The following is a 72089-nucleotide window of genomic DNA, read 5'->3' as shown; positions in this document are numbered from 1 at the left end:
TTTTTCTTAGTGTCCTAACTTGATTTTGTGGTTTGTACCTTTTTGTTATTTTCATTTATGTATTGAGTAGTGTATGTAATATTTCAATATGTTTAAGATTTATTGAATTTAATTATGTAAATTCGTTTGATTCACTGTATTTTAGTACGTAACAATGCTTTTGGTTTATTGGACAACATTTCCTTCATATATTTAATATTGAATTTTAACCTATGATCATAACCAAAAAGTAGTTATTAGTTTTGATTGATACCGATTAGTGCTTATAAAAGACTGTTCTTTTCCTATTCGGTGTCTGAAGTCCGCGTTAGAACCTCAACTAAATCTGAATTGCACATTGTAGCGTCAATTCTGAGGATAATTAATGCTTTCAACATACTTTTCTAATTAATGATGGAGCAGTCACATCACTGCACAACAATCTATATTAGTAAAGATTGTTAATTATTCATCTGATAATTGATGTACGCAGATATATTTTATATCAATTATCATGTGTATATGGCTTAAACTAAAAAAAAAAAAGTATCGTATCTTTTATAAAATACTAAAGAGACTTTCAAAAGGAATCATGACAATTAATGTGAGACGGTGAAAGTAATGTGGTTAACTTCCAAAAATATAAAGGTTATATTGCTATATATCTACTATCAAGTCACTTAAATGTAATTATATGTTTTCAATTAACTCTTCATAATAAATGAAATTAATAAGCTTAAAAAAAAGTCAAATCACAAGCTGTATACACATAGTAAAAGTCTCTAATAACAGGTAAATAAATTCTTTGTACTATGCATTATCAGTATATGTATATATAGTTAAATCCTCCAAAATTATAAGTTACATGTAGTTCAAAATATGTTTAATTACGTACACCCAAAAGTGATTATGACAAAAATTATTGTAGTTTGTTTTTTCTCTTGGAATTGCCTTAATGGCCTATCACTATTCATTTTTCATTAATTTGGAAACCCAAAAAGACACCATTTATTTGTCTATTAATAATTTGTTACTAACTTATTGTTTATTTATTTATGTTATCTTTGGAATTTAAAAAGGTTTCGTCGAAGCTTCTGCTTGCAAGGATAAATTTCCTTATCACCTCTTTCCAAATTACCAAATTCTTTTGGTGTTTATGACGTTCATTTGCCAAAATGTTGCATATTTATTTGTCTCTTTTACATGTGTTTAATATTTATTTTGTTGGCTTTCAATAATCTATAATTGTCAATAATTGCCCTAAGATAGTGGATTAGAGGCGGAGCTAGGTGGGGGTTCGTGGGTTTGAACGAACCCACTAGTTTTTTCGTAGACCCTATATTTGTATTAGAAAATTAAATAAATATATATGTATATCAACTTGTGAACTACTAAAAAAAATGATTGACAACTCAGTGACAAGGAAGGGACAGTGGAAATGCCTTTTACACCCGTATTGCGGGTTCAGACCCCACTATCAATCTTCTTCCTAAAATGTTGAACCCCCAAATTTCTAATCTTGGCTCCACCTATGGGATTACATGTCCTCTTCTGATATATCACTACAACAAAGATAGGGTTTAACAACAATTATTTAGTGGTAATAAAATAGTTATTGTTATATTATATTTAGCAGTAATAAATGTCACCAATGACTTTAGTGACTCTGAATATTATGACATTACCTCAATTACTGTTAAATCATTTTACGACAATAAATATTGCCACTTCTAGTTCATATCCCCGTTTTCTTTTCCTAAATTTAGTATTTTATAGTTTGTTGTGTTTCCACATTACCTTCATTATTCAATTTAAATTTTCCTTNAAGAAATTGTAATGGCTTTTACTTTAAAGAATATAATTAAATTTCTATTATTTTACCTTTAATTAAACAATTTTGATTAATAATTTTAAAAATAATTATGACATGGCATTAATATATCTGATGTGGATATGACATGTCATTTATGTAAAGGAGAGTGAGCTACACACATGGTTGGAGGGGTTTAAAATGCTCATTTTGATTGAGTTTAAGAGTTCAATTGACAAATGATTAAGTAGAAGGGTTCACAATACAAACGCATACAAGTATAAGGGTCCACCAGATCATTTGGCCCCTAAAAAAATGATTGACAACTCAGTGACAAGGAAGGGACAGTAGAAATGCCTTTTACACCCGTATTGCGGGTTCAGACCCCACTATATATCAATCTTCTTCCTAAAATGTTGAACCCCCAAATTTCTAATCTTGGCTCCGCCTATGTGAATTACATGTCCTCTTCTGATATATCACTACAACAAAGATAGGGTTTAACAACAATTATTTAGTGGTAATAAAATAGTTATTGTTATATTATATTTAGCGGTAATAAATGTCACTAATGACTTTAGTGACTCTGAATGTTATGACATTAACTCAATTACTGTTAAATCTTTTTACGACAATAAATATTGCCACTTCTAGTTCGTATCCCCGTTTTCTTTTCCTAAATTTAGTATTTTATAGTTTGTTGTGTTTCCACATTACCATCATTATTCAATTTAAATTTTCCTTGCAAATATCAAGATATTATTCAGCAGACTCATTAATTATATATATGATATGATTATTTAGGAACTGCTTCAATAATTTTCCACACACACATATATATATAAAATGTATACATCAATCTTTATCTAAAGGTGATGTCAATTCTATCCACTAGATATATAGATCTATTGCAAGATATACTTTTAAATGTACTTCTATATAAAAGCTAATAAATGGATCTTTGTGTTGATAGATCTCTTTGGTTTATTAAAATGTTACTCCCTCCATCCCATTTATAAAAAGAGATGATATATAAAATGGTCCAAATGTCACATGTATTAAGTTTTTCAAGTAAAACTCAACTAACCTATCATATTGGCCATTTGTCTTTCAATCCTATATATTTACCTAAAACCACTAGAAATGAATCATTTGTCAGTTGTTTAGCAAAGAAAAATTAAATAAGAATTAAAACTTGATCATTTATTCAATTTCTAATTAATTGAATGGATCATATGAAAGAGTTGTAAAGTATATAATATACCAATGGATACTGTTACTTGAATAGCTCTTTTAAATTAAGTTATCCTTCAAGTTCTTCTGCAAACATTTATCTTAATATATGGAAATATTTGGATATATCACATTAGTTAAGTGATTAAAATTCTTTTATTTAATCATAATAAATTAATAATATTCGCAACTAAGGAAGAAGGAAAGAGGTTTGAAAATTAATCCTAGCAACTAAGAATATGAAGAGATCGACAACTTCATATATAGTACAAACATCATATATAAATCTTGTTCGCTTATATATATATATAAGCGAACAAGATTTATATAAGCATTGGTTGCATTTGAGATGTGATGCATAATGACATTAGTAGAATATGATTTATAAACACATTAGTTGAACGACTTTTACAAATTACATTAGGGGAATACAATTTATAGAACACATTGACGGAATTTATAAAAAAAATTAAAATCATATTCAACTTTACGATTTATAAAATGTATTTCAAGCTATGGGTCGAGTCAACAGAGAACTTGTGACGACTCAATATGATCGTGACTAATTTAAAAAGAGTTATATTGAATATAGTATTAAGTCACTTCTATTTGCCAGGATTTGCCTCCCACAAAAAATTTTACTGCGATTTTGAAATCATGATATTGATCAAACTTTGCTTAATTGTATCAAATACTTCTTGACTTTGTATCATTTAGGAATTCATATTCCTGAAAAATAACATGGTAATATTTATAAACATACTCCACTTATGAAAAAAAAAAAACAATATATCAAGTTGATCAACATTTAGCGTTGTTTGAACAATTCATACACATCGAGGCATCGAGCTAGTCATGGAAGAGAACTTATCATCAGCGTACTACGTTAAGAACAAACATATTAAATATATATTATAGAGAAAGATCCAAAATTCAGATCTACAAAATAAAATAATTTTGATGAGCCCTTTAAGTAACAAATGATTTCCACATTTATAAACTTTTTTGCTATCCACCATAAAAAAAGAACAATGATCAATAACTAGCATAACATACTAACGCAATTGACAAGACATAGTAAACATAATAAGCACATAATATTTCAAGCCTTCAACTATTAGATAAAAACTTTCATCTGAATTAGAAATCAATTTCATGTATCAATCACAAAACATCTATAGTCAAACTCAATTTCAAGCTTTTATGTAGTCATAGATAACCGTGTAGTTCCTCCATAGATTTCAAATCTAGTTTCTCGTCAGAGTCAATCACATTTTTATAATCATAGTAAAGATTTGTCTATTACAACATATAATTTATTTGTTCGATGTTATTATCAGTTTCAACAATTATAAACATTTTATTGTCACTAAAAAATAATGAAATGACATAATATATGACAATGCTTCAATGTGCTATCACCTTTTGCCTTGGAGTAACCGCTTCAAAACTATGAAAACTAGGGATGTAAAAATTAGGAGTCTGACTCAGTAATTTAGCATATAAAGCCGACTCAAAAATCATTTAAGCAAATGTTAATATCCAAGGAAACATTTTGCTTATGACGTGCAGGAGAGGCATACTCACCATTAGAAAACTATTATGATGGTTGAGGATTGTAAATCACAATTGGACTGTCGAAATAATGTGATTTAGAACCATCATCAAAATGCGATAAACCTACACCAAACTTTGCTTCATTAAAATTTTTAGTCATAACTCCACTGCTTGTACCACAATCATTAATATTAAGAAGGGGTCGGATAAATCAAAAACTCTTTATTATCGGACTGTCAATGAAGGTAATCAACTTTCCTGCATATAAGTGTAACATATAACAATAAGAAATTAAGCGTAAAGGTAAAAAAGACAAGCAAATTTAATTTATATTTCTTTGGATCACCAATGTGATGCCTAATGTAGTTTCCAGGGTTTTATTAATTTTTTTTTTTGTAATTTGCATCAATTAGAAAGGTTGGAATTAAACTACAAATGTGTAAAACTGAACCATAAAAGTATGGAATCGAACTACAAAAAAGTAGAAAATCAAACTACAAAAAATAGAAAATCAAACTATAAAAGTAAAAAAAATCAGAATACAAAAGTAAGAAAACAAAATACAAAAAAAAAAGAGAAAGGGATTGGATTGCTCACTTTACAAAGATTTATATTCTCCAACACATTTTTGAATGATTATATTCGATTTTGGGATTTTTTTTCTACATTTACTACACCCAAATCGGGCCACATCCACTATGGCGGCCCGAATTTATCCCTCTTTTGTCTTGTTAAGACACTGGATCTAACGGATCATAGGTCAAAAGATATATGGGCCGGTGAGGTGGAAACTGTTTTACAATGTCGACAATGCAATGGTAGTTTTTGGCCCAAGGTTCAAAGACGCCTATTCATCTACACGTCCTACAAATATTGATTAATGCTGGATTTTATGGGGTCTATCGAGTAGGATCGATAAAACTATTATTGTTCTTGTTGAGAGATGGCGACCAGAGACCCATACTTTTCATTTTAAAGTTGGGGAATCATTTTAAAGTTGGGGAAGCCACTGTTACACTACAAGATGTTACTATTCTTTATGGGTTACCGGTAGTATGCATTAATAGCTCAAAGACGCTAGAAGATTGGCAGGATTTATGTGAGTAGTTCCTTGATTTTAGACCACATGATGAAAAGTTGGATGGAACTAAGCTTGACATTAGTGCACTGGAAAATCATGTGGAGACATTTGGTGAGATCTATGATGATACAGATGAGGAGTTATTCATCAACTCGCTAGGTGTTACATGATGTTGATGATTGGAGGTATTTTGTTTCCTGATGTGTCAGGAAACAAAATTAAGTTGATATATTTGGCGCATCTCGAGAATATTGACCAAATTGGCACGTATAGTTGGGGCAGCGTTGTCTTGGTGTACTTGTATTGTGCATTATGCCGTGCTTTGAATTCTAAGAAAAAAGAAATATGTGTTTTTCTACCACTTCTACATGTATGCATTTTGTAATATAGTTATTATCATTAATATGTTTACTTTTTTAAGCATAGGAAAAACCTACATCATTCCCATGCATATCTCCAGCCAGAACAACCGTCAAATTTGGACACCTACTATCGATCTGTAAGCAGATGGGCTCTTTAAGCAAGATCCCTAATGCTACACTACAAGATGATCAAAATCCTCTATTGGTAATAATGTCGGGGGCTCTAATGGAGGAAGATTCCTAGACACCCACTCAAATGCTAACATTAAATTTGTAACCCAAGGTAGGGTTAGTGCTCCATCTTCCGGCCATGAAATTAGAATTTGTGTTGATGAGGGAATTGGGGATGAAGGCAATGAGATGGAAAATGTCGAACCTTGAAAAAAGAAAGCTTGTTCCTCGAGGTCATCATTCATAGATTCAACTTGCTCAGGACGGGCAGGAGAGGCATACCCAACATCATCATTAGCAAACTGATGCAATGGTTGAACATTGTAAATCACGATTTGACTGGATCTGCACTCTACATCTGGATCTGCATCCTTCATCAGAGGGACCAAATCTGGATTCGCATCATCCATTTGAGAACTTTCTGCATTGTAAATCACAATTTGATTGTCGAAATAGTGTGATCCAGAAACATCATCACGTGGTGATTAGAGCTTTCAAAATGGGTTGGCCCAACCCGACCCAACCCAACACTAATGGGCTAGACTGTTAAATGGGTTGGGACGGATTGGTCTTTTAACAAAAAAATGGGCAACATTGACATCTTAGAAAGAATATCGAATGTTGATGTCTGATAAACACGATATCAATACATACAAAAATTCATTCATAAATTACACATACTTGAGTGAATATTTAAAAAACAAAAATATAATAGCACATATACGATATCCATGAGATTCATCCGAGCAAAAGACATTACATGATCATTATTTTCATAAACAAGATAATAAAGGAGAAGTGGAAAATTAGGCATAAAAATAAAAGTAGAATAGGTCAAAAATTCATAGTTATAATGTAGTAATGGGTTTGGGCTAATAAAAAAATTTAGTGGGCTAATGGCCCTAAAATATAAAAGATATGCAAAGAAGTTAGACTTGATTTTCTATTGATATTATAAAAATATTTATTAACAAAATCTTAACAAATAAAACACTACTTAAAATATATATAATAAATATTTTTAAAATTCACTACCCACGGGCTAACCTTCAAACGAGGCTAGCGGGTCAAATGAGGCTGGGCTAATAAGCCTCATTCCTAAATGAACTGAAAAAATTAAGTCCAACCCCACTTAATTTAAGGATCGAATTGGGCCGGCCTAGCGAGTCAAGCCTATATTGACAACTCTAATGGTGATGAACCCCATACCAAGTTGTGCTTCATCATTCAAATTTCCACCCATAACTTTGATACTTGTACCGCAATCGATATCCACATTTGGATTCTCGTCCTCCATCGGAGAGACCACATCTGGATTCACATCCTCGGTCGGAGGACTCTTTGACACATTAGTTGTTGTTGTCATGCCTCTTTGTTTTTGTGCCCCTAGCCCTTTCATGTCAACCTGGATTGCTAGAATTACCAGGTTACTTTGGAACATAGGACGGTAAGACAGTGAGCCTTTGAGCCTCGTCTGCTGCTATTAAATCATCAATTGACATCTCCATGACATTCCTTCTAGCGACCTCCGTTGTTAGTTATTGTCTCAGTTTAATCCCATATTGATAAATCATATGGAGTTAACACACCTGTAAATCATAAAAATTAGATCAACACTTGATTAAAAATAAACATATGCAATTAAAAAACATCCAAATTATCATAAAACAACCCAACAACTGAATGAATAAAAAATGTAGTTTTCAATAGGAGAAACAACCACAGAAACTGGAAAAAACAACCCATAAATTGGGCAAAGACGCAACCAAAAAAATAGTAGTGAGTTTTGGGCAAAGCAGCAACCAAAAACAATAGTGAGTTTGGGGCAAAGCAGCAACCAGAATATCACAAAAACTGGGCCAAAATGCATAAAAGTGGGTCAAAATGCAGCACAAACAAGGGGGGAAAGCAGCTAAATATGGCCAAAAATACAGCAAAACAAGAAAAAATATTGGGCAAAACAACATTAACAAAATTAAAAAAAAACAACGCATATTGATATAAAGTACGTACCATTATCTCAGATGTTGGTGCAAACGATGCATACCCTATTGGAATACAAAATTTTGAGTTTCCAATGATCTGTCGAGTGATCAAATGAAACCACTTAAAGTAATCATCATCATATGGAATCAGACCTTCTGCTAATGGCGCTTCACAAATACGGTTTGTACGATCATTCCACACAAGTATGTGACTAGCATGATGTGTACTCCAATCGGTGTTTTGTCTGCCACGACGATCAGACTTTTCATATTTGTTGTTAAAATTGCAGGCATCGAGAATCTTTTGACGCATTTCAAATTGTCAAAGAACCGTGTTGGGTTGATGCATCTCCACTACATCCAAACATAATAGTGGCACCACAGCATGCCAAAAATATTCTCCTGAGCAACAATAATCGGCAAGATTCTCCATCACATCAGGAGTATAGGGCTGCCAAACAAAATGTAAAATAACAAATTGTTACAAAAGTAGGAAAACAAAATACAAAAAATAGGGGATCAGATTGGTTACTTTAAAAGATTTTTGATGAAAAACTATTGAAATTTGTCATAGGTTGCTTTCTATATTCTCCAAAACATTTTTGGATGATTATGTACGATTTTTGGATTTTTTTCTACATTTACTGAAGGTCAATCGGGCCCATCCCACTATGACGGTTCGGATTGATCCTTTTTTTTACCCAATTTTTTTTACAATTAATTTATTTGTAACAAGGGAACGGATAGTTACAAGGCATAAGAATGTTTTGATATATTTCAAATTGTCTTAAGATTCCTGTTGAATTGATGTATCTCCACTACATCCTATATAGTAGTGCTTCCACAACATGTCTTAAATGTTGTTCTAAAAAATAATAATCGATAAAGTTCTCTATCACATCAAAAGTATAGACCTCCCAAACTAACTGATAACATTAACTGATAACATATTGTTAGTAAAAAAAAATACTTGATGACAGTTATTATACAGAGTTTGCATGTCATACGTGTTTATCTACAAGATTATCCAATTGATCTCGATACAACGACAACATATGTTGGGGTGAATGCATCCAACTAAGTTGTATGCTCCAGTTACTAGCATATGAGAATTTAGTAGATCACTCGAGAAGATACTAACACAATGTCTAGCCTGACGTCGATAATGATGAACAATCTTCATTTTATTTCATGACTATTTTCCACTGGAAGTAATTTCAGTTGTCCAATACTTATTAGTATTAGTTACAAGTGACTATTCCCTTTCACTATAAACCCTTGTTTCTTTGTTAACAATACATGTTGCTACATGCATCATCAATAAATTACTTTAATCTTATTAGAAAGAGTTGGTGAAAATGATGACACAGTAAAATTGTGTCCGATTTTGACCTTGTAGAAATAATGGAACATATATGACTAATGACCCATCTCCTTAAGCTTATTGCTAGAAATAGTAATTGGTGATGATTCCTTTTGGATACTACTTAAGTTACACATTATATATAGGATAAAATTGTTCTCATTGTGACTAGAAAGATCATTCTTTGATCTTTCTTTGCTTTGGTTTACTCATCCGATCCTTGACAATTTTATCCAAGTCAATTAGGACTTGATGAGTTCAAAATGTATTTCTTGATGATTATGTCTTTTGTATCTTTCTATTAGGATAACTCTTGAATTAATGTTGTTTTTACCATACCTTTTATGTGATCAGACCAATTGTGGGAAGATTTATTGTTTCAGAAGAGCTTTCTCCAACCTTTGTGGAGTTGAAAGATGAGTTGTTATCATTGGAGAGAAGATTATACAACTCTTGAAGAATAAGAAGACATTATCAATATCTATGTATGTTAGTCATGTATAAACAAAGAATTCAAAAAAGAAAGAAAAAAAGTCATATAATTATCCAGTATCCTATGCATATTGGGCACATGATCTAGTACTTTTATAAAAATTAATATATAATGATGTTAATGAAATTACAAAATCCATACCTGTAGAAGTGGTAGAAAAGCACATAGTTCTTTCTTCTTAGGATTGGAAACACGCATAATGCACGATATAAGCACGCCAACATAGCACTGTCCCAAATATACGTGCCAATTTGGCCGATATTCTCGAGATGCGCCAAATATATCAACTTAACTTTGTTTCCTGATGTGTCAGGAAACAAAATACCTCCAATCATCAACATCATGTAACACCTAGCAAGTTGATGAATAACCACCTCATATGTATCATCATAGATCTCACCAAACGCCGTCACATGATTTTGCTCTATTATCAAGCCTCGTTCCATCCAACTTGTTATCATGTGGTCTAAAACCATGGAACTGCTCACATAAATCCTGCCACTCTTCTGGCCTTTTTGAGCTATCAATGCCTATTACCGGTTCTCCCTCTACCGATAATCCATAAAGAATAACCACATCATGTAGTGTAGCAGTGGCTTCCCCAACTTTAAAATGAAAAGTATTATTCTATGGTCGCCATCTCTCAACAAGTGTAGTGATAAATGCATGATCTAGTTTTATCGGTCCTACTCGATAGACCCCTAAAATTCAGCATCAATTAATATTTGCAGGAAGCGTGGATGAATAGGACATCTTTGAACCTCGGTCCAAAAACTACCATCGCATCGTCGGCATTGTAAAACTATTTCCACCTTACCAGTACATACATCTTCTGACCTACGATTATTGTGTCTTGTTAAGACACTAGGATCTAACGGTAAAAAAGAAAAAGTCAATCAATTGTTCTTCATAAACAATCCTTCTAGCACACACTAATCTAATTCATTCAAAACCAAATCCAAATATGCACTGTTAAAAAGCAAAATCATAACTAAACAGCTTTCAAATCAAATTGTATCTTTGTGTGTGTGCTAGTCATGATAGGGGAATTGAATAAGGATTATTTCCTGGAAGTAACAGACAAGAGGAATTGCATTAGATTAGCCTTGTCACATATAAAATATGAATTTCTTACAAATGAATTGGTTGGTCCGACTAGTTTAACTTAATAATTATCCATTTATTTGTCAGTTCCGAGCAATATTGTAGTGAATGGGCAAAAGGTTAGTGCTCTTTTTTTGGGTTAACGCTAATAGATTGATTTATTGTTGATGTGAGAGACAACAAGTGCAAAAGATTTAGTAAAAATAGCATATAGACGGACATACCCGAGTTTGTCTTGCATCAAACACTTGAACCAAGTTAGTTTTTTCTCAACACCACCTCAAAGCCTCAAGAAAATGTTGGTGATCAGCCCAAAACATTCACTAGCTAGAGAACATCCGTGAAATTTAGCTTAATCGTTGATGCATTGCTCAAACAAAGGAGTAAAAAGTTAAACTGTATTTGGAAAGGAAAAAAGGGTACAAAATTTTGTTTTAACGCCTAACCTAATTATTACTCTACTACTTATTAATTAATTAAGGATACCAAGTTAAAGTTTAATTTTAACCATCTTTTTCCTATTATTAAATTAAAAATTGATTACGATCCATCGTTAATTGATAATTAAACCACAATCATGAAAGTTAAGAATGAGGTCGGATGAATTAAAAAAACTCTTTATTAGCTGACTGTCAATGAAGGATAGTTGACTTTCTTCCATATAAGTGAGACAGATAAAAATAAGAAATTAAGCATAAAGGTAAAAGAACACAAAGCAAATTTATATTGGTTCGCATCACCAATGTTGTGCCTTATCTAGTCTCTTGGGTTTTAAGAATTTTGTTAGTAATTTATGTAGTTTTCATCATATAGAAAGGATATAATTAAACTATAAATATATGAAATTGAACTACAAAAGTACTGGATCGAACTACAAAAAGTAGAAAATCAAACTACAAAAATACGAAATTGAACTATAAAAGTAGAAAATCAAGTTACAAAAGTAGGAAAACAAAATACAAAAAATAGGGGATCAGATTGCTTACTTTACAAAGATTTCTGATGAAAAACTACTGAAATTTGTCATAGGTCGATTTTTATATTTTCCAAAACATTTTTGGATGATTATGTACGATTTAGGGATTTTTTCTACATTTACTGAAGGTCAATCGGGCCCACCCCACTATGGCGGTCCAAATTGATCCTTTTTTTTTACCTAATTTTTTTACAATTAATTTATTTGTAACAAGGGAACGGATAGTTACAAGGCATAAGAATGTTTTGATGTATCTCAAATTGTCTAAGATTCCTGTTGAATTGATGCATCTCCACTACATCCTATATAGTAGTGGTAACACAACATGTCTTAAATGTTGTTCTAAAAAATAATAATCGGTAAAGTTCTCTATCACATCAAAAGTATAGAGCTCCCAAACTAACTGATAACATTAACTAATAACATATCGGTAGTAAAAAAAAATACTTGGTAACAATTATTATACAACAATATATAGAGTTTGCATGTCATACTTGTTCATCTACAAGATTATCCAATTGATCTCGATACAACGACAACATATGTTGGGGTGAATGCGTCCAACTAAGTTGTATGCTCCATTTACTGGCATATGGGGATTTGATGGATCACCCGAGAAGATTATAACACCATGTCTAGCCTGACGTCGATAATGATGAACAATCTTTATTATATTTCATGACCATATTTGAGTATACATAAAAAAAAATGAATACAATTATTATACTTTTATAAAAATCAACATATCAATGACAATGATAATATTACAAAATACATACCTGTAAAAGTGGTAAAAACACTTATTTCTTAGACTTGGAAGCACGACATAATGCATGATACAAGCATACCAACACAAAACTGTCTCAATTATATGTATCATTTTGGCTGATATTATCGAGATGCATCAAATATGTCAACTTAACCATGTTTGTTGATGTGTTAGAAAACAAGATATCCAAATCATCAATTTCATCTAACGCCTAGCAAGTTGATAAATAATTATCTCATCTTTATCATCATAAATCTCACTAAATTTCTTCAAGTGATTTTTCAGTGCACTTATATCAAGCCTACTTCCGTCCAACTTGTCATCCTATGGTCTAAACCCAAACAACTTTTCACATATAATCTGCTACTACACGGTAATTCATAAAGAATAGCAACATCATGTAGTGAAATAGTGACTTTCCCTAATTTAAAAATTAAAAGTAGTCTCTGGTCGTCAGCTCTCAACAAGGAGAAGAATAAATGCATGATTTAGCTGTATATGTTCGTTCTACTTGATACACCCTATAAAATTCAGTATTAATCAACATTTGTAAGACACAAGTATGAATAGGACGTCTTTAAATCTCGAATCAAAAATTACCATCACATCANTATATGTGCCATTTTGGCTGATATTATCAAGATGCATCAAATATGTCAACTGTTGATGTGTTAGAAAACAAGATATTCAAATCATCAATTTCACCTAACGCCTAGCAAGTTGATAAATAATTATCTCATCTTTATCATCATAAATCTTACCAAATTTCCTCGTGATTTTTCAGTGCACTTATATCAAGCCTACTTACGTCCAACTTGTCATCCTATGGTCGAAAACCAAACAACTTTTCACATATAATATGCTACTACACGATAATTCATAAAGAATAGCAACATCCTGTAGTGAAATAGTGACTTTCCCTAATTTGAAAATTAAAAGTAGTCTCTGGTCGTCAGCTCTCAACAAGGAGAAGAATAAATGCATGATTTAGCTGTATATGTTCGTTCTACTTGATACACCCTATAAAATTCAGTATTAATCAACATTTGTAAGACACAAGTATGAATAGGACGTCTTTAAATCTCGAATCAAAAATTACCATCACATCATCGACGACATTGTAAAATTGTTTCCACCTCACCAACTCATACATCTTTTGTCCTATTATTCTTATATCGGGTTAGCACACTAAGATCCCCATACATCTTTTGTGATTCTTCTATCAAGTTAGCACACTAAGATCTAAGGGGCCATGATATAGTTGTGTCAAGCTTTGATTCTCTATCTAACAAAATATTTTTAAAAATTTTAAAAAAAATCACTCATTATTTTAGTTTATAAAAAACAACAAATATATATATATAAAATGCAAATAAAGTTTCAAGTACATAATTTCTCCTCTTCATTATATAGTATATGCTTATTAAATATATTTATCCTAAAATAATACTCTTAATTGCCATTAGTGATTTATTCAATTTTCTCTCACGGTAAGTAAATGTAATGTTGAAAATTATTCAAATTGACTTAATAATAACCCAACTTTTTTACTACTTAGTTGTCTATTCTTCAAGAAACAAAGTAGTAAAAGATAATAGCTTATTTTTGGAACTCGATTCCCGAAATCAGAAAATTTGACTATTTATGTTAAGAAAATGTTAGATAATGGAGAAAGAGGAATTTATTTGGGTTGAAATAATTTTTTAAAGAAATTAAATGAGGCGGATTGTGGGTTGAAATTTTTTTCTTTCACTCTTCTAGTCTAATCGAACCTTCACCAACAGGGTTAGAATTCAGGTAGCTAACAAACTAAGCTTGCTAAGATCCCCTTTTCCCAATTCATTTTCATGTACTTTACTTTTATTTTATTTTATTTTTTATTTTTTTTTAAAATGTCCTTATCCTTTCAGAATGTTTAATTTGATATCAATTCGTTCTTATGCTAATTATATTAGCTACTTAACTAACTTTCAAGCATTTGATCCCAAATTCATTTTCATGTACTTACTTTTTAATTCATACCCTTTAAAAACAAGAAAAAAAATGGAAGAAATGTCTCAATACTTCATCCTTTCATAATGTTTACTTTGACATCAATTCGTTCTTATACTAAGTATATATTGGCAACTAGACTAGCTTTCAAGAATTTGAACTCTTTAAACTTTGTTTTGATATTTTCCTTAGTAAATTAACTCATCCTCCATTGTTTTAATATATTTTTCCCAATATAATGAATATGTATAAGCAAATTAACATCTTGTTATATAAATATCTTTTGGGTCATATGTAACTCCTTTTTTAGAAGGAAAATAAAAGCAAATTATTCTTCTTCTACTCATTTCAAATGTTATTTTAAAGCTAAACACATAAATACTTATTTATAAAATTTGCTTCGATGCCACGTAAACTACTTTTAATTAATTATAATTCAAGCTACTTCTAAACAACTTAAAATAAAAAGAAACGCCAATGCATTATACTTGATTTACATGTACTAATTCGTTTGAATTTCTAATTGTACAAATTTGATAACAAAATAAAGATGGAACTCCTATGTCTTGTTACAACTATATATGAATCTACGTCATAGTACAAGCCATTCATTTGAATGTGTTTAAAATTCAATAATTTTTTTAATAAATATATCAAATCTAAATATGACAAATAAAACTAAATGAAAATTTGATCCAAGCTATGATTACATATAATTCTAAAGCTAAGTCCGCTCGCATACAAGATATGTTATCTCTCACACATAACCATTTTTTCCAGTGTAACTTTGGATTATAGAGTACTAACATATATTCAATCATCATAATTTTACGCCTACATATATGTTGTATCCATAGGTCTAAGTAGTATATAACCAAAAACGTATAAAATGTAGTTCGTTTTATCATTTTTTTTGAGTGTTAATTGTACTTTCTTCTAAACATTTTTGTTACTTTTAGGGGTTCGACATCTCATGTATGTATACGTATTGAAACTAGGATTGGGCATAATCCGGTTCAAACCGAAAAAAACCACCGAATCGAACTTTTTTTTAATTTCGATTTCGGTTTTCATGCAGCAGAGCAGTGTTCATTCTAACTAGAAATTTCATAATAGAAGAAGAATCGTAGCGTAGTTTTTTCGATTTATTCGGTCGGTTTCGGTTTGAAAATTTAATATTTTAGTTATTCAGTTTCGGTTTTTAACAAATTAAATTCGGTTTAACCGAAAAATCAAATTTAATGACACTATAGTCTCTTACTCTAATAATACTAAGGGATTCTAATACTAATAACTAGATCTATTGGAAGTGAGGCCAAGCCCAATATCAATCTGGCCCAATTAAGGGGAATTTTGAGTGACCCAAACCCAATCTCCATTACCCTAAATTTAAAATTACCTAAACTAAAATTCAATTCCCAAATCTAAAGACTAAAATTACAGTCCCTAGTCTCTAAAGTCGTTACCGCATGTAACAAGTCTCATGCGTCGCAACTCTTGCCTCTCATGGAGATGCCGTCCGTCGACTTAATCTGGTCGTCTTGTCAATCGTCCAGTGTGCTCATATTTGGTAGCATAATTCAATTCATGAAATCTTTTTTTTTTCTCATAATCAAAGCTCGAAATTGAGACTTTTGATTGAAGAAGGAACAACCTAAGTCGTTGCGATCTTTGGATTCCTCTCAACATTTCTTTTCTAAGCAAAGTTAATACTAACAAAAAATATATTTATTTATTTAATAAAATTTGCTAATTTTTAGTATTAAGTGTGCTTTTTTATATGTGCTCTCAAGGCATAAAAAAGTAAATATTTGTTTGTTAAACTATTTTTCCAACTGTCTCTTACTAAAGTATAAATAAGTAGAAAAAAAAGTTGAGTGGAAGTCACGCCTTTCATATTAGTTCGTCGCTGACGAAACACAAACAAACTCGGAAATTTCCGGTGAAAAGTCGCCGGAATCTGAGATCTCTTGCCGGCAGCGGCGATGAAAAGCATGATGAACAAAGGAACTAAGAAGAGCTCGAAAATCGAAAAAACAGAGATTACTGAATCGGCAATATTGAAGGAGAAGAAGATGAATAGTTATAAGGAGGAGGAGAAGAAGTTGAAGCGTAGATTGATGAAATTCGAGGAATTACCGGTGTATCTTCAAGATAATGAGTTCATCAGAAACTATTATCGTTGTGAATGGCCTCTTAAGGAGGTAGCTCTTAGCGTCTTCTCTTGGCATAACGAGACTCTCAATATTTGGACGTAAGTTCGAAATTCAAATTTTCACTTCATTTTGCATATGAATTGCGTTGATTTTCAAGTTTTTTTTAGCTCTCATTGTACGAATTTCAAATTTGTAGGAGCTTATCTTCCATTTGCACAACGATACTCTCACACTCATTTGCATTTGAATGTCGTTGATTTTCCAGCTTTTTTAGCTCTCATTTTACTAACTTCAAATTTGTAGGATCCTCCATTTGCACAATTAGACTCTTAATTTCACTCATTTGCATTTGAATTTGGATAATTTTCGAGCTTTTTTAGTTTTTATTTTACTAATTTCGAATTCAGAGAATCTCTATTTTCACAACTTGACTCTTAGTTTCACTCCTTTGCATTTGAATCAAATCGATTTTTGAGTTTTTTTAGCTCTGATTTTACAATTTGAAGAAACTTCTCGCACAATGCGAGAATTCAATTTCACTCATTTGAATTTAGCTGATTTTCGAGTTATATTAATCATATGCTATAAAATATCGTAGGCATTTGGTAGGTTTTGTGGTGTTTGTGACGTTGACGGTAACGAGCTTGATGAAGAAGACGGCAATGGAGACTCTCCTTGCTGGTTTCTCCAGGTTCGTTTTCGTAATTTCAATGATATTTTATGTCCTTTTTTGTCATTTCACACATTGGTTAAAGAGATACACGTACTATTCTAAAAACAGACCGGCGGGTGTGGGACGGTGGCCGACCATTAAGAGCAATGGCTCAGCTGATTCTTTTCCGGTGAGTAATCGTTTTTAAAAAAATAATTTATACCATTTACACCGAGTGTTTAGTGGCCTTTTATTAATAATAATAAAATCCTCAACATAATAAGTGTATCTTACTAGACCTTACTTTACTTAAACCGTTCGTTACGTGTTTTGTTAAAAATTCAGTACATTTTTTTTTTAGCTTAGATAAAGACGGTAAAAGACATGAGATGACACCACTTTTCGAAAAGTATGGGCTTTTCGTGGATCCTACTTTTGGAATACTTTAGAAATATAGCTGAGCTGTGCAATGAATCTTGCTATTTCACCGTTTTCACGGGTCCTCTTAACTAGCTCTTTTTTATCTTATAAGAATTCGAATATATATTTTTGCGTGTTAAGATTTTTGATGTGATGAATTTAAGTATTTTAGCTGTATCTCAACTATGCAAATTTTGAATTTGTTATTTACTTATATGTATTTCTCCTTTGTAGAATCTTTTAAGATTTGAGTTTATTTTATTAATTAGTGACATTGATAATGTCTAAAGCTGAAAATTTATCGAAAACAATTCTTATATCTTTATAAGGTAAGAGTATGGGTGCATATTGCATATTCGTAAGATTTCATTAATATGCTATTGTTGTTGTTTGACAATAACAATACAAAGTGATTCAACATAGCCTTTTACTATTTGGACATCAGCTTTAGCTCTTTTTTTCATAAAAAATAATGATTGTTTGATGATTTGATATAAAAAATACTCCACAATGGACAGGAGAAAAAGATATGTAAGCTTTTGGGTCTAAGGGTCGTTTGATACGTGGATAATTAGTATAATATTTTCACGGGAAAAGGGCTTGATATACCTTTTAACTTTGTCATTTAGAGTTGATATACCCCTCGTTATGAAAGTGGCTCATATATACTCCTACTGGTATAGAAATAGCTCACATATACCATTTTCTCTAACGGAAGTGAAAAAATTAATCTTAGTTTAATTTCTTAATAATATTTTTAAACAAAATATAATCCCATATGGGTATACTTGCTCCTCAAACATATATCTTTTTGACTTTTTTTTTTGTTTCAATGACTAATTTAGATTTATTATTTTGATAGTCAAATTTATTTATGTTTCACTAATATTCTTGTAAAATTTATTATAGATGACCCAAATTTTTTTCCAAATACAAAAATTAAATTACAATATAGCCGAAAAATAGTTTTAAATTATAATATGGCAAAAAAAATTGTTTTAAATTTTTTTCTTATATTAAGGAATAAAAGAAAAAATAAATTAAGAATAAGAAACTCAAATAATGATAATCAAAGAAGTCAAAAAAACAATTTATGTATGAAAAAAATTAAAATATACCTTGAACTTTCCTAGAAGGATCATATACATCCCTAAATGATTTTAAAAAAATTAAAGGTTAAATGTATAAATTTAAAACTAATATTTTCACTCCCGTTAAATGAAGGGTATATGTGAGCTCATTTTGTAACGGTAGGAGTATATGTGAACCGTTTGTATAACGGTAAGGATATATATGAGCCACTTTCATAGCAAGGGGAATTTCAGCTCCAAATAACAAAGTTGAGGGGTATATCAGACCCTTTTCCCTATTTTCACAATAAAATTTGAGCTGTAATTTTGTTTTATGCTTAATTTGAGGTATTAGCTAATCACAGAATTATTTAATCCCACTATTTATACGAAAATGATGGGATAGTAATCCCATGTAGAATGTGAGAAAATATAAAACCTTGAGATATCCCAGCTACCCGTGGGATATCCATTAGATCATGCTTATCCCACCCTGCGAACCAGTTAACCCCAATAAAATTTGCTTGATCACTCCAATAATGTCATTGTCACAATCAAAGACTTCTTAGGGGTCCATATGGATATAGTTATTAAATTTGACGAAAGAGTTAGCAAAGTCAGATTTTTGGAAATGGTGACACTGACAATGTAGAGACATATATATAAATACCTTAACTCCATTTCCAAAGCCAAATGTTTTTTACCTGATAGGTAGGTAAAAATTTTGAGGGTGACCAAACGTGTCAACTCAAAACAGTTACAAAGCATTCCAAGTGCCATAAAATTCTCTGACTATATGTTTCACTAATAATAAGGCCACTTCGTCATGGCATTGTCCTTGGTATTGCTGTATATGCAATTCATCCAACCTAACTGCTATACAAATTATTTGGAATTTTATCATAATCAGGAATTTGGGGTGATATATATGTCTGTATTGATGTTATTAGTAGCAAATTTAAAAATAGAGGAGGTCAACATTTTGTTGAAGTATAGATATGAACTATGCAGACTGTCTTAAAAGTAGAATGATTAAAATTCAAGGAAAGATAAAAGAGTTGTTTGCAATAAGAAATCTGTGGTTACAACCAGGCTGGTTGTTTGTATTGTTACACTTTAAGTTGGAACACCTGAGTTGAACATCAGATAAAATGTAGTGTCATATCAAGCTCTCTCAATTCTTGATGTTGATGAGTAGTTAAAAAAGGTGGTCTCAATTTCAGTTAAGAGATCCTGGGCAGTCAGATACCATTCATGATATCTTTCGTTGTCAAAAAGTTTCATGGACTTGAATGGACTATAACTTTCTTGGCTGCTCCATAAATCCAAAATGCTAGACCAGTAATGGTGAAGTCACAAAGACTCTTTTTTTTCGGAGACCACAAAAGGTGGTTCCTACTGAAAATAATTGAGTTTATTGCCAAACGTATTAATACTGCCTATCTTCTAAGATTTTGTTGTAAAAGCATTGATGACGTCCTACTTGCCACTACCTCCAGGCTCCAGGCTCCAGGCCAGCTTTGTGACATTACTTAGCTTCTACAGTTGCAAAATGGTAACCTTTTACTATATATCTAGGTGCGGCCCTCGAAGGAGGGGTTCCAGTATAACTAACATTATTGAGTGGAAAGAAGTGATGCATCTTAACCTCTATCATATTTTGGGAAAAAAATTGTTTGTGTCATGCGAATGTTAAGCGGTAAAAAACTAAGCATCATCTCATCGTAAAATTTAATTACTGTTTTGCAGGATTCTTACACTAGTCAGATCTCAGACCCCTCATTTCTAGGTGCATATGGAGATGGTTATGAAGTTGCCATATGGCCTTGGTTTGTTTTCTTAGGAGGAGCTATGATCTGTTTGGTCTTCAGCTCTGTCTCTCACCTATTTGCTTGCCACTCCCATAAATTTACCCTCTTCTTCTGGCGTCTCGATTACTCTGGGATTTCTATCATGATCATCTGTTCATTCTTCGCTCCCGTATATTACACTTTCTGTTGTCAGCCACACTGGTGTCTCCTTTACCTATCCTCCATTACTATAGTCGGTATCCTTGTCATTATCACCCTTTTTGCCCCGGCTCTCACCTCTGGTACATTTAGATCATTCAGGGCTGTTCTGTTCCTTGCTATGGGTTTCTCAGGTGTGATTCCTGCAGCACATGCTGTTTCCCTCTACTTTCATCACCCACAAGTACTCGTGGCTCTAGTCTACGAGATCACCATGGGCCTTTTATATGCTGCTGGAGCAGTGTTCTACGTTACAAGGTTTCCAGAGAGATGGAAACCTGGTACATTTGACCTTGTTGGACAGAGCCATCAAATCTTCCATGTACTCGTCGTTGCAGCTGCCCTCTCACATAGCATAGCAACTCTGGTTATTATGGACTGGCGTCGAGGATTGCCACCATGCAATGCAGGTATTCTTGGATAGACTATAGTACATCTGCAAATGGCATTATTCCCAACTCAGAAACTCCATTACTCTTAGCTCCTAACACAAACAGGACTCAGGAAGTTATCCTCACTAGTTATATTAGTAATAGTTTACGATGCATCAATAAAATTGATAGTTCTCACACTGTTGTCTTCGTATCTTACTGAAACATATAATGTTTGTTGTGCCATGGATTCCTACGAGTCCATGTATACGTGATATACATATAATGTTTGTTGTGCCATGGATTCCTACGAGTCCATGTATACATGATATACGTATAATGTTTGTTGTGCCATGGATTCCTACGAGTCCATGTACATGTGATATTTTGATACCTAGACTTTGTTTGAGTGCTAGAGAATCCTCAAATTAGTGAAACGGGGTATAAACGAAGGAAAATATAGCTAGATATTCAAAGATTTATATTGTTGATTCCAAATTCCAATTACCTTGAAACTGAGATGTAATTGTTGTGTTGATTATCCAAACGAACTCTAGTGCTGGAGATGGCAAGATAATAAAGAGTCAATATAGTCGATTATCGTGGTAAGAGTTGTTGCAAAGATTAAGTTCATGAGCAACTGAAATTCCACAAATATTCACTTACAAAGACGGTAAAGCTAAATACAAACACATCAACTTGTTTGTACCACACACCAAATCCTAACAACTATATAGTGAGTATATGAGTATTGTGCATTACACTTTCTAGTAGGTGTATGTATAGTATTAGCACTACTGGCTCAGCCTAACCCAATAACTTTGACTCAAACCTTGTATATGTGTTAAAAAATTTAATAACAATAACTCACAACCGTCAATGAGTTCAATGGCATCCCAAAGTATAATTATTAGACAAATGAACCATGTTCCTTTATCGATCTTCGATGAAAAGAGTCATATATATATAACTTGAAAGAACATTTGTAACGGATTGTAAAAATTGATTTACGTGACTGTAGAAATTCGTACGCATAGAAATCATTGAATAAAACAATTCAAGATTCCAAATTGACAATTCCAACTATTATATTATATGATGTTGGAATTTTGAAATTACCAAACAAGTAAAAGAATGAACTACGAAGAGGGAATATCACGTGGTGCAATTAAGACAAAACACCCCAACCAACCAAGTAATTAATTAACTAACACCAAAATTCAAACCCTTTTAGAATAAAATTAATAAGTGTCTTTTTCATTATTCTAAAACATTGAATTGTTAAACCAAATTAAGGTTGAAAAAACGACTAATTAATATTCTAACATAATGGAGATCTTTGAGGAATGCCTTTTCTTCTACTTATACTAGTAGCCATATCTTCTTCTGTAATGTTGTTACAATTATTAGCTGATCTTCCACAAACATGCATTCCACTTCTCTTCTTCCTTACAAACTCAGTGCATGGAAAGCTCATGTTCTCTGATCCCGAGCCCGTGGACGATGACGAGCTCCATGGCTCGTCATTGTCCACGATCGTTGAATGGGCTGTGTCGATGGCCATGTCATCGTCGCCCATATCTTGAGGGATAAAGAAGTCAGAACTAAGTTGTAGAATTGTGCATCTTCTTAGAAATGGGGAAAGGTCCTTGTGGTGCTTTAGCACAAAATCTACCTGATAATGACAAACAAATTAAATTATTGTCAACCAATAAGTTATTTCAGCTGATCGATATAATGAAAGTCATTTTTTAGGGAAATATTTACATAAAGAAAGTCATTTTCTGGTTTTTGGTTAGCAAGAAAACACTTGCAAATAAAATTGTGAAAGTGATTTCATTTTATTTATCTTTACTACCCAAAATTTGCATTCATCAACCCCAACACCAATTTTTTTTCTTTCAAATTTTCCATGGAAAATGACTTTAATTGTAGTAAATACACTCAACTTACTTGATGTTTGGAGAAAGTCAAGTTAAGTGTAATTATGCATTTATTTTGAGATTGCATTTATAAATTTTGGTCATATTTATTAGGAATCAACTATGATAAGAATATGATTAAGTAGATATGAGTACTTAAAAGAGTTTATTTGGTAGTTGGATGAGAAACAAATTATCTATGTGTTAATTTTCGTATAACTTAAATGATGTTTGGTAATTGATAGGTAGATAGGAAATAAGTTATTCACGTATAAAATTAATACGACGTTTGGTTGATAATTTAGAAACCCGAACAATTATAACTAATACATGTATTTTATTCACGTATAAAATTTATAAGAGAATCTATGTATTTTATGCAAGAAATAGAAGATGGAATAATTAATTTCCGCATAACTAATACATAAACTATTTCATAGATTCACTCATAACTAGTTTCTACATTACTAATTATACTTGTATAACTCTAACCAGCTACCAAACGACCCCTAGTTTGAATCCCAAAACACAAAAATTCTTAAAATTAAAGAAAATTACCTTGCATCCAAGAGAGCAATGAATAAATGGTTCTTGAAGACTTCTATCACAAGAAGTGCAATAGTTTCCTCCTTTGAATTGCCTATTTTGAGGCCTCTTCTTGATAAAAACCACTTTAGCATTGTTTATTGTATAGGCCTAGCAAAATTATAAACAATTAAACAACATTATTTTTATTCTTATTAATAGAAAAGCCAACAATCAAGAACATTATATTGTTGGCAAAAGTACAATAAATAAAGCAATTTACTATTAGAAAATCGCTAATTTTCAATGGACGTCCTTTCAGAATTTGGCTCATCAGAGAATGGAAAAGTCATCGGAAATGTTACCAACAAGCCAAATTTCCATCACAGATTAGCAATTTTCTGATAGTATTTATCTTTTAAATGAATAACGTACCTGAATATTGGAGCAATCAATAAGGTTCTCTATATCTTCTAATCGAACAACCTCATGATATACATAACGTCTAATTTGAAGCAATCTATGGACACGATGAGAAGTGACACAATGAGGACAAATACTAATATTGCAATCCAAACAACAAACATTCTTCTCATTCTTCTTTGCACTTTCATGAATTGAACATGGCACAAAGAATTTCTCCACATAAAGAGCTTTCAACCATGATGGCTTTTGAATTCCCTATACACAAAAATATAATCAATTAGTAGATGTTGATATACTAATCAATAAAGAAACTTAAGGAGCAAAAGTATTGTTTTGTTTAAGGAATAATTCAATATAATCACATAGAAGATGAAAGAAATGGAACCAAACCTTACCATAATCACATAAACAATTATTCTCAGAAGATTGTCGTAGAAATTCAAAAACTTCAAATTCTGAATCCGACGTTGTTCAAAGACTCAAACACTTGACCTATGGACATGAATATCTAAGCTTTGATTGGAGAAAGAGGGGAACTATAGTATGGAATTAATGATATAGTGTATTTAAGGAGAATCACAAGAGATCAGAGAAAATGGAAAATATATTAATTAATTATTCCTTGGGTACATACACACAACATTTTGTCTCTGAGCTTAATTATAATTTATACTATAAGGTTTAACTTTTTTATATACTTGCAATGTAGAATCTTTACACTATTACAATAAAGACCATTGAAAAGATAACTAAAACTATTTACAATAATAAGTGAGATTAATAACCTGAAAAAGATAAGACAACATATTACAACAAATTAAATTATATTAATTATGTAAAAACTTATTAATTAGCTATCGCAGGTTTTAAATTATTTTAATTAACATGTAGAGAGACCAAAAAATATGAAAAAAAAGAAAAAAAAAAGAGTAAGATAAGAGAACATGGACTTTGGTCCCCCATATATATTGAATACAAATTTTCCTCTATCTCCTTGTGTTGAGAGCTTAATAAACCCTAAACTAAAGGAGCTCTTCTTGAATTATGAGCTACCTTGCAATTTATTAATTTGTCTTTTGATTCTTGTATCTTTATATCTTTGGGATCTTTGGTGTGTTTTGACTTTCTGATAAATAATAGTTCAGGTAGAAAATTCGCATATTTGTTATTTGATAGTTCAATTATGAAATTCAATTTTTTTTTTAAGATATTTTAAATGTATTTTTGACCGTTTAATTTTATCTAAAATGAAAATCACCAATCTGCGTAACTTGCTTAGTTTCATTTTTCAGAAGTAATTAAACAAAGACAAGACATGTACGAGGAAATTCAGATTATGGGAAGTTAACATGGCAACACAACAATCAACAACAACTCCACTAATGAATAAGTTAATGAACAAGTAATTAATTTGTTTTATATTATATAGTAATACATAGAATTAATGGTATGGGCTTAATTTGAGAGAGGAAAACAAGTCATGTAGCACTAGTTAGACAAATTAATGACATGATTAATTAATGTGTACTCTTATTTGCTAATTTTGAGAAACAGCCTTGTTTATTGCACCATTATGCTTTAATCAAGATGTTATCTTGGAGATTGAAAACTTTACAGCAAAGTAAAAACAAGAAAACCCACTTTTGTAATTAGTCCACTCTAATTACTTTTTTTTAAATTATTATTTTCCCTCAGCTATACTATTTAAAATGAAAGAAAAATCATTGGTGTTCTCCCTTGATAATAATTTGATGATTTTATGTTATGATTGAATCATGAATTATGATTATGATCTCTTGATCCATCTTTATCACGTAAATGTTATTTTGATTATGCTAAAGAAAATTTCAGATGATCTATAGTTGATTCATTAAAAATTTAGTATTATGAACGACATATAATTTATATAGAAATCTTGATGGTTTTTCTGGATTTGTGGCAAGTATTAATTAGTCATGTTGGCTTTAATTGTGTAATGTAAATTGTAATATGTAGTTATTTCATCTTTTATTCTATATAAAATAATACGTAAATTTCCTCATAACTTATTACATATATTAATTCTACAGGTTTTTAAATTATAAACTAAACACAATATTAATTTACATGAAAAAACTTAACTTTTGATCAATTACCAAATATAATGTTATCTATACAAAATTTAGTACCAATATAACTTATCGTCAAACCAACTATCAAACGACCCCTGGTCAAATAAAAGGTCAAAGATTGAGAGAGGAACAAAAAGGATGAATCAGCTATTGAGGCACACGAGGGCAGATCTCTGTATTTTGTTGAGTTCAAAAAAAACATAGGAGTATTTAAATTGACTTCTCCACATGATGAGGCTCTCATTTCTACATCATTTTTAACTTTCTTCCTAATATACTATTCTCATGGCGGTGCAACTTGTAAATAAAACATAATAAAAAGGACAAACAAAATTTTTAACAACAATCAACTTCAGACTCACGAGTTCAAAGTTCAAAAAAATTCACATATACATGTCTAAAGGTGGATGTGGAGTATAAAAATTGAGTTTATCTGAATTCAATATTTTTTATATAAATCTATGAAATGTGTTGTATATCAATGCCAAAAGTCATAATTGTTGGAACCATAAAATTAAACATTGAATTTGTCTATATACAAGTTTAAAGTTAGGTTTGTGAATGAATTTGTTTAAGCAATTCAAATTTTGAATATTTATATCTAAAGTTAAACTTGATTATCTCCGACTTATGTCTAAGTCGAAACTATCAAGCCTAACTTCAAACGCATCGTTCCTTAATTACTTGAAGCCACTCTCAAAATGAAATGTAGCCGGCCCACTTCTTGACCTTTTAGCAAATGGGCTGTGTGATAGGAGTGGCCCATTAACCAGGAAATTAGGGGTCAAATTCACAAATAGGTTGGTCTTGATCTTTAGGCCATTTTTTTTAAGAAATAGCCTTCACTTTAGAAAATTTATTAAGCAAAGTTTTTGTCTTACTTATTTCGAAAAATTATGAACTAATACATTATACATACCAAAAAAATTAAGATGATTCTAAATTTTTGTTTCATGAACCAAAAACTAGGGGGGAAAGGCGATGTCGATCCTTAAGAAACAATGAGTTTCTTTCACCAGGTCACTTCATATGGATCCACAAAATTTGGGATCAAACGTAGTTAATACACATGAACTAATACACATGAAAATCTTAGATAATCTTGAAGTGATTTCGAAACTCCCAAAAAGTGATGTCAGTACTTGAGTAACAATGAATATGTCGTTACGAATGGACCCACAAAATTTGGTGCCAAACAAAAAATGGTCTGACTTCAAAAATTTAATGAATTAATACACATGAAAACTGAGATAATCTTGAATTATTGTTTCATGACCTGAAAACTCCAAAAATAAAAGGTGACGTCAATCCTTGAAAAACAATGACTATAAATTTACTAGGTTGTTATGAATTGATTTACAAAAATTAAAGTCAAACGAAGTTGGAAATTAGTTCACCAATTGGTGAGATTAACTTAAATACCCAAATTTCTATTTCTAAAATTTTAAGTTTGTATGTTAGTGTTCAATTAGTTCATTCAAGTGGAAACCAACTATTTTCCCACATTAGATTGCTTAGTTGCTGTTTTTTATTGTCTAAACATTCCTAAAACATGTCCCAAAATAATTACTGTTAAGTGGTCCAAATTTTTTTTTATCAATTCCTAGGGAAAAAAACATTGTTTCTTTGTCTGCTGATAATTGATTAATAGCATATTAATATCCAATTGATATGTCTTTTTTTAATTATTATTATCCGATATTCGATATTTGTATTGAAATTCGATTAAATTTGAATTCGTATTGAAATGTCTCATGTTGGTCACTACCTAACAAAAGTGATTCCATATCAAGGGAGACTCAATTATTCAAACCTGAAACCTCTAATTAAGAATGAAAGAGTATTTGTCACTCTCTCACAACTCATGTTTATTTCATTGCCGGTTAATTAAGAATGAAAGAGTAGTTTGTACATCCATGATGTCATGATATGAAAATTGGGAAATACTTGTACAATTATCTATATATCTGCCAAAGAAGAATAAGTATATATATCTCCAATTTTATGATGTCAAATATATGCATGTGTTGAAGTTGATCCATCAAATCGTAGCTATATCTTGGCAAATCAAGAGACAATTGAAAGATTGACAAAAATTGTGCTATGATTACATGTTTGAAAAAAAAAATATCAAAAGGTAGAGTTCTTTACTATGATAGGAGATAAGAGTATATATTTATTCAATTACAATCTATGTGTGTTAATTAGACCTTGTTACACACAAATACTTATATAACTTCTTTTCTTTTTTTTTTGCCAATTTGTAGCTATATATATTTCCACTTGAAAGCTAATATAAGTTTTAGTTTTCTTGGTTTAGGAGTAGACAAACTAACAAGGGAAACACACCATAATCTTAGCAACTAGTAAATGTTGGGTTAGTTGTTAGTGATGGAAATAGTATAAAAGAAAGAGAAACACTATTTACATTTTTTTCCATTTCCAATGNATACTCCCTCCGTCCCTGTTTAGTTGTCCACTTTAGAAATGGCACACAGATTAAGGCAACAATGATTAGCACAGTGAAGTTACAATTTTACCCTTATGACAACTTTTCACTTCAAAATTACAATCACTTATTTGAATTCAAGTGAAATAAATTGGAGGGAAACAACATACACTTTTACAATTTTCAAGAAGTGTAAATAAGGGTATAATAGGAAAAAATTTGTTGTCCTTTCTTGATTTGTCAAAATGGACAACTAAATAGGGACAACTAAAAAAGGAAATATGGACAAGTAAATAGGGACGGAGGGAGTATATGCATGTGTTGAAGTTGATCCATCAAATCCTAGCTATATCTTGGCAAATCAAGAGACAATTGAAAGATTGACAAAAATTGTGTTATGATTACATGTTTGAAAAAAAATATGACAAAAGGTAGAGTTCTTTACTATGGTAGGAGATAGGAGTACATATTTATTCAATTACAATCACTAAAAAAATAAATAGAAATTAGCAACGAAATTATTATTGATAGCTAACTTTTTTTCCCCTAATTCATCATTAAATAGGATTAATAATATTATTATTAATGATAGAAGTTGTTAGAAAATTTACAAACTACACGTGTGAATTCGATTCTTACTATTTCTTCAGCTTAGCATTCTCTTTCCTCTGTGTAATATACAATGGAAAAAATTAGATCTTGTTACACACAAATACTTATATAACTTTTTTTTTTGCCAATTTGTAGCTATATATATTTCCACTTGAAAGCTAATATAAGTTTTAGTTTTCTTGGTTTAGGAGTAGACAAACTAACAAGGGAAACACACCATAATCTTAGCAACTAGTAAATGTTGGGTTAGTTGTTAGTGATGGAAATAGTATAAAAGAAAGAGAAACACTATTTACATTTTTTTCCATTTCCAATGAGTTGTCATGTTGGGATATTATTATTAATCACTGATTTCACAATTCAAATTAGTGACAAGTTTTAGTTACTCTAAGGCTCTTATTTTGACCTATACTCATTAAACAATGTCATTTCATGTTAAAATTTACATACAATGTAAAAAGAGCTTAAGTTATATATATATAATCAGTGTGGTGATGATTTATATTATTATGTAACTTTTATTTGTCGCAGTAGTTAGATGATTTATCTTGATTTTAAGATTACAAATTTCACATTTTAAGGAGTCTAACGCGTAAATATCTTTTTTGATAGTGTATAATATATGTTTTAAGTGATGATATGTATAACTTAAATTTGTACTGCACTGAAAATAAAATGCTTCTTATCAAAAGCGACTTCATATCTAGAACTTAACTTCGAAACCTTCTATTAAAAATGAAGACTAGAAGAAGTACTTACTACTCAACCAAGCACACCTGGTGATCCGTGTATATAAACCTCAATAAAATAGTAACATGTTAAATAAACTTTTTCGTGGTCCCCTAGAACTAGACTTTGATTTGTCATTCTTTAATTCTATGTATATATATTAAACCAAAACCTCCATTTGTTGTCACTCACCATTCAACTCCAATATATATCTTAAAGATTTGAAGTTAGAAACTCACCATTTCTTCTATATATTCCTCAAGAAAGTTCCAATTCTATCAACTTTTGCTAATCATTATATTCTCATCATCCAAAAAGATATAATCTCTCTTATACCATTCTAGATATGAAGCAAGTAATGCTACTTATATTTCTACTTTATTTATCCACTCTAATCCATGAAGCACAAGGTAGACACTTGAAGAAAGGACATAAATTACAGGTGAGAATATATACAACATTTTCTTTTAGAATTCTAGTGCTAATATTTTTGAGTTCTCTGATTATTTCATCTAAAAACTTAAACATGCATGTCTCGTCATGTACTTAATTTTTATTTATTTTTGAATCAAACATGTAATATAAAGAAGCTACTTTCTCTATGGCTTTTAGACTGAGGTGTATATAAAATGTTAGTCATGTGACTAGGGGTGGAACTTACGGATTCAATAGAACCCAATAGCTAGCTTAGTCTAAAATTCTTCATTTGTGTTGAAAAAAAAATCATTTAATATGTATAAGTAACTATAATGAGCAAGTAGGTAAAACAAAATTGTGTTTCAAAACCTACAAACTAAAAGTCCTGACTATATATGTCTTTATGTACGATTATCTTATCTAGAAGTTTAAGAGAAAATATATTTTTAACTTAATTACTATATAATATGTCTTAATAATATATATATTTTTTTTTACTATGCAGGAAAAAACTAATTTGATAGGAAGTAGTAAAGGAGTTATTGGAGAAGTTAGTCCTAATTGCAAAGATGGCCATTGTTCATCATTGACCACAAAAGGAAGACTTTCAAAAGTAGCCAAAAAATCACACCATTGGTTACCAAATATTCATGAAGATTATTATGGCCCAAGAGGACATAGACCTAGACATCATTAAATAGTTTGCAAAAACAGCCTCTCTTTTTCTTGTAGCCTAGCATATTAAAATTCCTCATTTTTTGTTTTCTTGAGAAACTTGAAAATTCTTAGGAATTTTAATTAGGAGGATCATTTATAAAAAACAAAATTCATGTCTATGTAATATTCTACAAAAGCAATTTTGTAGCTTCCCTCTAACATTAATACTTAACTTTGCTCAAATTGCTTCAAATTCAATGGATTTTCATTATGTTTGTTTATTTATTTAAGTAGTTATTGATCACTGATTTCTGGAATAATTAAATAGGAAAATTATGATAAAAACCACCTCTACTTCTAGTTCTACCACAACTCCAAGATTAAAGTGGAGAAAAATAAAGAGGTTGATTCATTATTCCCCGGGTTTCAAATCGTTAGGGCGATTTCAAAAAGATTGAGCCTAAATCAAACTTCATAGAGAGACCTTATAGTTTTAATTTTTTTTTTCCTAGCTGATATGTATAAACTGAATAACACTAATATATTCAGTGTAATATTATATAAATAATGCAACAAAATTGATAGACAAGTAAGTATTATAAAATGAGAAAAATAAAAGATATTATTAGAAGATTAAAAAAGAAGGAATAGGAGGAGCTGCGACAATGTACAGAAATGCTGCCCTTCTTTTAGGATTAGGAAGATTTTTGTAACATAAAAATACCATGCACTATACTCTTATATCATTATTTATTATTATTAATAATACATTGGTGATTGAGTCATAATCACTTTTTTTTTTGTTGGGTGGGGGGCTGGGGTAGGGGGTCATGCTCTTATACTATTGCCTGTGACACTGTCATAGGCACTTTGAGGGGTTGGGTTTTAACCTAATTTTTATTTCATTTCGGTCCAATTCGTTTCAGCTCAAGCATCGTCTATTTTTTAACTTAATCTATTTTGACATTTTTGAATTCAATTCAATCCGCTTATTTGATACCTCTTATTGTTTACTTAACAAGGGCATAAAATGATCGTGTTTTGTGACTCAAAATACAATATTTTCATGTCCCAATTTATATGACAAATTTTTCTTTTTGATCCGTTGTAAAAAAAATGATACATTTTTATATTTAGTACTAATTTAACTTCAAAATGTCTATTTTACTATTAATGAAATGATTTATAGCTGTGCAAACACCTATCGCTCATTTTAGACCATAAATTTCAAAAATCTTTTTGTTTTTTAAACTCCACGCAAAATCAAACTAAATCATATAAAATAGAACGAAACGAGTATTATCTTACACATGAACCTTCTTTTCCTATTATGAAAGTTACTTTAACATTGTTAATTTGTATGAATTATATCAATATTCACCAACTTTACAATTTTTGGTAAAAAAGAAGAAGAGACCATATGTAAGTTGTATATAGAATATATAAGATGATGAAAGACACCATAGAATCTGTGATAGAAACCTTAAAGCCAAAAGGTCAGAAAAGAAATAAATGAAATTATATAATAACTCTATTTTTTGGTTTGATATTCTAGCTTTATATATATATGGTTATAAATACACCAAAATAATTGGACAAAAATTGGGCCACGTCAAGTTCCATCAACTACATTTTCCACCATTCACCCCAATTTAATGCAACAAAAAGATTTTCTTGTACTATTTATTAATGGGCTGACTAAATTCCCATAGCAATGGAAACTCCTTGATTTGGACTTTGCTCCTAATTAAAAAAAAAATATCGGGGTATATTTAAGTTTAGTTAATTAAGTAGAGAAATATTTTTAAGGCTATTAATAATTTAAAAATGAAATTAATAATTCATTCCTAGTTTAATGGTGTTTCCAATACTTCTCTCAAAAAAATATTATGTAATGTTATATAACAATTTACAATATGTTTGTTGCTATAAATAAAAGTATGTTATTAAAAATAAAATAAAAAATTTAAAATTATATTATTTAAAAAGTATTATTCATTTTGAAAGAATTTAAAAGAAAAGAATGTCATATGGCATGAAAATAAAGGTGACAAAGTTCGATGCACGAAAGTCACACGACTCATTTTTTGTGTATACTACGATAAAGATATTGTATAGTTTAGATATAATTATACATCTAAAATTACATAAAATACTATAAATTAGTGTTTATATTTAATCTTAATCGCAATTGAGAAAAAATGTTTGGATTCCTCAAAATGATAATTAAATCATTTTTTTAAAAAAGGGAATGAGAGAAAGGAATCCACACCTTTCTTTTAGTCTTTGTTTGTTGTGTAGACATCAATCAAAACAGACTAGGCAATGGACCATCAAACATGACAAAAAGTTTTTTTGCTTTTCCTATTTTTCAAGATTAGATGTTTTTTAAAAAAAATATTCAGTGTTCGATATTTACTTTGATTGAACTAATTTGAATTGGCGTAAAAAAAACACACTGTAAATCCACTCTAAAATTATAATTCGAAATCTCTAATTAAGAATAAAAAAATACTTAATAACCACTCTATCATATTTTTTAGTTTATTTTTGTTTCCCACTCAATGTTCATTCCCCGTAATATAGCCACAGACTAAATTATATTCCGCATCAAGAAATCTCACATTGAATATAAAATACTCCATGATAATAACAATTTCATATCAAAAACTCAATATATGAGATTTATATCTAAAAAATAAAAAAATACTTAATACTCCACCACCGCGACCTCAAGTGTGGTTTCAAAGATTAGAATACTAAAGTGCTTCACTATCTTTTCCTTTATGGTTACAAAAATATCTAATGTCATTTTCTTGCATCATCAAAAGAAAAAATATATATATCGTAATCTCTTCCTTTTTACACCAAGTTATAAAAATACATAATTACATCACTTTCCAAATTCGTGCCCAATAATATAATTAATTTCCCATGTATAAATATGGAGAAAATCTTATGTTACATCATATCTAATTGCTTTCACACTGGCTAATTAGCAAACTTTGACTCTTAATTAATCATTTTTACTTTTAATAAGGGCAACATTACTTGTCTCCAACAGCTTTCTTATTTTTCATTTTGATAAATATAAATTTAAGTTATATAAGTTGTGTAGTACCAACTTTTCTAAGTTCACGTTACTCTTAATTAGGTTAATGATTTGTAAGTTTGTAATTATTTCGTAACAAAAAAAAAAACAGAGCGAAAAAATATTTATTGAATCTAATTTAGGCAATAAAATTGTTCAAGTACTAAATACGATCATGTGAAAATCATACGTGACGATAACTATATATAAATAAATATTAGACTTTATCTATGCGAATTTTCTAATTAAACCATCGAACATGCTTAGAGCTATACACACGAGAGGTTCAACATTAGTGCAATATAAATTATGTGTCAAGATCTAATTATTACTATGTGAAAAAAATGAAGTTTATAACTTATTCAATCTCAAAAATTAATTCAAACGCTAAAGAATTTTGTTCCAAACGAAAAAATAATATTAAGGGAGTAGTAGAATAATTATATAGTACTACTTTTTTTTTTATGTAAATTTGATTTGTCATAGCTCTCCTTTCCAAAAAGAAAACAAATGAACTTTTTTCTTTGACACGTTTATTATATGGATATAAATGTGGCATTAATTATTTATGAATAAGAGCAAGTTGACAATCACTCAATTGAAAAGCTAATTTTTTTTATATGGAATTTAATATTACCACGTGTTTCATATATCATAAATGTATATCATTAAGTTAGGTATACCATCCCATTACTCTTTTCCCCATTTTTTTTCTTANATAAACATTTTAAAATTTTGATCTAATTATTAATCATATTTCTTCTTTTTTAGTATGTACTAATTTATAAGAAATTTTTGTTTTAAAAATAGTTGTTATGATCGCGCGAAGCGCGAACATGTTAACTAGTTTAAGTTATATAAGTTGTGTATACGTACCAACTTTTCTAAGTTCACGTTACTCTTAATTAGGTTAATGATTTGTAGGTTTGTAATTATTTCGTAACAAAAAAAACAGAGCAAAAAAATAATTATTGAATCTAATTTAGGCAATAAAATAGTTCAAGTACTAAATGCGATCATGTGAAAATCATACATGACGATAACTATATATAAATAAATATTACACTTTATCTATGCGAATTTTCTAATTAAACCATCGAACATGCTTAGAGCTATACACACGAGAGGTTCAACATTAGTGCAATATAAATTATGTGTCAAGATCTAATTATTACTATGTGAAAAAAATGAAGTTTATAACTTATTCAATCTCAAAAATTAATTCAAACGCTAAAGAATTTTGTTCCAAACGAAAAAATAATATTAAGGGAGTAGTAGAATAATTATATAGTACTACTTTTTTTTTTATGTAAATTTGATTTGTCATAGCTCTCCTTTCCAAAAAGAAAACAAATGAACTTTTTTCTTTGACACGTTTATTATGTGGATATAAATGTGGCATTAATTATTTATGAATAATAGCAAGTTGACAATCACTCAATTGAAAAGCTAAATTTTTTTATATGGAATTTAATATTACCACGTGTTTCATATAATCATAAATGTATATCATTAAGTTAGGTATACCATCCCATTACTCTTTTCCCCATTTTTTTCTTATTTTTTTTATTTTCTACTCTTTCATTTCTAGAGTTGCATTAATTTATATATATATATATATATATATATATATATATATAAACAATATATACTTGAATATGTATTCTGCTATATTCAGTTGATATACATTTTTCAATAGATGTTTGGTTCATGAAATTAAAAGTGGAATCTATGAGTCATTTCCTTGCTCTTTTATCAATCAAAGAATTACCTTTTGTGCAACTCAAGTATATTGATTGTAAACAAAGTTGCGTAATTTTATAAGTAGAGTCGAAAAAAAATCATATAAATTTTATTTCTATATCATAAAAATAGAGAGTTAAGCATAACAAAATTGTTCGAAAAGATAATTGACTGTAAGGACATGGTATCAAATATAACAATAAGTATAATTATACATTAATATAATTAGAAGTTTACACTAAATCAACTAAATTACTATAGTGAAGTGATTAATGAATTTTGATCAATACTATATCACACATTAGCATGATATATATAGATGACAATCGAGAATAATATTTCTTTTTTCTTTCTATTTCTTTTCTAAGTTTGACAATGAGTAATTATATTCGTATAATATATAAATAGACACTCAAATCTGATCTCAAGCAACAAGTAAACATTTCAACTATATATCTCAATTCGTCTTCACTTCGTCAAGTAAACACTATAACTTACAAAATGATCATCTAAACACTCTCAAAATTTATGTGTCACGTTCAATGCCGGACATTCACAAAACACTAATAAATCAAAATAAAATATTTAATTACCAATCGAAATCAAATTAAAATATCTAAATTTATATTGTCAAAATTGCAATACTTAGTTATCAGTTAAAATCAAAATTAACTTATTATATTATGCCAATTATAATTATAGGGGAAAAAACCCACTAGCACCCCCAAAGCTTCCCATAAAGTAAAAAAAGTATACTAACCAACAAAAATTAAAAGAGGAAAAAAAAAATACACCTAAAAACCTCAAAAACAAATAGGAAAGTCCCTGTTTCATTGCTTTCTCACAGTAATACACCCCACTTTTTTCTTGAAAAAAAATAACTCTGGAAACTTCTGAAATTTTCATTGTCTCTCTTCTATATTGTAATTGTATGTATTATATATATATATACATTATATTATACAGAGTTATATATAATCTTGATTTATCAATTTCCATCTGACCCCTTTACATATTCCAAGAATCTTCTCATCAAATTTTCAATTCTTGATATTCTCTATTCCTTCACAAAGCTTTCAGCAACTTTTTATCACCTAACAACTTGCAGAAAATAAAGTGGAAAAAAAATAGTGTATATTTTTTTTCCTGTTAAAACTGATTTAAACAGTAATGTGTGTGCAAGATTCAGAGGAAGTGAGTGAGGATATGGAGAATTTGGACATTTCCAAGACTGATTGCAGTGAAAAGATCAGATCTTTACAAATAGAAAGTGAATTCCCAAATACCCATAAAGAGAAATTTGAAAAAAACTCATCTTCTAGCTATGCTGTGATGAGAAATTCATTCCCAGTAAGGATCTGTTTTATTAATCATATATGTGTTATTTAGTAATTTTCCATTTTTTTTAGGTATTAGTGTTTATTTTATCTCTTTTACCTGTTGGGCTAAGTTTTGTTGGGTTGGGTCGAGTTAGGGGTACAAGGGGTTCATGTGAATCCCTGTTTACACTAAAGGTCAATTTTTTTTTATGTATTTATGAAATGAGCTTAAATGAAGAAGTGAGGATTCATATAGCTGATCTCTAACTTGTTTGGGATTGAAGCATAGATGTTGTTGTTGTTTATATGTGGTAGATGTTGAATTCCCTTGATCTCTTCATGTGTTTACTTTTTCTTATGTGTGTATGAAATGAGCTTAAATGAAGAAGTGGTGATTCATATAGTAGATCCCTAACTTGTTTGGGATTTGAAGCATAGGTGTTGTTGTTGTTGTTTATATGTGGTAGATGTTGAATTCACTTGATCTCTTCGTGTGTTTACTTTTTTATATTATGAATACTTTTAGTGAAAATTTTGGCTCCACCAGTTAGTTTGCATGTGGATGTTGAGAGGTGTTACTTGTTTATAACAATAACATATCCCGTATAATCTCACGAGTGTGATCTGGGTAGGTAGGATGTAACAGGCCTTACATCTTACCTTTGTGGGGTAGAGAGGATGTTTCTGATATACGGAGGGCAGGATGTACCTAGGACTTGCCTCTATTTTTGTGGGGTAGAGAAGTTGTTTTTGATAGACGCTCGGCTCAAAAGAAAGAGAGAGGTGTTACTTGTTAGTGTAATTAATTTGGGATCTTTTCAATAAGCTTGCAAGACATAATCTTTTTATGGTATATGAATAGATAGGATTCATATAGTTGACTCCAGCTTATTTAGAATTATGCTTTAGAGATGTTTTTGGTTCGAAAATGAATGTTGAGGTCCATTTGGAAATAATTTTCAATAATCTTGCAACATTTAAGTTGTTTTCTGGTATATGGATATAAAGGGTTGATATAGCTAACTCTTAACTAGTATAGATGGAGGTGTACTTCTTGCTGTAATTATGCTTTTTTGGGTTTGCAAGTGGATGTTGAGAGCTGTTAGTCATAATGAAATTGGTCAATTTGGGATTTTGTTCAATAATCTTACAAGATTTGATTTTTCTTCTTCTTTTAAGGTGTAGTTACTATCGGAGATGTACTTTGAAGGAACAATAATTGTGTTCTCAATTATCTTTTGTTATTATGCTGGCTTGGGGCTTTCATGTTCCTCTACTATTTGCTATCCTCAACATGTCTTTTTCTTGGTTTCTCTTTCTCTTTTCCTTTTTGATTTTGTCAACTTTTGTTAGATGGTCTATTTATTAATTATGGGTGTTTATCTTTTGTAATTTTCACTTCTCGGGATTCTTTCTTCCAGTGAAGTGTGGGATTTTGGTAGAATTTTTTTCATCTGTTTATACGGTGTTATTAGTCTTTCTGGTCAAAAGTTATTCATAGATGGAAATTCTTGATGATGATTGTAGCTATGTTGCATGAACTCTTCAAAAATAACATCAGATGTGTGTCGGATCTTCCAAAATTAGTGTATTTTTGGATGATCCGACACAGTGCAGTAGCACTTTTGGAAAGTCCGAGCAACATAGTTGAGTAGTATCACACCTTCATGTCCCTATGCTCCTTCTGTACTGTTTGCTGAAATAACTCTTTTTAGCTTCATTTCTAAATAGAAAGTTCACTTGAACAGCAGTATAACATTTAAGCTGATTGTGACATGCCTATGAACTTATTCATTACCTTACAATTAAGTTCTTTCCTTTGTTCTTCAGATGGAAAGTATATCTGAGGATACGACTATTGCAGACCGTCAGCATACACTCTTCAATAAATTCCTCCCAACTCTTAGGTCCGGAGAGTGGTCTGATATTGGAGGCCGTCGTGATATGGAAGATACTCACATCTGTATTGCAGACATGGCTAAGAACTTTGGTCATAGTATTAGTGGTGAGGAAGCTATCTCCTTCTATGGAGTAAGTTCTTTAAACTCATTGAGCATCATGAGCTTTTGTACTTAAATATTTACTCAATTTACTAGTATGTGCATTTGTTCTTTACTCACTATAAGATTTGTTTGTCGTATTGATAAAAAGAATTTCGGGGTAAATGCTATGAAATAGCCAAATGTAGGGGAGAATTAGGACAATGAATAGTTTAGATGTGCAACTAATAATGTCTGCCAAGTTTGAGTGGGGGTGGGGTGAGACTTGAGAGGGTTAGGTATTCTGCCATTGCAAAATAGCGCAAGATTTGTAATAATAATCAAATATAACTATATAAAAAGCATTAGTGATGACTGATGATCCAGAGTTCTCAAATCTTGCATACCCGATCATGACCCCTGCTCACATAAAAAAGAAGCCAAAAAGATACCATAATTATTTAGAATTGTAGTCCAACCAACCACACCAGAGAATCACAAAAACCATGAGACATTGTTGTTTATACTTGTCACTAGTGTTTGAAAATGAAGCTGCTTGAGCTCAGTACACTAAGCATCTTTACCTATGTGGCCGTGTGGCATAGGAGCTCACACTTGGACCTGCAGGTGTACAAAACTTATCTTATTAGTTACCCATTTAGGACCAAACATAGTGTCTAATACTTTACTAGTTTTTAATTGAGAATCACTTTTCGCCTTTATATAGAATAGGATTTCCATAGGAGAGATGGAGGAGAACTCAAAAGATGTAATAAGCCAAGCTTTCTACAAATTCGTAGCATATCTAGTATTCGATATTCTTCGACCTCTGATGCAAATGGTTTTAGTGACAGGTTTTTGATGGACATGGTGGAACGGGAGCAGCACTATTTGTACGCGACTGCTTACCAAGAATCATCGTAGAGGATGCAGATTTCCCTTTGAAGCTCGAAAAAGTGGTCAGTAAATCTTTTTTGGAGACCGATGCTGCTTTTGCCAATTCATGCTCCCTCGATTCTGCCTTGTCCTCAGGCACAACTGCACTCACTGCTATGATATTTGGAAGGTAACAGTCCCTGCATATTGACCTCGTCATACTTCACTATTTTCTCCTTATCCTATCTTCTCATTTATTGTCCAATACTACATTGCTCGGACCCTCCAAAAATGCTGCCGCACCCATGTTGGATCCTCCAAATATGCATAGTTTTGGAGGATCCGATACACAATCAACAATATTTTTGAAGAGTTTGAGCAACATAGGTTCAATCAAACCAGCGTTGTCTTAGTATTTTTGAAGCTTTCTTTAGTTTATCCATATTACATATCTGAATAAATACCGATAACTCCATACTCTGACTTATTGAGTTGTATCGTTCTTCAAGTCGGGAATTTTGTTGGTTTCATTCATTCTTTATCCTTACAAATTTATCTTCATTGAACTACATTGGGAGATCAGTGTCCAGTATTAGTTCTTATCTTTCTGTACTATTATCTGATTGGCAGATCATTACTCGTGGCAAATGCTGGTGACTGTCGAGCTGTTCTCTCTCGAGGTGGATTGGCTATAGAAATGTCAAAGGATCACAGACCTTGTTGTGTCAATGAAAGAATACGTATTGAGTCCTTGGGTGGATTTGTCGATGATGGCTATTTGAATGGACAGTTGGGCGTGACCCGAGCACTGGGTAACTGGCACATCAAGGGCCTGAAGGAAGTTGATAAAGGTGGTCCATTGAGTGCTGAACCTGAACTAAAACTGCTTACACTGACTAAGGAGGACGAGTTCCTGATCATCGGCAGTGATGGAATTTGGGATGTTTTCAGAAACCAAAATGCAGTGGATTATGCCCGGAGGAGACTGCAAGAACACAACAATGTGAAATTATGCTGCAAGGAAATAGTAGACGAGGCCAAAAAACGCGGTGCCATAGACAACTTAACGGTAGTCATGGTATGCTTTCATTCCGAGCCACCACCACCTGTCGTATTCCAAAGATCAAGAATCAGGAAGTGTATCTCTGCCGAGGGACTTCAGAATCTGAAATCTTTGCTCGAAGGGTAGAGCTATCGCGTTCAAAAAATTTAACTTTGGCAGCAGTTGAGAACGAATTCGACTTTGTAAATATCTCTGAGATAGACCTTGTAATGTTCCAATTTAGAACTGAAGCAGATGGAATAAAAGCTTGAGGGAGAAATGAGCAAGCCATTGAACCAAAAATTTGTAAATAATTCATTCTTCAATTGTATGCACCCTTTACTGAAAGGGCACACATTTAAAATTCAGCTTGTGGTAGCATAAACTTTAGATTATCATTGATTAATATATAGTTATATACTACTTCATTATTAAAGCAATTATAAATGACTTTCATACTTTCTGCTGTCTTGGGGATGTGTGTGTTTGATCCTCCGAAAGTACTTTTGCACATGGTGTGGCAACGTTTTTTTGAGAGTTCGAGCAACATAACAGTGATCTACTTACATGCGTATAGCCAGCAAGCATCTTTGACCATGTGCCTTCTTTCTCTCCTTCCCTCATAGATTCTTGAATCTCTGACAGCCAAAATCTCCATGCATGCATTCTTCGTCTCCTCCCCTCACAGATTTTTGAATCTTCGACAGACAGAATCTCCATGCAAGCGTTTTATAAGCACAACAGGTCTATTTTGCTTACTAGTTCGTTTAACACATTCAGTTCACAATTGAATGTAGCAAACATGCAAAGTAAGAAAATGGTATATACCAGCAACTATGAGGTTTCAGATTATACATCAACATAAATTTCTTTCATTAATATGTTTCAACAGAACAGCAACACATCCATCTCATGCTACAAGAAATGCGAAAAGGCACAAAAATGATACTCGAAGTCAGCTAAATAGTACAGAATAATATAACAAGTATTCACTGTTCTGTGAAATGTGTATCGACAAAATGAGATATCCAGAAAAGGACATACAAGAATAACAGCTTCGCGAGTCTACTGTTGAACTCCTCTATAGAGATCTTTAAGAATCTATACAAAAGAATAGGAGCTGCTGCACTACTTCAAAGGTTCAAATCCTGAGCCATTTTCATATTCAAAAAGAGGTATTCGTAGGCTTACCTTCGAGAGGTTCTGAATCACCTTTTAAATGCGCTGATCCAAAGCCATTTCCCTTCGTTCAGCTTACCTTTAATCTCATTTTTCACGATAGGGATTAAAAATAGGCTTGCAATGAATATTGAAAGAACTAGCATAACAAACACACTGTTCCATCCTCTTGTTGAAATATATCCAGCTAAAAGTGGCCCGAGAGCTGCCCCTACTGAACCAGTACCATCTATAATTGCACTCACCGTAGCTAATGCACGAGAGTTCCCCTTTATCAGGCTCTGAGTACCAAGATCTGCTGAAACTGCTGTGGTAATAAGGGAGTAAGGACCATTGACAAGTGCACCAGAAATGAGCATCAAAGCAATGTTCGTAAACATAGATACACTCCCATATATGCGATAGAAAAGAAGAGAAGGTATTGATAACAACAAGAACACAATGGAAGTAACCCCACGAGCTTCAATTATATCGGATGTGACTCCTGCCAAAACCCCTCCAATGACTCCTCCAATATCAAAAACTGTTGAAAGGATCCCAGCATTTTTGTGAGACAGCTGAACACCAGCAACAACTGCAATAACAACAAAATTTTAAGCATGCAACCCATGGTAGGAGTTGCTGAAACGAAGATTAAAATTTTACACAACTGGACATCAGAACGAACGTTTGTTTGGGTCATCAACATAGAACAGGGAGTACTTCACTCATAAACAAAGCAATACATGTTAATAGTCATACTAAATCAGCAGATTAAGATCTAATTTTGAACATCATAACTGTTTCATGTGCCAAAGGGAAAGCTTTGCGACCTCTATTCTCATTCTAGCAGAAGCAAATGAACACCCATATGTGTCTCCAACTCTCAACTACTCCAATGTTAGAACAAAGTAACAAGTTCTAATCATTCAAGTTAAGTTATTCATATGGAAAATAGGACGGCAGTGTTTTACAACTAGCAAGCAAAAAGGAAACAATCCTAAACTTAATCACATACCACAAAAGAAGAAGTTTTTCCAGTAAAAGTTCCGCAAAATAAGTACCTGTTTGCCTTAAGTAGAAGGGCAACCAATACAAAAATGTGTAAGCCACTAGCTTGGAGAAAAACAAGCAGAACGCAAACGGTGCCACTCCTGGTAATCTCCAGGCTTGCAAGAACCCGATTGCACCAGCACCCTCCATTTCGGGTTCCACAACTCCCTCCTCTTCCACTTCACCCGTCTCCGAGCCCACTAATGCAACTCCCTCCACATTCATCTCAATCTCCTTCGAAGCCAATTCAAGACCAACGTGATCAGGGCTCACTACAAGAAACATGTAAACCAAAGCTGCCACAACCAAAATGAATAAGCCAGGCAATACAAAAGACCAACCCCAACCAAAACTCAACACAGATGAGGCAACTAGAGAACCTATAATATTACCAATAGAGGTATTTGAATTCCACACTCCCATTATCAAACCCCTCTTAGCCTTCCCAAACCAATTTCCCATCACAGCCACAACACAAGGCCACCCAATAGACTGAAAAAGCCCACACAAAATCTGAACAATTAAGAAAAAACCAAGCCAATGCACATCAAGAAAATAACCTAAACCAAAAGCAATCACCAAAGCCCCACTGCCCAACATTCCAACAGTCAAAAAAATCCTCAAATCAATATTATCACCAATATGTCCAGCAAAATACATCCCAATTGAATATGCTAACAAGAATGCAAGATCAAGCTCCCCTAAACGATGTGGCCCACTAGCACCTTCAAATGGGGCCCATCCAGTTGCAACAATGGTGCTATCTGTACCATTATGAGCTTTGATCTCAGGGCCAAGAACTGATTTTACTATACTAGGTGGTTTCCTAGAGGCATGAAAAGCTGCATATGCTATAAAAGTAAGGAAAAGGACCAAAAATTTGTGGAAAGTTAGAGTCTTTTCTGGTGGATTGAGTGTTGGGAAGAGATTGTGACCTGGTGGTGGCTTTATAGATGGAACTGAATTAAGGGGCTTGAGTTCCATCATGTTTTTACAATCTCATACATTCAAAATCAAATCTTTGTATGTTATTTGAGTCAATCTGTATATGGGGTTTATGTACAGGCCAAGATTTACTGAGAAAGAAGAACAACAACAAGAGGGATTTTGAATTTTCCTCTTCTTCTTCTTTTTAAAATGTTTGTTCAGATCTAAACATTCGAAATTAGTCTATGTCGTACAAATTAAGGAAAGAAGAATTTGGGAGTTTTGACTGTCTTCCCGGGAACCTCCCAGGAAATGGCGAAATGCAAATCCCACCCCACCCCACTCCCATCCACCCCAAAATCCACCTAGGTTTTTTTTTTTTTAAAAAAAAAATGTTACTAAAATACACTACTTATTTTATCATATTCTTTAAAAAATTCTACAATTTGAAAAAATACAAAAGATTCTACCCTGACTATTCTCAGATACATCACTTTTATGCAATCTATAGAGATAGGTGTGTCTTGTATCAACAACGACAATGTATCAGGATATTGATCGATGTTTTGAGACAGATGTGTCTTGCATCAACAAATGGTAATGTATCAGGATGCGATGTATCAGAAGTTGAGTGATTTATCTGAAATCAGAACGTGATGTATCAGAAATCCTTAATTTTAAGCGATTTTTGTAATATGAAAAAGAGTAGGAATATAATGTAATTAGTCATATGAAATTTGGGTGATTTTTTTTTTCTATTTATAGTTTTATTACCTTTTTATATTTGTTTTTGAAGTTTGAATATTGGTTTAAAATATAATTATGAGCTCAAAACTTATGAATTTAATATTTTTCAAGAGTCAAACAGGTTCAAATAATCATTTCCTAATTTAAAAGTAATTAGCCCTTAAGATATGTTAGGAATTACTTTCTCCGTTTAATTTTATTTGTCACATTTAAATTTGACATACTTATTAGTTTTATTTGTCACATTTAGATTTGATATACTCATTGAGAAAACAATATAAAAGTCATTTAGTGTGATGTATAAGGTATAATAATTTCTGGTAAAATATTTTTTTAACCTGCATTTGATTGAATGTATTAAGTATTGTTGCACACTAACTTTGTTCTTTTCATGAAGGGGAAAATGCATAAGTACCCCCAATCTATGCCCGAAATTCCAGAGACACACTTATACTATACTAAGGTTCTATTACCCCTCTGAACTTATTTTATAAATAATTTTCTACCCCTTTTCGGCCTATGTGGCACTATCCTTGAAAAAATTGTNGGTAAAATATTTTTTTAACCTGCATTTGATTGAATGTATTAGGTATTGTTGCACACTAACTATTTTGTTCTTTTCATGAAGGGGAAAATGCATAAGTACCCCCCAACCTATGCCCGAAATCCCAGAGACACACTTATANGGGAGGGGTAATAGGACCTTAGTATAGTATAAGTGTGTCTCTGAGATTTCTGGCATAGGTTGGGGAGTACTTATGCATTTTCCCAAAAAAAATTCAAAACCTTTTATAGTATAGACGCCTTGTGGATTAGTTAAAACGTTTATCGATCTTTTGATATATAATATTGATACGATATAGAAAAGATTACAATCAAAGATTTTCATTCTACAACAAGGACAATTTGCATTAGACTTAAGCCATGACACTAAACACTTTGAATGGAACCTATGACCACAAGGCAATTGCATTAGGTTGTCACACACAATGGCGCAGGGCGTATCTAGAGGGGTACCGTGGGTTCACGTGAACCCATGCTTCCCTCTCTAGATTATATATAGTAGTGTTATATGTTAAAAATATATTTAAATATAGATATATGAATCCACGTTCAAAGTATCATATAATAAGATGATGATGATAGAGTGCACCTCTCTGAGTGAGGATATAAATTTAAATCTTATATCTATCTTTTGTTTTTAAGCAACACCTCTCCAAGTGGTTATCGGTTACACTTTTGATGTTTCAACTAATTTTTCTTTTGTTTTTTTTCTTAAATCTTTCAAAATTTTCAAGTGTGTTACATTGAAAATTCTTAAAAATAAATTAGCACTATAAATTTTTTTATATAATTAAATCAAATGTTTTAAGAAGCATTTTTTTGTAATTGTGCACCCATCTTACCAAAATCCTGGATACGCCTCTGCAATGGCGGAGCCACAGGGATAACGATCGACACCTCTTTAAAAAATTACATTGTGTTGTTAGAATAATTTTTTTTTATACATATATATAGGGTTGTTCATGGTTATGGTTAAAAAACCAAACCGAACCGCAATCCGAATCAAACCAATTAAAAAAGTTTGGTTTTAAATTTTGAAAACCGATATTATTTGGTTTGACTTTGGTTTTACTAAAAAACAACAGCAAAAATAACCAAACCGAACCGATAAATTAGATATATAAATTTCATAGTTATTTATATATTATTCATAAATAAAATATAAATATTTTGTTAAATTTTAATTAACTTAAGTCTTTACTCTACCATTTTCTCAAACCCAACTATAACAATCTTAAGTCTAAATCCATCAAAATCCATTAATCTTTACCTATCAATTTTCACATAAAATAGTCACACTTTCTCTTAATTGAATCACTTTGTTCGTATAATGATAACTCTAGTATCACTTAATTGCTTAATTGAACCGACAATAGTTTTTTTGTGGATTGTTCATGTACTAGGGTTTATGTCTATCGAGATACGTACTTCCTCATAAAGAAATTATTACTTCAAACCGAATAAACCAGAAAAACTAAATCAAACCGAACCAAACCGACGGTTATTTTTTTTCGTTTGGTTTGATTTTAGAAATTTAAAAAATCGACTAGATTGGTTTGGTTTTGGTTTTAATCAATAACCGATCCAAACCGAACCACGAACACCCCTACATATATATTACATATTAATATTTCTTGGCTTCTATACGAATTTACAATTTTATATTTTGATACTTCTTAGTTGAAATTTTGAATCCGCCTCTAATCACACCTAATCCTAAATTGGTCCAAGCAAATGATACATTCATCTTGTTCTGTATATTACAATTTATAAGTATAATTTTTAAATATCCTAATNCTAGAGGGGTACCGTGGGTTCACGTGAACGCATGCTTCCCTCTCTAGATTATATATAGTAGTGTTAAATGTTAAAAATATATTTAAATATAGATATGTGAATCCACGTTCAAAGTATCATATAATAATATGATGATAGGGTGCACCTCTCTGAGTGAGGATATAAATTTAAATCTTATATCTATCTTCTGTTTTTAAGCAACACCTCTCCAAGTGGTTATCGGTTACACTTTTGATGTTTCAACTAATTTTTCTTTTGTTTTTTTCTTAAATCTTTCAAAATTTTCAAGTGTGTTACATTGAAAATTCTTTAAAAAAAATTAGCACTATAAATTTTTTAATATAATTAAATCAAATGTTTTAAGAATCATTTTTTCGTAATCGTGCACCCATCTTACCGAAATCCTGGATACGCCTCTGCAATGGAGGAGCCACAGGGGTAACGATCGACACCTCTTTAAAAAATTACATAGTGTTGTTAGAATAAAATTATTTTTATACATATATAGGGATGTTCATGGTTATGGTTAAAAAACCAAACCGAACCGCAATCCGAATCAAACTGATTAAAAAATCGATAATTAGTTTGGTTTGGTTTTAAATTTTGAAAACCGATATTATTTGGTTTGGCTTTGATTTTACTAAAAAACAATAGCAAAAATAACCAAACTGAACCGATAAATTAGATATATAAATTTTATAGTTATTTATATATTATTCATAAATAAAATATAAATATTTTGTTAAATTTTAATTAACTTAAGTCTTAACTCTAACAATTTCTCAAACCCAACTATAACAATCTTAAGTCTAAATCCATCAAAATCCATTAATCTTTACCTATCAATCTTCACATAAAATAGTCACATTCTCTCTTAATTGAATCACTTTGTTTGTATAATGATAACTCTAGTATCACTTAATTGCTTAATTGAACCGACAATAGTTTTTTGTAGATTGTTCATGTACTAGGGTTTATGTCTATCGAGATACGTACTTCCTCATAAAGAAATTATTACTTCAAACCGAATAAACCAGAAAAAATAAATCAAACCGAACCAAAGCGACGGTTGTTTTTTTCTTTTGGTTTGGTTTTAGAAATTTAAAAAACCGACTAGATTGGTTTGGTTTTGGTTTTAATCAATAACCGATCCAAACCGAACCACGAACACCCCTACATATATATTACATATTAATATTTCTTGGCTTCTATACGAATTTACAATTTTATATTTTGATACTTCTTAGTTGAAATTTTGAATCCGCCTCTAATCACACATAATCCTAAATTGGTCCAAGCAAATGATACATTCATCTTGTTCTGTATATTACAATTTATAAGTATAATTTTTAAATATCCTAATTAATTCAATTGATTTTCAAAAATCGAAACGTGAACAACTATTTTAGATCAGACCGAGTATATACAATACCACTTGTGAATAGCCGCAGATAAGGATATACACACAAAGTTTGTTAACAAAACAGTGGGAACCAAAACAGGCCAATTTGTCCCTTTTCGTCTTTTTCTATGTAAAATCCCCAATTTTTCTTCGCCATTTTCACTCTCAATTCTCAACTCCAATGGATGAAAACGATGATTTCTCCATATCTACTTCACCTCCATCTCTCAAGCAAAAGCTCAAAAACTCCCTCTGTTTCTCTTGTTGCTTCCCTCACCGCCGTCCTCCGCCGCCGCCGCCGTCATCGTCCGATGAGAATCCGGCGCTGATTTGGGTCAACAACGATGAACCTAGTAACCTTCCGAAATTGAAAGATAAGGTGTTAAACGTTCTGAATTTCGTCGGAACGGGATCGAATCGGCACAAAAGACACGCTTCTACTGAGTTCCGTTACGATCCGATGAGTTATTCGCTGAATTTTGAAGATGATAATGAAGAAATTGCTCCTTTGAGGAATTTCTCCTCTCGACTTCCTCCTTCGCCGCCGGTGAAATCCATGCCAGTGAGGGAAGTAGCTGCTGCAAGTTAAGTGCTTTTGTGTGGTAATTTTACTCTTTTTTGTTGCTTTTTTCCTTTATAGAGATGAAATTACGGTTGAGTTTGATTCTGTACATAGATTTATAATCTTAAAATTCTTGCCTTTTTTCGCTGTTTATCTGTTTTCTTTGCGTTGCTATGCTTATTATTTGGGACGGGATTTCCCACTTTGGAGGTAAAACGCTTCTGACGAGCTCATATTCTGAGCTCAAACTCTAGACTATGGGAGAAAATCTTTCGCCGAGCTTATATCGAGCTTATATTCAGAGCTCAAACTCGAGATTATGAGATAAAATCCTTCGATGAGCTCAAACTCGAGGCTATGAGATAAAATGCTCCATACTAAATACGAGTTCATATTCAGGTGTTAATTTGAGAGTTTAATTCAAATTAAGAATTGAAGAATGTTTACCAATCCATCCCAAATCATTTGTTTTACCTCTAATTTAGGGGAGAAAGAAATCAGAACTCAGAGACTGAATTTTGGTTTTGAAAATTTCTATTTGCATTGTATTTCATCTTCATAGTAGAGAAACCATAGAGGCGTGTTCAATTTTAAGTATTCCTTAATTTTTAATAAAAAAATATCTCGCGCTCAAGCTTCGAACATGAAATATCTCTCGTTAGAAAACACTAATAAGAGACTCCCCAATGCTCATTGAGATATAATCATTCATCAATATGAATACAAAATAGAAATATAACGAAGAAAATATAACATGTCACAAGAAAACAATACAAAATCTATCAGAATAGAGCAACAACAACAATAAAATAGTGCAGCAATCGAAATACAATACACAATATATTCGAAATACAATACACAATATATTTGGATAGATTATTGAAAACAATAATAAATATTGATGAATATCAAAAACAAGAATTACAGTAATACAATTAGTATGCTGGCAAGCATTAACAATCCTAAGCAAGACAACACTACACTATCTACTAACATTCTACCCTAATACGTGTTCTCCACACTTTCCCATCTAAGATCATGTTATCGGTAATTTGAAGTTGCATCATATCCTGTCGTATAACCTCTCCTCAATACTTTTTTGGTCTATCCTTGCCTCTCTGCGTACCCTCTATAATCAATCTCTCGCACCTCCTCACTGGTATATCTATGCATCTTCTCTTCGCATATTCAAACTATCTCAGTTTCGCTTCTCTCATCTTGTTCACCACAAATGTCATTTACATCTTATTTCAAATATTTTCATTTCTAATTGTATCGCTTCTAATATAACCACACCTTAACATTCTCATCTCTGCAATATACATTTGCTAAACATGAGAGGCTTTAACTGACCAGTACTCCACTCCATACAACAATCTATTTTGAATATATAAAATCTTAGTAGAATCTCTATTTGGATAAGAATATGACTCTTTTATGACTCATACTTTTTGATAAGATCTCAAGATATTAGTTTATGTTGGAAAAAAGGGGGGAAAGAAAAGAAATAGATAAGGAAGATGACACAAAAGAATAGCTAGCATATACATTACTTTAATTGAAGTGAGAACTAAGTCAGCAACATGAGTTGCCAATAGGATGTTGAATATGACAAATAAATTTTTAAATATTATTACTAGCAAATATTTTTCATCATATTTGATAATTACTATTATTTCAATATCCATATTAACAAGAAACCTAATTATAATTAGACCCCTCCACCCGGCTAGCTTCACTCACACACATTAATAAAAAAATTAAAAACATATATAAATCATAAATAAAATTGGCAAACAATACAAGCGTTTTATGATCTCTTGAAGTTATTTTTCTCTTCATATTATTTTTCAAGAAAATATTAATATGTCACGTCAACATGAAAGCAAAAAATTAATTAATGAAATGCATCATACACTCATTTATCATTCCACACGTTGTAGACACGATCACACGAATAGTGCCAACGCTGTTTTAATTCTTCTTTGCTTTGAAGACTTGTGGTAATTACTATACCTAACTGATAAGATATTTTTTTTGCCGGCCACACGGTATACATTCTTAATCAGAAGTCTCGATTGGAGTCTCTCTAGATATAAAATCGTTTTTGTTAGGAAATGTTTTATATATTTAATTATACTACAAAATAATATATCTATTCTAGTCATAATCTAAGTCAAACCCAAAAAAAAAGGAGTAAAGAAATGTTCTTCTACAATTTAAAATTTAAATTTGAGATCTTTAATTTAATGAGGAAATTTTATTCATTCCATTATAACAATGAAAGTTGTTATAGACTTTTCAACTATAATTTGGCTGTGTATATCAATTTTTAACCTATTTCTCCGGACCAAATAATTTTTTTTTTTGACACACACACATTTTTTTTCTTTATTTATGTGGATATAAAAAAAAAAACAAAAACAACTATCCTTTTCCAATTAGGTTTTTTTTTTTTTGCTAAAGTAAATGGCACAATAGATTTTATATATTTATTCATTTTAAAATAAAAGAAGGAACCTTCCTTTTACTCCTATTGGTTTAATATTTCTTAAATCTTCCTTTAATTTGCAACCACTTTTCCTCTTCTCACTTCCTTTTTATCCCTTCACACACACATCCCACACGCACAAACAAATACAATATAAGTAAACACTCACCAATTCTCAAATTCCCATCATTCTCCTCCTTCATCCACTCTCCTCCCAACACATACAAACATATTATTTCTCGCTTTCATTCAGTATTCGATATTCATTTTGAATTCAATTGATTCAAAAGCCCGCCCTCTTGATCCAATCGCAAAACTTCTGATTAAAAGCCGACATATATATATACTCCGTCTTCACACACCTTACATACATATTTTTGATTTCTCATTCAGTGCTCGAAATTAGAATTTGAACTCGAAACTTCTGAGTAAGAAGAAAAAACAAGAGTACCATGAATAGTTATATTCCCATTACCGATTCCAAACAAGAAACCAAAATTCCTAATTACTACTACGATTCATCATCTTCTCCAACTGGATGTGGATTGTGTAGTTGTTTAAAGTTATCCTGTTTCAATTGGGGCAAAGATAATGAAGTTCACAGCAGATCTCTCCTACAAGATCATGAAACAGAGCACAGAGAGTCATGGCTGGTGATATTGAAGAATTTATTAAGAAAAATGAATCGTAATTCGAAGAAATCGAAAGCTCAATTTCAGTATGATGCTCAGAGTTATGCTCTGAATTTTGATGATGGAGCTCGTGGGGAAGAAGATGGACTTTTGTGTAATTTCTCAGCTAGGTTCGCTGTCCCTGTTATTGCTCAAAAACAGAGCAAAAATGGTTTGTGACACTTTTTTATTTTAAAAGTAGCATTGAAAATGTTATTAATATAATTAGAGTACTATCTTCTCTTTTATTGTTTTCCACTTTGGTATTGAAGTTCGATTAAATTTGAATTTGTGACACAACTTATATATTAAGGGTAAAATACTCCCTATTAAAAATAAAAGATAAAAGGAGTACTTATCATTCGAAAGCTTTTACTTGGATTCTATATAAATAAATTTTCATCAAATATGTATAAACAATGAATTTTTCGTTCCAATAAATTAGAAGAGTTGTGGTGGAATCTCGATTCGAGCTCATGAAGTTTAAATCCATGGATGTGTCTTTGATTGGACAGAGCTAGAGGGTTATTTATTGATTCATGTGAAATTGTGAACCCTAGTAACTTTTATTCAGACTTTATAGTTTATATACTAAGAAATTTTCTGAATATTTAATTACTATAAACTCAGTTATTACTAAAAGTTTGAGATCGCTATAAAAATCTAAAGAGCTTCAAATATTAGATTTCCTATAGACAAAAGTATAGCACATCAAAACAACAACCATTTTAAATCAAAATCTAACACTTTAAGTTCATCCGACTTTTGTATATATACATATTAAGTCTAAATTTGAGACATTGAATGAACATGCACTCGCAACTTATAAGTTGAAAATCCGTTTCACTAATCGAACATCGAAAGTATTTTACATAACAGAAAATGACTTTCGTCGTATCAAACGTATTCTTTCAAGTTCCACTTAATACATGATATGCCCACTTCTCCCTGTCATGTAAAGTGATCATTTCTTGATTTTTCACCTGCACTATATATTTTTTACCAAAATATTAGAATAAAGTTAGTAAAATATATTATTTGGTTCGCTGTCCCTGTTATTGCTAAAAAACAGAGCAAAAATGGTTTGTGACACTTTTTTATTTTAAAAGTATTGAAAATGTTACTAATATAATTAGAGTACTATCTTTTTTTTTATTGTTTTCCACTATGGTATTGAAGTTCGATTAAATTGGAATTTGTATCACAAATTACATATTGAGGGTAAACTACTCCCTATTAAAAATAAAAGATAAAAGAGTACTTATCGTTCAGAAGCTTTTACTTGGATTCTATATAAATAAATTTCATCAAATACGTATATACAATGAATAGTTCGTTCCAATAAATTAGAAGAGTTGTGGTGGAATCTCAATTCGAGCTCATGAAGTTTAAATCAATGGATGTGTCTTTGATTGGATGGAGCTAGAGTGTTGTTTATTGATTCATGTGAAATTGTGAACCCTAGTAACTTTTATTCAGACTTTATAGTATATATATTAAGAAATTCACTGAATATTTAATTAATATGAGCTCAGTTATTAGTAAAAATTTGAGATCGCTATAAAAACCTAAAGAGCTTCAAATATTAGATTTCCGATAGACAAAAAGTATAGCACATCAAAACAACAATCATTTTAAATCAAAATCTAACACTTTAAGTTCATCCGACTTTTGTATATATACATATAAAGTCTAAAATTTGAGACATTGAATGAACATGCACTCGCAACTTATAAGTTGAAAATCCGTCTCACTAATCGAACATCGAGAGCATCTTACATAACAAAAAATGACTTTCGTCATATCAAACATGTTATTTCAAGTTCCACTTAATACATGATATTCTCACTTCTCCCTGTCATGTAAAGTGATCATTTCTTGATTTTTCACCTGCACTATATATTTTTTACCAAAATATTAGGATAAAGTTAGTAAAATATATTATTTGGAGTAACAATAATTAACTAATTAGTAAATTAATCTACCTTTTGCGTTTGCTTTTCTGTGTAGAAGATGATGATGGAGTAGAGTGCCAATTTCTTTTCCTTTGGTTAATGAACCAATTATTGACTTGTTTTAATTGCAATCCTGTATCTTTCACTAATTTTGCTTTATCTTCCTCCTATATATAACATAAACAATAAGAAAGTTAAGTTTTATGCACTAAAATAAGACAATTCGATGCACAAATCATTCCATATTCACGTAATGTTGTGACTCGCCCCGGGGGAGAGCTCTAACAAGACGTCCGAGACTCATGTATGGCCCGTGTGGGGCTTAGTTTTGTGAGACGTGCGCCCTAAGCATCCCATTGTACGTCCTAAGCATGCTCAACGCCCAACGTTTAGGGCTTGCCTAACAGATCTTACATAAATTATGTGTTAAATTCTTTAGTTAATAATAAAACAAATTATGGTATACTGAAAGGTTGCACCTTAAAACGTAAACGAATTCAAGATTTGAACTTTAATATGGTTTCTAAATTCTACGTCAATAATAACTTCAAGTGCTAGTCTATCGAACCCGTAACTTAATGTCTACATTTGCCCGTGCCCCAAGAAGGCGCATAATGTGGGTCGCCTAACTGACGACCGACACCAACATCAATAGCTAATTTCACGATTCGAACCTGTAACTTAATGTCTACATTTGCCCGTGCCCCAAGAAGGCGCATAATGTGGGCCGCCTAATTGACGACTGACACCAACATAATAGCTAATTTCACGATTTGAACCCGTAACTTAATGTGTATAGTAGTACTTACTGTGGGATAAGGCCACTTAGAATGTGATTTCCACCAAGCTTTTAAGGCAGAAGTAGTGTCACCAGGCAGCTTTCCTGCTCTTCTTTTTCTTAAAATTTCTTCTCTAATGTCAACAATCTTCCCCTTGTAATCCTAGAAAACCAAGAAAAAAAAAATTAACAAAAAAAAATATAATTCAAGATTTAGAATCAGTAAATTTATAACAAGCGCTATCTTATTAAAATATTTTTTCTAAAAAAAATTGTTTTTAAAAGGCATTAAGATCAGACTTTCAACTTTTTTTTTAAGAAAGAATTACGAGTACACTTGAACTCCAGCTAATAAAAGCAAAATTTTTCTTTTCAAATAAAAAAATTGACTCTAGTCATTATATCCTTAAGGAAAACGAAAAATAAGTAATATCAACCTTATGTAAAAATCAAGAAAACATCAAGTCGAAAGGAATAAGGTCTTTCTTTGATTTTTTAATTGACGCAACCACAAGATGTTTAACTACACATATATCTAAAACTGAAAGTACTGAATTCAACTGAACCTTCATACAAAACTCGTCCTAAATCTAGAAAGACATAGTAAATTGTTACCTGTTTGAACTCTTGTTTCAATTCTTGCCTCACACGTTCCATTAAAAATCTTTCATTTTCAGTAGGTACAAGAGGACCAAAACCATTACTCTCTTGTCCATCTAAAATTCCATTATAATGACAATATGTCTCACTTTCTACTTGATTATCTTCATCATCATCTGACATGGTTGCACCTGTACCTTCTCCTGATGCTACCCCTATCACGGGTCGAGAATTTAAACATGATGAGTTCAATCTGTAAGTATTAGTAGTCTTGAACTCGATGTAATTATGAAATTACGAGTTCATAATTTGATACATCACCAATTATATATGTTTTAGTACTAAATAAGTTGGGGTCGGCTATATGGATCAATACTGATCAAGAATATGGGGCGCATCCATAGGAGCCCAAAATCATTTGTGTAGATTTTGTATATGTATTAAGAAATATTTGACTATGAATACATAAACTTCATATTCTTCGAAAACATAGGATTTAAATGTATTAGTATGTCTATCGATATTTTGTAGTGAAAATACTAAATTCAGTTGAACCGATAAAAGATGGTTATATCAATTACCTGTTAAATTTTGTAGAGATTGATCAAGATCCCAACAAGCCATGACAGCTTCCATTGCATGGACACGAACATGTTGTTGCAGTTGTTCTTTAAAAGAAGAGAGCAATAGAACATAATGTGCCTACATCATAATTATTAACAAAAAGAGTTTAAATTATATACACCGATCGAAATGACAAAAAATCTTATGATGAACCCTCTTATTCCTTTGTTGATATTTGAAACAACCACAAAAATATCGAAACTTCAATATAGTGACGTATGTTGAAGGTCAGTCAGTTGAACATTATTCGAAAAATAGTACTTTTTGTACATACAAATATATATTAAGAGCTTAAGTTATAGCCATTAAACCCTTTCTTGAAAACCGAGAAAATACTCAAAGTTAATTTCAAATACTAGATAGGATTCACCATCCGCTAGACATATATAAGACATAACTTAATAATAGTATAAATAATGGACATGATCTATTTATGACTTCTTTCAGGAAAAGACTTTTTACACGGGGACACTTGTTTGATCCTTGCCGACAAAAACAAGCTAGGAAGTCTCTTTCGCAATTTTTACACCAAAATCATCCTAAACTGTGAGATTTAATCTTAAAAGCAAGACAAATTATCTATTACAACAATCAAGATAATTTGATAGTGTAAAATACCTTATAAAACGACCGATGTATAATTAACCCTTAAAATCTATACTATATATTAAATCTTAAACATCATAAAAAAGTTCATGAATTTGCCATAGATCAAGTTCTTAAAAATAGTAAAATTACCATAAATTGATCAAGTTCTTTATCATCAAGAGACCGTTGACTTTGACCAACAACATAATATTTTGCCACCAAATTTTGTGACTCCGTCAACTGCTCGTCGATCCTCGGTAACTGGTCCACCGGAGTTGCGATTCTCAGGCAAGCCACGTGTGCAGAAAGAAGCTGTTCTGATAAATGATGGTTCAAAATATCCGCTTTATATTTCTCGCTCTGATCCCAAACGTTACTATTATTGTTGTTGTTGTTGTGCTCGTTGTTATTGACATCGTCCCTATATTGTTGACTTAGCTTTACGTTGAAATTCATCGACTGATCCGAAACGTCGTCATCGACGTTTTGTTGTTGGTGTTGTTGTAGAGCTAATTCTTGAGAAAAATGATCATGAAACTCCATGATTGTTGTTATTATTGGAGCTTTTGTTCACAAGTTATATTGTGCGGTCATTTCGTAGAATAGAGAAAGAAAATGAGATAATAAAGAAACAACTTTTAATTTAATAGTATAGTCGTGTATATATATTAAAAAAATAAAATAGTCGTGTATATATATTAAAAAAAAAGAAAAGAGTTTAAGTTAAGAAATTTCTTACACCAATGATATGAAGAGTTCTAGTAGCTTATATAAATTTGTGTAAAAAAAAAATTCCCTCTTACACAATTATATAACTAGGTAATTTACCCGATGTATATTTAGATGTAAGTTTCCTAAGCAGGAGCAACAGTACAACAGATGAAATTGTTCCTCCTTTAATTAGAGGCCTTAAATTTGAGTCCTGCATATAGAAAAATTCTTCGTAGAAAGCATTTTTCCATTAAGGGTCCCAAAGCGACGCAACTCGGTCCAATGGGGATGTCCGATCGACAAAGGCATGACATGATTTTAAAAATCCTTTATAGTGACAGTATATGTAAGTTAAACTAATATTGAATTTTATTACATGGATATGTCAAGTACTAAATTGAAAAAGAATGGCTATTTTTTTTTATAAGTTCGTTTCAAAAAATGATACTATTTCTTTACTATTAATTAATTAGTCCATTTAGAAAATAACGACATTTTTTAATTTGAATACAATTTAGCTTGAACTGCTCCGATGTTTTTCCTTAATGACAAGTTTTTATAGTCACACAAATACAATAATTATAAAAATCCGATTATAAATAGGAAATGCAATCAAATTTCACCAAGCATTGATAATTGATCAAATCATGACAGCTCTTTGCTACCAGCTGGTGTTTAAAATATTCATTGATGAATAAAATAATTAACTAATTGAGCTAAAGTCTCATTTGGAAACTCTTCTCAACTAACATTATCTACCTAATTAATAAATAATCAAGAATATGTGAATTTTCCGGTTAATTAAAGTTCCAAAATCCAAAAATTATCAGTGAAAAATAAATAAATAATTGATCTCTAGGTTTTGTATATACTACTTTTGTTAATGGTGTAGATATAGAATAGTTTTTAATACTCCATTCGACCTAATTTATGTAGCACAATTGGAATATAGAGAGTTAATCATGATTTTTTTTTAGACTGGATTTTTTTATGTCTTTTAAAAACTTTTACATGGTTTTCATATATATAAATTTTATTTCAAAAAATTTAAACTTTTAGGTTCGAATTCACTGTCAAAGTTTATGAATCTTGATATTTTAACTGTGCCTTATAACCAATAACCTTTTATTTTCTTATTTTGATTTGATGCTATTTCATTTAATTAGTGAAATGAATGTCGTAGGCAACTTTGACAGATCATGTTGATAATAATGACAAACATATAATTTGAAAGATTAATTAAGTTAATGAGGATTAGGACCACAAAGTCATTAGTTAATCAGAAGTGGGAGTGACAGCTTGACTTATTGTTCTTTAGAGAGTTGAACGTTTCTAATTGTGATTTGTTGAAGCCTTATAATGTTTAATTATTCTAATCTATGAATAGTGATGAAATTTATTTTATCTAATTGAAATGTTTAATTAGTAGCAGCATCTCAAATATTAGGGCTAAATACGCATATAATCGATTTTAGGGGTCCCATTTAAGTCATAGCTGTAAAGTATAATTCTTTTAAGAAAAATTTAGCCACTTTAAAATTAACTTCCAAAAAACATGATTAAAGTTACACAAATCCACGTGTGAAGTTGCAAATTTTGTCTTAAATTTCGCATATTGTTTATGCAAGCAAACTTAAAGACAAAACATGTTTAAAATTAAAATTGAAATATTTGTGCTTTTGAAGTTCATGCATTTATATGTAATACCACGTTTGATAACTGATTAGGAGGTAATAAACTTATTCATGTATAAAAGTAATATAGCGTTTGATTTTCAGTTTAAAAACTCGCATGAGGGAATCTTTGTGTTATTATATGCAACATAGAAGGCTGAAGGTGGAACTAATGGATTTCCTCGTAACTATTTTTTACATTACTAATATTTATATAACTCTAACCAGCTATCAAATGACCCGTTAGTACATAGACTTAAAAATCTTATTAAAGGACTTGCATAGAACCCAAAAATATGACAATATATAAGTATATGGTAGACCTTACTTGGTTCTGCTCTTTTCATGAAGTCCGTGAATAACAAAAGCTTATAGTAAATAGAATTATTTTATTTGCTATGAAAAAGATACACAATAATTATTGAGAATTCTTATAGCTTATATCAATTAGTTAATGCCACATTCCAACCAAAACGAATGGGGAAATTGTTTAAAACTATAATCACTTTCTATAAAAGAAAAATGAAAACATAAACAAATGGAAGTATTATGTTTTCTTACGTTCAGTGTTTACATCAAAATCACTCTTACTTCTAAATCATAATTAATACTTGGCAGGTACATTTTTACCATAGAGGCATACTAAAATACTAAAACATATATTATGTTGCTCTATTTTAAGTCCAATCTCAATAACCACAGTTGGAAATAGATAGTAATTGCTTCTATCGTAAAAGTTTTTTTTTTTCATTTACACTCCTTCAATTCTTTCGAATTCATTGAACCCTTTTCCACGTTCTAGAATCGCCCTTCTTCCACTCAGTCCCGAAGAGTAACGGACCAATTTAGTCACTTTTGAATGTTCCAATTGAGCACTATCCACTTTTTATTATTCTTAAAGGATAAGATTATTCTCTTTACCAAACATATACTTATCCAAAGTCCTAATTTGCCACTTTTTTTTAAATTCTTTTTTAACCATAAGAGTCAAACTAAAGTCCAACTTTGCCACCCCTTTTTGAAAAATGATGTTTTAACGTTGAGAGTCGAATTAAAGTCCTAACTTGGCACTTTTTTTTTATATATTCATCCCATATCTGAAATTCACTCAGCCAACTAATTCAAATTCATGTCATGTAAACATATGATAAAATAAGAAATTTATATAAGGAGATTTAGAAGAAGAAAAACACTAAAATGGTATTACCCGTGAGATTTGAACTTATGACTTAAAAGTAATAAATTAATTCTCTTTTTCCGCTCCACTAAAATCATCTTTTTATGTCAAGAGAGTACAACAATTTATGTATAATTAGAAAAAAAACTCATTTTTGCCTTTATTTATATAAATAATTTTTTCGATAAAAGAGATTCAATAAGCATGCCCTAATAAATAATTGTGTAGTTGGTACTTAAGTGTGCAAAGGGTCAAATATATCCCTGTACTATTACAAATAGTTTACATATACCCCTCGTTATACTTTCGGGTTAAATATACCCTTACCGTTATACTTTGGGCCAAATATACCCTCATCAGTTAAATATTTGAATATCAATCTTAAAATAGACAAGTGGAGGATTGAGATTAATTTGAAGTATCCATATCCTTTTTTGTCCAAACAACCACCCAAAATAAATCATAACCCAACCCAAATGAAGCTTCTAATATCAACATACAACAATGGAGTAATGCCACGAAAATAACAAACTTCTATTCAATTTTGACCGCTTCAATAATAACTGTATTCATCTAAGTTGATGATTCTCAATATCCGAACACACAGTCACGTCAAAATTTGAATAACTTGGAATTTTTTTTAAACTCATCGTTAAATTTAAAGAACCCAAAAGGCCAAAACTAAATTTATCTCAATAATATCCGCCAAGAGAAAATCTCAGCTAAAAAAAATACTAACCCAAATTTTTTTTAATATACCATTGATTTACAGCAACTTCCATTCACAAATTTTAGAAGCAATTTGGCCATAAATATGAATGTCGATTCGAAGACCCAACAATTTCATTTCCTACTTCTCCACCGAATGTGCCTTATAATTTTAGCGGGTGAATCGAAACCAATGAAATTTCAAACACCATATCAGTTGAACTTTCAAAAATTTCAGAATTAAACCGAGACAATGAACTCAATAAGAATAACATATAGTGAACTATTTTTAAATAGTTTGAATTTTTTTTCAATGTTTTGTATTTTTGATTGGCAAAACAAATGAAAACAGTAATTATAAAAACCAAATTCATGTACTGCGTGAAGCTAATCAATTACTAATGTTTTTGACAAACAGTTGGTTGTGCTTTTGTTTGCTTAAAAGTGTTTAAGTGGGTTATTTTGGGTGTGTTCGTTTGGACAAAAGGATATGGGTACTTCAAATTAATCTCAATCCTCCACTTGTCTATTTAAAAATTGAGATTCAAATATTTAACGGATGAGGGGTATATTTGAACCGAAAGTATAACGAGAGGTATATGTAAACTATTTGCAATAGTATAGAGGTATATTTGATCCTTTTCCGTTTTTTCTATTACACATACAAAATCTTTTCATTATCGAAAAAGAAATAAAGTTCATAACATAAAAAAAACACTTTTTACTAAGAATTTTTTATTCCAAAAGTTGTAACAAATAACCCAAAATCTCTGACAAAAGATAAAGAATCTGCTCACTCGATACTCCTAATAATATGCAACCAACATGACAATATTTCCTTTTTTTTTATTCCTCACTACTCCCCACATTATTCGTAGGAAGTTAATTTTGGCATATACTATAATTTATATAGTAAGTACATAAGAAAAGTGAACTAACACAATAAAATAAGAGGAGAACGACACATTCATGAATATACCCAATAAAAAATTAAAAAACAGTATAGTTCGTGACATACACTGTGCTACTCAACTCCCAATAATTTTTATTTTTTTTCAATTAAATTTAAATCGCACATTACAATATTTTTCATATTAAAAATTGAGGCCATACGAACAGAACCAACCATCATAAAAGTACAAAATACATTGTACAGATTTCACGAAGATATTGGATTCCAGTAATATTAAGCATTTAATTTTGCCATATATAAACAAGTTTACGAGAATAATTCAATATAAAAAGCAATTTCAATAAGAAATAATTCTACTGAAAATTGACAGTGAGTAGCAAAAAAAATAAAAATATCGATTCAAAGCTATTTTCTCCAAAATTTAAGATTTCTTCCTTGCTGTCAAATACAAATTAAACAAACAAATCTCCATAAAATCAAACAACAACTAATTCTTTTTTTTTTCGTTTAATAAAGTATAAAAAAACAGCAATTATTATTCCCTTAATTAGAAAAAAAAATTAAATTATTAAACCTTACTGAAAACGAGATCTTCAACGTCTTCATTAACCGGAAGCAAATTCCTCTTGCTGATATCGGCAACCGCCACAGAAGGTGAAGAACACGGCGATGAATGACCGGACGCCGCCGCTGACGCCGCCGCAACCAACGATAAACATCCTTCACTCCACGACCGGCGAATCGGATACGAAACAGTCATATATCTCGACGAATGAGAACAGTTCCCTCTCGATTTATGCAATGCACAGCCACAATTCCGGTGGTATGGCCTTTTTGAAATCTCTAGATCGTGACCGGAGATAGATCCTTCAAATACTCCCCGGAAAATTGCATCGCCGGCAGCTCCGGTAGCCATAAATACACCACCTGTGGTTACCGTATTTTGCTCGTGAGAGCAGGGTGGTAATGGCGAAAGAGGTTGAGAGAAGTGAAAGGGAAATAAATTAAAAAGGGGAAGAAAACGTGTAGGGGTGGGGTGAGTTGCGTGGGCGTGGGGTAGCGGCAAAAGCGGCACAATCGAGGTGAATGGGCCATGCAACTATTCAACGTGTTAATTTATTTTCCTTAGATCTATATATTTTGTCGGCCTTCTAATGTTCACTTTTTGTTAGAAAAAAAATAAAATTATGTAAAGTTTAACTTTAAATTTAATACATGTATTCACGTGTTTGGCCAATGAAAAAAAATTAAGCTAACATGTAGCACATAATAAAGAATATAATTAAATTAAATTAGGAGAGAAACATTGGAGAAACATTGAAAACATTCATAAACTTATACTGAATTATTAGTTTTATTGACTGAAAAATACTTTTCGACTAGACTAACTCAACTTAGATACATCTATAAATTCATAATAATACATATTATGAACTTAAATCGTGATAATTTAGTATAACATAAAGATATGCCCCAATCAGTGACCAAAGTACAAGGAAAAAGAATTAATGGTAGGTGTAGTTAGAGCTGTCAAAATGGGTTGGTCCAATCCAATCTAATCCAATCCTAACAGGCTAGAGAGTTAAATGGGTTGGGACGGACTGACCTTTTTAATTAAAGGGCCTATAAAATAGCAGTCCAACCCAACCCTAAGCGGGCTACGGGTTGGCCCTTCAATAAAAAAATGAACAATATTACTCTCTTAGAAAGAGTATCGAACGTTGACGTCTATGAACACGACATCAATACATACAAATTTTCATTTATGAATCACACACTTTGGTGAATACTTACAAAAATACATTTATGAATCACACACTTCGGTGAGTACTTACAAAAATACATAATAGTCAACGTAAGATTTAACGGAAAAATGTTGATCATTCCACCATTCCTCCCACAAAAAACTAGCTAGTTTAAAAGACTTGATTTTTTATTTTTAAAAATATTTATTGATAAAAATTTACAAATAAAACACTACTAAAAATATATATAAAATTTTTTTAAAAATATTTATAGCCCACGGGCTGGCCCTGAGGCTTGCGGATTGGGCCTACGAGGCTAGCAGGCCAAATGAGGCTGGGTTAAAAAGTCTCGTTCCTAAATGGGCCAAAAAAAAATAGGTCCAATCCCATTTAATTCAAGGGTTGGATTGAGGGCCGGCAAAATCCATTTTGACAGCTCTAGGTATAGTAAAGTGCATTTAAAATTGATGACTCACGCAATGTATCTCATAATAGAAACACGCACTCGACTTGTCCATTCATGAAGAGTCATCAATTCTTCATCATCAAACATCAAGATCATCCACAAATTTAAAATAGTCGAGTTTCAATGTAAATATTAAATATTGAATAGAAAATTAAAAAAATAACATTGGAATCACCTTTAAAGTTATCAGAGATTCAATTTAAATAAGTTGTTCGAATTTTTTTAGCAATGGGGCCTAGGAACGGCTTTATCATATTTAGTCGGATGAGTTTAGGTAATTAAAGTGACTCTCGACGAAAAAATCCAGGCTATTTAGGAAGAATCACAACAATTCATTGAATGCTTTGACTTACTAAAGATTGGAATGAACCATGAATGATAAGAAATGAGATTCGATATCTACTCTAGATATGATCTTTCACATAAAACTAGACATGAAAAATTCTTAATCCAGATTAAGGTTTGAAAAGATCAGACAACGATGAAGTATGAGTCTAAAACACTATATGCAGAGCTGCCTTAGCTCAATAGAATGATTGATTTTTTAAGAAATTGTTACTATTTACTCCTACTAATTGTAGCTTTCCCACAAGTTGGGAAAATTCCCATATTATCGTACCTAATGGACCTAAATATCATTGACTCTCATCATATTTGTGTTTCATTGATCTTGCATTTAGTTTCAATCTCTTAGGTGCTTAAAGATACTATTTAAGAAGTTATTGTGGGAAATTGATTGAAAATTCACTCACACTAACTTTTATTTTTCTACAATCTTGCTCCACTCAAAAAAATAAATATATGAACCAACTTTTTTTTAATAACGATGTCATTTGTCTGAATATTTTAAAATGTTGTAGTAGAATATTATTATAGAAGACATATAACAACATAAGATGAAATTTGCTTTTGATCCTTATAGTGAAATATAGGTTTGAACCTCTAATTTATTTGTGTTGGATGTGGCAATTTCTACCATTACAATACTTTTTTTTTATAGAATAATTAGTTGTTTAGCTCTATAATGAGTCTAATATTAGATTTATTACAAATATTCAGTTTCTGTATTGTAGTAAAAGTCTAATATTTTAATTTTTAATTGTATGAGGAGTCTACTACTATATTTATGTAGTTATTTAAAGTCATATAATTAATGAAATTTAAGAAATATATTTTCATCCATATATACTTCCAATTTGAAAATTGGTATATATCCTCATATTACCAGACTAATAAAAACTTTACTGCAATGAACTTAAAATATCGTTAGGAAAAAAGAGAGAAATTTGTTTTCAATTTTGTACCGTAATTTCAGTGATAGAATCTTTTTCTATTTAACTTATTAGCACAATAATGACAATAAACACCCTGTAAAAAATATAATACACCCAGATTTTATTTACTTTTATAAGATAGAAAAAATTGTTTCTAACACTTGGACCCTTGGTTCAAAATAAAATTGTAATCAAAACCGGATTGAGTCTTGCATGGAATCCATTGCTCTGATGCTTCTGATCTAGTACGGAGATAAGGATACCTAATCTCGGGATCAATATTCGGATGAGTTTATGTCATGGTCGGCTGAGATAAAATCATGAAATAGTTATCCCAGAATTGTAATGTTATTATATTTATTCCACATTGAGGATGTGATAACAATTTTAGAATAATTAATCTCAGAATAATTAATTGTGAGATAGCTTGTGTATAAAGTACAAAAATCTCATATATTTTGGGGTCCATTACATCATATCTTGGAAGTTTCCCCAAATACAAAAATCTCGTACTTTTCATTGCTTTTGAATACATTCTTTGGTTGTCCAATACATTGCAAATGATACACTACTTAATAGGAGGGATGTATTCGATGGAAGATTTTTATAATTTTTTTAAATAGTAATTTTTTTAGAGATTATGATATCTTAGATGGTATGCTTATTTAACTTTTTCATAATTTATTCCCAACTAAATGAGTCCTAAGTATAGTCTTTGGCCCAAATAAAGACTTTTTTGTTTTGTTTTTGGGCTTTGTTAATCTAGAATTGTGAGCAATGACATATATCTAACATAGATCTTGCAAATATTGAACTTAGCATTTGAATTATATTGGTGAAATAGTTTTTTGAAAATAACTTGTTTAAGTGAAAATAAAATAAATCTTTATGGGGATAATGATAATTGGGAAACGAGTTACTATCAAGTTGCCATGTTATGAAAAGTTCATGTTGCGCACGGCGTTGGGAGTTGNTGAGTCTGTCATTGGATCCATTGCTCTGATGCATCTGATCTAGTACGGAACTTTAAGGGCTCGTTTAGTATGGGATAAGAGATATCTAATCTCGAGATCAATGTTAGGATGAGTTCATGTCATGTTTGGTTGAGATAAAATCACAGAATAGTTATCCCAGAATTGTAATGCTATTATTTTTATTCCACATTGAGGATGAGATAACAATTTTAGAATAATTAATCGCGAGATAATTTATGTATAAAATACAAAAATCTCATACATTTTGGGGTTAACTATATCATATTTCGGAAGTTTCCCCAATTACAAAAAAATCCAAGATTTTCAGTGCTCTTGTATACATTCCTTGGTTGTCCAACACATTACAAATGATACACTACTCAATGGGAGGGATGTATCCGAGAGGGGATAGGAATGTATCCGAGAGGAGATAGGGATGTATCCAAAAGAGGTTTTTTGTAATTTTTTTAAATAGTTGAGAATTTTAAAGATTATGATATCTTAAGTGATATTTATGTAATTTTTTCATAATTTATTTCCCAATCAAACTAGGCCTAAGTATAATCTTTGGCCCAAATAAAGACTTTTTTTGTTTTTGGGCTTTGTTAATCTAGAATTGTAAGCAATGACACATTAACATAGTTCTTGCAAATATTGAACTTAGCATTTGAATTATATTGGTGAAATAATTTTTTTGAAAATAACTTGTTTAAGTGAAAATAAAATAAATCTTTATGGGGATAATGATAATTGGGAAATGTGTTATTATCAAGTTGCCATGTTATGAAAAGTTCATGTTGCGCACGGCGTTGGGAGTTGACTTTCTTGAAATTGTAAATAAAGAGACCTTAATGTAAAATTTAATCATCCTCCTAATCTCATATGTTAATTCAAAATTTTAAATTTATGTTTTTGAATTATAGCTTAATCATTTAATATTTATTAGGTTTTAAATAATAACATACTCAATAAAATTTGAAAAAGATAAAATATATGACCTATATTTACCTCGTAGAAATAGAAAAAATTGCCCCACGAGAATTTCTCAAAAAGCTCAACACATTCTAGTACTATACTCACTCATACAACTTAACGTTGAAGTTTCAACAAGATCCAATAAATTGTTTTTATATATAATTTTTTTATTATTATAAATATAACTTCAAAATTTACATAGATTCCGATAATTTCTGTTGTAGGCTTGTAGCTCAGTCCCCTGCCTATCTATACTCCCCTCGAATTTGAGAAAAAAGTGTACTTATATGGTTATTTTAAAGTCAAAGGTTTTTCAGGTTCTAAATTTATTTCTTAGGTTGATTATCAAAGTGTTATTCCATTCGTTTTATTTTATATCTTAATTATATTTTTAGCTTCTTTTGAAAAGAATATTATATTTAGAAAGTTTTTAATTCTAATATTTTCATTTTATTTTTATACTCTTTCTAAGAATGACATGTTATGTTTAAAATTAAAATACTTTTAAAAAAACTAATTTTAGTACGTATTTGTTTTAGTGTTTAAAATCACAATATTAAAAAAATAAATATTTTTTACACTCTTAAATGAAACGGTGTGAGAATATGATAATCAACTAATAACTAAATTATAGACTATATTGTAAGAAATAAATAACGTATGTTTTATTTGTTATAGATCTTTACTTAACCACTTAAGTTAATTTTTATCAACGTTAAATGACAAATAACTAGGAATTAAAAAGATTGATTATTACATTTGTTGGGTTATGTTTGAAATTAAAAACAGATAAATTGCAGTTGTAGTAAAGCTAATTCTTCCTTTTTAAGCAAAAATCATTTTTTTATTGCTTTTAGGTAAGATTTCTTCATGGAAGCTTGTATACTTTATCGTATTTATCAAGTTTTAGAAATCTTTTTTTAATAAAAAATATTGGTCATTATAATTCCTAAACAATATATAATTTCACTTCTATTTTTGTTTGACACGATAACAACATAAGTCAAAATTTAATATTGAGAGGTTATTACATATAGTCAAACCTTTTTACAAAGTCGTTAATCAAAATAATTTTTGGATACAATATATAGTGAAATGTGGTTATAAAGAACATGTAATATGATATAATGTGGAAAATCGATACTAAAGAAAACTCGAACGTTTTAATAAAATTAATGTTATAAATGATAGATTGTCATGAAAAGATTTGATCGTAAAATATCTCACAATCTAAAAATATATATATAACTATACAACAATTATCAAATTTCTATAAATAATTGATGTTAGGACATTCACTTTACACGTGTCGATACAAAAGCGTTTGTATAATAATAATAAATAGAGAACATGTAATATAACATGATGAGATTTGATCGTAGTATATCTCCTATATCGTGAGCCTTTTTTATTCTAAAAAATATTTAAAAAAATACAGCAATTACAAACTATATACAGTATATAGTAAAATATAATTGATGGTAGGACATTCATCTTCATACGTGTCAATACAAAAGCTTTCTGTTGCTTTTCTTTAAATAATAATAATAATAATAATAATAATCTCAATATCATTGGTAGCTTAGATGATTATTTATTAATTAATTATTTTTAGGCTTTTTTTAAATATATAGATCCAATTAGTTGCTGCACATTTACGTGACAAGCATGAAAAAGCAAAGGATACTATTGTTGAGTAGTCAAAAGAGCATTTTGCAAGCTGTAAAATGTACCATTTTAAGATTTTAATTGTTAGGCAACTCTACCTATTTTTATATAAAAAACATAGATATTGGCAATAATTTAGATTATAAATTAGGTAGGAAATATGTAACTAGAAATTGGCAAGAAAAAATACTTCTTCTTTGGCATATCAAGAAATGTTTATAAATTAAGAAACACATTTTGTATAGAGTGATATACAAATAATTATAAATAAACAATTAGTATAATAAGTCGTTTTTGTTAGGAACATTTTATCCTTAATGTAGCGTGACTTTCAACATGAATTTGAATTTAATCGGATTTTAATGTGGGTTTAAATTGATGTATCATCTTTAACATGAATAAAAATAACACTATAATTCAAGTGATAATAAATTTCAAAATAAATAAATTATTTCGCAATTCAATTACAATTAAATATGAAATAAACTCATCATAAAATTAGTTTTCACTTATCCCTCTTATCAAACGGGCAATATAAGTCATAAAAGCGAAAGTTTTATCGAAAACGATTATTCTACTTCTTAATAGAGCATACATCCCACACTTTGTGAGATTACACCAGATACGTTACGAGTTGTTTTAGGGACATATAAGTCATTTTATTAAGGGCCTACATGCTAAGCCAAGATCTCCCACCGACGAAGTAAAGGAATTAATATATGTATATAAATTCCATAGTCATGGAGTCTGTACATTTCCACCACTTCCATTAAATCTTCCTCACAGCTCAAATGTTACTCTCACAGCTCCTTTCTTCTCCAATTTAGTGCATATTGTTCCATCAGAGGTGAGCAAGATCTGTTCTTTTTAACAACCCTTCAATTTCCCCTCTTTATATGCTTCACTGTTCTTGTTTCAATATTAATCAGATCTGGTTTAAGTTTGATGTTATAGATAGATCTTGATATATATTGAATACCCATTTGAAAAAGTACTGATCTTTGCATTATAAATACACCCTTTTGATAATTCATTTAGATCTGAGCAAAAAAAGGGGTAAAAATGGTGTCTTTTGATAAATTCAAGATTTGGGTTTTGTGTATCTGTTTGGTTTCTGAATTGGGTTATGGGTTTTATCTGCCTGGAAGTTATCCTCACAAATATGGGGTTGGTGACTACTTGAATGTTAAGGTCAATTCATTGACTTCAATTGACACTGAATTGCCTTATAGTTATTATAGTTTGCCTTTCTGTAAGCCTGAAGAGGGTGTGAAGGATAGTGCAGAAAATCTAGGTGAGCTTCTTATGGGTGATAGGATTGAGAATTCGCCTTATAGGTTTAAGATGTATACTAATGAGACTGAGGTTTTCTTGTGTCAAACTAAGCCTTTGTCTGCTGATGAATTTAAGCTTTTAAAAGAGAGGATTGATGAGATGTATCAGGTGAATTTGATTCTTGATAATTTGCCTGCTATTCGATATACCAAGAAGGAGAATTACTTCTTGCGTTGGACGGGGTATCCGGTTGGGATCAAGGTTCAAGATGCATATTATGTGTTTAACCATTTGAAGTTTACTGTTCTTGTTCATAAATTTGAGGAGACCAATGTGGCTCGTGTGATGGGTACCGGGGATGGATCAGAGGTGATTTCGACTGTTGGAAATGAAGGATCTGATGCACCTGGATATATGGTTGTTGGATTTGAGGTTGTACCTTGTAGTTTCCAGCATACGCCTGATTCGTTAAAGAATCTTAAAATGTACAATAAGCTTCCATCTCCAATCAAGTGTGACCCGACATCTGTGTCCATGGCTATTAAAGAAAATGAGCCTGTGAGTTTTACTTATGAGGTGAACTTTGTGGAGAGTGACATCAAGTGGCCATCGAGATGGGATGCTTATTTGAAGATGGAAGGTGCAAAGGTGCACTGGTTCTCGATACTCAATTCCCTTATGGTGATCACTTTCTTGGCTGGTATTGTGCTTGTGATCTTTTTGAGAACAATCCGCCGTGATCTGGCAAGGTATGATGAACTAGACAAAGAAGCTCAGGCTCAGATGAATGAGGAGTTATCTGGGTGGAAACTTGTTGTTGGTGATGTTTTCCGAGCCCCTAGTAACCCTGGCCTTCTCTGCGCAATGGTTGGGGATGGAGTTCAAATCTTGGGGATGGCTGTAGTGACTATTATGTTTGCTGCCCTTGGATTCATGTCCCCAGCATCTCGTGGAACATTGATTACAGGTATGCTATTCTTTTACATGATTCTTGGTGTTGCAGCTGGCTATGTTTCTGTTCGTCTTTGGAGGACAATCTTCTGTGGTGATCACAAGGGATGGGTTGGAGTCGCGTGGAAGGCTGCTTGTTTCTTCCCTGGACTTTCTTTCCTAATTCTTACTGTATTGAACTTCTTGTTATGGGGTAGTCACAGCACAGGGG

At 31.1% G+C, this 72089-nt stretch overlaps 9 protein-coding genes across 13 annotated transcripts in view; 5 read left to right on the top strand and 4 right to left on the bottom strand.

Moving 5' to 3' along the window:
- Positions 1-16748: 16748 nt before the first annotated feature.
- On the top strand, positions 16749-21830 carry LOC125850387 (heptahelical transmembrane protein 2-like). The gene is made up of 4 exons (XM_049530242.1): positions 16749-17129; positions 17630-17722; positions 17813-17873; positions 20923-21830. Exons 1-4 carry the CDS (start codon positions 16861-16863, stop codon positions 21604-21606), a joined length of 1107 nt encoding a protein of 368 aa, XP_049386199.1. The 5' UTR covers positions 16749-16860; the 3' UTR covers positions 21607-21830.
- A 972-nt stretch (positions 21831-22802) lies between these two features.
- On the bottom strand, positions 22803-25136 carry LOC125850364 (protein RGF1 INDUCIBLE TRANSCRIPTION FACTOR 1-like). Its single transcript, XM_049530215.1, has 4 exons — positions 24822-25136; positions 24436-24681; positions 24034-24171; positions 22803-23228 (listed from the first exon to the last, which is right to left on the bottom strand). The coding sequence occupies exons 1-4, from the start codon at positions 24822-24824 to the stop codon at positions 22875-22877; spliced, it is 741 nt and encodes a 246-aa protein (XP_049386172.1). The 5' UTR covers positions 24825-25136; the 3' UTR covers positions 22803-22874.
- A 12083-nt stretch (positions 25137-37219) lies between these two features.
- LOC125850333 (probable protein phosphatase 2C 27) lies at positions 37220-41819 on the top strand. Its single transcript, XM_049530179.1, has 4 exons — positions 37220-37585; positions 39385-39585; positions 40388-40599; positions 41040-41819. The coding sequence occupies exons 1-4, from the start codon at positions 37406-37408 to the stop codon at positions 41596-41598; spliced, it is 1152 nt and encodes a 383-aa protein (XP_049386136.1). The 5' UTR covers positions 37220-37405; the 3' UTR covers positions 41599-41819.
- Positions 41820-42300: 481 nt separating this feature from the next.
- Positions 42301-44917, bottom strand: LOC125850332 (putative glycerol-3-phosphate transporter 5). Its single transcript, XM_049530177.1, has 2 exons — positions 43674-44917; positions 42301-43204 (listed from the first exon to the last, which is right to left on the bottom strand). Exons 1-2 carry the CDS (start codon positions 44647-44649, stop codon positions 42660-42662), a joined length of 1521 nt encoding a protein of 506 aa, XP_049386134.1. The 5' UTR covers positions 44650-44917; the 3' UTR covers positions 42301-42659.
- A 4199-nt stretch (positions 44918-49116) lies between these two features.
- LOC125850356 (uncharacterized) lies at positions 49117-49814 on the top strand. Its single transcript, XM_049530209.1, has one exon. It carries the CDS (start codon positions 49281-49283, stop codon positions 49686-49688), a length of 408 nt encoding a protein of 135 aa, XP_049386166.1. The 5' UTR covers positions 49117-49280; the 3' UTR covers positions 49689-49814.
- A 2691-nt stretch (positions 49815-52505) lies between these two features.
- Positions 52506-58007, bottom strand: LOC125850369 (homeobox protein knotted-1-like LET12). Of its 5 annotated transcripts, none has more exons than XM_049530223.1 (6): positions 57519-58002; positions 56738-56858; positions 56172-56371; positions 55588-55719; positions 54809-54945; positions 52506-53811 (listed from the first exon to the last, which is right to left on the bottom strand). In XM_049530223.1, the coding sequence occupies exons 1-6, from the start codon at positions 57909-57911 to the stop codon at positions 53775-53777; spliced, it is 1020 nt and encodes a 339-aa protein (XP_049386180.1). In that variant the 5' UTR covers positions 57912-58002; the 3' UTR covers positions 52506-53774. The 5 variants fall into 5 exon arrangements, with proteins under 5 accessions (XP_049386180.1, XP_049386181.1, XP_049386179.1 ...); XM_049530224.1 differs by having other exon boundaries at positions 52506-53806; XM_049530222.1 differs by lacking the exon at positions 52506-53811 and adding an exon at positions 54385-54718.
- LOC125850370 (uncharacterized) lies at positions 52605-53012 on the top strand. The gene has a single exon (XM_049530227.1). The coding sequence runs from the start codon at positions 52605-52607 to the stop codon at positions 53001-53003; it is 399 nt and encodes a 132-aa protein (XP_049386184.1). The 3' UTR covers positions 53004-53012.
- A 4917-nt stretch (positions 58008-62924) lies between the features above and the next one.
- On the bottom strand, positions 62925-63545 carry LOC125850373 (uncharacterized). The gene has a single exon (XM_049530229.1). The coding sequence runs from the start codon at positions 63464-63466 to the stop codon at positions 63119-63121; it is 348 nt and encodes a 115-aa protein (XP_049386186.1). The 5' UTR covers positions 63467-63545; the 3' UTR covers positions 62925-63118.
- Positions 63546-70389: 6844 nt separating this feature from the next.
- The window catches only part of LOC125850322 (transmembrane 9 superfamily member 11), a 2605-nt gene continuing 905 nt past the window's right edge, over positions 70390-72089 (top strand). Inside the window, exon 1 of the mRNA XM_049530171.1 lies at positions 70390-72089. This exon is cut by the window's right edge and continues 905 nt beyond it. Within this exon, the coding sequence (XP_049386128.1) occupies positions 70715-72089 (1375 nt within the window). The 5' untranslated portion in view covers positions 70390-70714.

The sequence above is a fragment of the Solanum stenotomum genome, unplaced genomic scaffold, assembly GCF_019186545.1.
Source record: "Solanum stenotomum isolate F172 unplaced genomic scaffold, ASM1918654v1 scaffold16320, whole genome shotgun sequence".
NCBI classification, from domain to species: domain Eukaryota; kingdom Viridiplantae; phylum Streptophyta; class Magnoliopsida; order Solanales; family Solanaceae; genus Solanum; species Solanum stenotomum.
The sequence above is the reverse complement of the archived record's forward strand: the minus strand, read 5'-3'. Positions and strand labels throughout refer to the sequence as shown.

Coding starts and splice junctions, on each gene's coding strand:
- LOC125850387 (XM_049530242.1), top strand. CDS start 16,861: ATGAAAAGCATGATGAACAAAGGAACTAAGAAGAGCTCGAAAATCGAA. Junction 17,130..17,629: donor GAGACTCTCAATATTTGGAC/GTAAGTTCGAAA, acceptor AAAATATCGTAG/GCATTTGGTAGGTTTTGTGG. Junction 17,723..17,812: donor CTCCTTGCTGGTTTCTCCAG/GTTCGTTTTCGT, acceptor TTCTAAAAACAG/ACCGGCGGGTGTGGGACGGT.
- LOC125850333 (XM_049530179.1), top strand. CDS start 37,406: ATGTGTGTGCAAGATTCAGAGGAAGTGAGTGAGGATATGGAGAATTTG. Junction 37,586..39,384: donor TGATGAGAAATTCATTCCCA/GTAAGGATCTGT, acceptor TTTGTTCTTCAG/ATGGAAAGTATATCTGAGGA. Junction 39,586..40,387: donor AAGCTATCTCCTTCTATGGA/GTAAGTTCTTTA, acceptor TTTTAGTGACAG/GTTTTTGATGGACATGGTGG.
- LOC125850332 (XM_049530177.1), bottom strand. CDS start 44,649: ATGATGGAACTCAAGCCCCTTAATTCAGTTCCATCTATAAAGCCACCA. Junction 43,205..43,673: donor CTTCTACTTAAGGCAAACAG/GTACTTATTTTG, acceptor TTGTTATTGCAG/TTGTTGCTGGTGTTCAGCTG.
- LOC125850370 (XM_049530227.1), top strand. CDS start 52,605: ATGAATAGTTATATTCCCATTACCGATTCCAAACAAGAAACCAAAATT.
- LOC125850369 (XM_049530223.1), bottom strand. CDS start 57,911: ATGGAGTTTCATGATCATTTTTCTCAAGAATTAGCTCTACAACAACAC. Junction 56,372..56,737: donor ATCTCTACAAAATTTAACAG/GTAATTGATATA, acceptor GACCCGTGATAG/GGGTAGCATCAGGAGAAGGT. Junction 55,720..56,171: donor TGAAACAAGAGTTCAAACAG/GTAACAATTTAC, acceptor TTGGTTTTCTAG/GATTACAAGGGGAAGATTGT.
- LOC125850356 (XM_049530209.1), top strand. CDS start 49,281: ATGGATGAAAACGATGATTTCTCCATATCTACTTCACCTCCATCTCTC.
- LOC125850373 (XM_049530229.1), bottom strand. CDS start 63,466: ATGGCTACCGGAGCTGCCGGCGATGCAATTTTCCGGGGAGTATTTGAA.
- LOC125850364 (XM_049530215.1), bottom strand. Junction 24,172..24,435: donor TTGATTGCTCCAATATTCAG/GTACGTTATTCA, acceptor TAATTTTGCTAG/GCCTATACAATAAACAATGC. Junction 23,229..24,033: donor ATTGCTCTCTTGGATGCAAG/GTAATTTTCTTT, acceptor TGTCATTATCAG/GTAGATTTTGTGCTAAAGCA.